The sequence below is a fragment of the Aegilops tauschii genome, chromosome 2 (genome assembly GCF_002575655.3).
Source record: "Aegilops tauschii subsp. strangulata cultivar AL8/78 chromosome 2, Aet v6.0, whole genome shotgun sequence".
In the NCBI taxonomy this organism is placed as follows: Eukaryota; Viridiplantae; Streptophyta; class Magnoliopsida; order Poales; family Poaceae; genus Aegilops; species Aegilops tauschii.
In genome coordinates, this window is record NC_053036.3 from 652,128,149 (window position 1) to 652,200,237 (window position 72,089).

Genomic DNA, 72,089 nt, shown 5'->3' on the forward strand with positions numbered 1-72,089 from the left:
AGGACCTGCAACGTTTGCACGAAAAAGACGGCATGCCTCCGAAGCAGTATGAAGGTCCTGCCAGCTACGCTCTTACGAAAGAAGAGAAAGAAATCTTCTTTGAATGCCTGCTCAGTATGAAGGTCCCGAATGGCTTCGCGTCAAATATAAAAGAAATAATAAATATGCCAGAGAAAAAGTTCCAGAACCTAAAGTCTCATGACTGCCACGTGATTATGACGCAACTGCTTCCGGTTGCATTGAGGGGGCTTCTACCGGAAAACGTCCGATTAGCCATTGTGAAGCTATGTGCATTCCTCAATGCAATCTCTCAGAAGGTGATCGATCCAGAAATCATACCAAGGCTAAGGAGTGATGTGGCGCAATGTCTTGTCAGTTTCGAGCTGGTGTTCCCACCATCCTTCTTCAATATCATGACGCACGTCCTAGTTCATCTAGTCGACGAGATTGTCATTCTGGGGCCCGTATTTCTACACAATTTGTTCCCCTTTGAGAGGTTCATGGGAGTCCTAAAGAAATATGTCCGTAACCGCGCTAGGCCAGAAGGAAGCATCTCCATGGGCCATCAAACAGAGGATGTCATTGGGTTTGTGTTGACTTCATTCCTGGCCTTAAGAAGATAGGTCTCCCTAAATCGCGGTATGAGGGGAGACTGACTGGAAAAGGCACGCTTGGAGGGGACTCAAAATATGCAGGGACGGATATTCTTGGTCTCAAGCACACTACCCAGTTCTACAGAACTCTACCTTGCTGACCCCGTTTGTCGATGAACACAAGAACAGTCTGAGCTCCAAGCACCCGGAGCAGTGTGACGACTGGATTACATGTGAGCACATCAGGACTTTCAGCAGTTGGTTGGAAACACGTCTCAGAGGTGACACCACTGTTTGTGATGAGTTGTACTCGTTGTCCAGGGGACCATCTTCGACTGTATTGACTTACAAAGGATACGAGATAAATGGGAATACATTTTACACGATCGCCCAAGATCAAAAGAGCACCAACCAAAACAGCGGTGTCCACTTTGATGCAGCAACCGTGAGGGGAAAGGACACATATTATGGTTACATAATGGACATATGGGAACTTGACTATGGACATGATTTTAAGGTCCCTTTGTTTAAGTGCAAATGGGTCAATCTGTCAGGAGGCGGGGTACAGGTAGACCCACAGTACGGAATGACAACAGTGGATCTGAACAATCTTGGGTACACTGACGAACTGTTCGTCCTAGCCAATGATGTGGCACAGGTTATCTATGTGAAGGACATGTCTACCAGACCGAGAAAAAGAAAAGATAAGGAAGCGAATACATCATACGATGAGCCAAAGCGCCACATAGTTCTTTCAGGAAAAAGGGACATTGTGGGAGTGGAGGGCAAGACAGACATGTCTGAAGATTATGAAAAGTTTCATGAAATTCCTCCCTTCAAAGTCAAGGCTGACCCAAGCATCCTGATAAACGATGAAGATTATCCATGGTTACGGCGCAATAAGCAAATGACACAAGCGATGAAATAGTGAAGACTTTCTCCCGCAACTATTATGATGATACCATGCCAACTTTGTAACAGACGAGTATGATACCATTGTCCGTTTTGTACATGAAGTGCATCTAGTTTTTGCCGTAACCCTCTCAACTTTCTTGCACATGCTATGTGGATGAAATGATGATACCATGCCAACTTTCAACCTTTTCAGAGTTCATTTGAAATGCTTTTCAATTTTAGGGTCTTATAGCTCAAAATAATTAGTAAATGCATGAAAAATAACAAATGAATTCAGAAAGGGCTAAAAATTGATGATGTGGCTTTGAATGGTGCATTTTGAACACACAAAAAGTCAGGAGTTCAAATAAGTTTAAAAAAATGAAATCCCTTTGTAACAGACGAGTTTCCGTATGAAATCCTGATACTTCAAAAGAGATTGTCCGTTTTGTACACGAAGTGCATCTAGTTTTTGCCGTAACCCTCTCAACTATCTTGCACATGCTATGTGGATGAAATGATGATACCATGCCAACTTTCAACCTTTTCAGAGTTCATTTGAAATGCTTTTCAATTTTAGGGTCTTATAGCTCAAAATAATTAGTAAATGCATGAAAAATAACAAATGAAGTCAGAAAGGGTTGAAAATTGATGATGTGGCTTTGAATGGTGCATTTTGAACACACAAAAAGTCAGGAGTTCAAATAATTTTTCAAAAATGAAATCCCTTTGTAACAGACGAGTTTCCGTATGAAATCCTGATACTTCGAAAGAGATTGTCCGTTTTGTACACGAAGTGCATCCAGTTTTTGCCGTAACCCTCTCAACTTTCTTGCACATGCTATGTGGATGAAATGATGATACCATGCCAACTTTCAACCTTTTCAGAGTTCATTTGAAATGCTTTTCAATTTTAGGGTCTTATAGCTCAAAATAATCAGTAAATGCATGAAAAATGGTGCATGAAAAATAACAAATAAAATAAATAAGTAATTAGAAACAAAATAATATAAAATTTAATAAAATATATAAGTAGAAACAAAATAAAATAAACTTTAATAACATAAATAAAATTTATGAAACTAAAATTATCAAAGTATTTTCTGTTCAAAACATTATAAGCAACCTCTAGTATTATTGAAACTAAAATTATATAAAATTGATGCAAATAAAATTATCGAAGTATTTTCTGTTCAAAATCATTGAAAGCAAAAATAATTTTCATAAAGAACTTTTTCTGTTAGAAACTTTAATAGCAAAAAGAATTATCATAAAGTAAAATAAATAAGTAATTAGAAACAAAATAAAATAAAATAAATAAGTTTTTTCTTGTAAGTAGAAACAAAACAAAATAAATAAAGCAAAAAAGAAAACAAAAAATGGCAAAAAATAAAAATTATGCCACCTACTGGGCCACCACGGCCTGAATACGACTAGAAACCCACCCATGGGCCAGGATTCAGGCCCGCAGAAGGCCCAGTAGGCCCACAGGCATGTACAGAGAGATTAGGCCCGTAAGCCTGCTTTAGAGAGGAGCTCGACAGCTCAGGCGCACCGCACCTTATAAACAGGTGCGGCTCTCTCTGCTAGCGAGGTGGGACTAAACTCCCACCACCACGCCGCTGTGCAAGGCCATTGGTCCCGGTTGGTGGCACGAACCAGGACTGTTGAGGATATAGACCTTAGAGTCACCCGCGAGGAGGGGCCGGGTTACTCGTACGGTCGTTGCCAGAAGCCGGAGCCAAGTTTCAAGACGATGGGCCAGAGATGGGCTGAGACCCGGATATGGCTTAAGGCCCGTAGTTACAATCATTATTATAGTAGAACTTGTAGCGTAAGGCAAGTATAGTTTAGAGTCCGAGCCGGACACTTTTATGAGCCGGCCGGGACTCTAAGGGCTGCTGGGCGTCAGCCTCCCTATATAAAGGGATGACCCGGCAGCGGTTTAAGGGCGACAACAATCTCATCAAGAGCTGGGATAGCTGTTTAGCTCCTGGCGATCGTAACCCTAACCAATATCACCTCAAACTGGACGTAGGCTTTTACCTTCACCGTAAGGGGCCGAACCAGTATAAACCCTCGTGTTCCTTGTCCCGCATAACCCCTTCAAGCTTCCTAGTTGCGATGGCTCCACGACTAAGTCCTAGCTCAAGGACATCTGCCGTGACGATTCCACGACAGTTGGCGCCCACCATGGGGCCGGCGCACGGTGGATTTGAGTTCTTGAAGGGCAGCTTCGAAGGGCTCAAGGGATACGCTGTGGGCCGGATGACCAAGAGTCGTCGCGGCAAGCTCTACATCGATGATGCGGACTGGGGCCCCGACGCCGGCTCAATTGAGTACGGGTACCGGGTCCCCTTTGGCGGAATTCATGTCTTCATTGGCAAGATTGGTGAGCCGGGCCCCGAGCCGGATCTCTGCGCCGATCTCATCGAAACAGCTCAGCGCGCACGACCCGCCCGGGCCCGGCCTGCCTTAAGGCGCGCTTTTGTGGGATGCATCCATGGAGGGCCCTCTGATCCATCTGGGTCTGGTGATGAGGCGGCCGCCGGCTCTGACGGCGAGTCGGCCACTGATGAGTCAAACTCGTTGTACCAACTTCAAGATGGCAGGCTCATGGGTTGTTCCGATGGCGACAGTATTCTGGACCTTTTTGAGCCGCCAAGTCAGGTTGGAGTTTTTATGGCTGGTACGCAGCCTGTTCAGAACCCCGCTGCTGGATCGGGAAACCCGGTGCCTTCTCCGGCTCAGGTGCTGATGGATCTCACGGACAAAATGACGGCCCTGTTAACCGCCACGGTTGACCCAGCGGATCAAGCTCAGCATGATGCGGAGGTGGCACAGTTAAAATTGGATCTGATAAAAGCTAAAGAGGATCTTGCAGCGGAAGGGATCAGGCTAGCTGCGGAGCGGGCGACTCTCGACGCCCGGACTCAGCTAATTCAGGCGCAGTCCTTCCAACTCACGATGGATCAGAACGTGGCCAATGAGGTCATGAGAAGGAGGCATCAGAAGGCCCAGTCTCGACTCCCACCGGTTTACGATCCACGCAATCTCTTCAACACGCCGGGTGCAGGGTCTAGTAACCCGCCAGGGGTCATTGCGCCCGGGTCTGGACCCCTTATTCAGCCACGAGTGATGGGGCCTCCCCAGGTGCCCCCTGCCCCGCCTCAGTATGTGCCAATACCCCCGGGACATTATTATAACCCGTTGGAGAACATGGTAGCTGCGGCAGCACGGCTGGCGGCTCTCCCTGTTGACGGCGATTCTCCGGCGGCCATCGAAACCCGCCGGGTCAGGGAACTCCTGCAGACGGCACTGGCACAGCAAGAGGCGTACTCCTATAGCCGGGACAGGATCCATTCGACCCCTCGTCCAGGCCAGAGCCCGAGTTACAGCCGGCACATGGTCTCAGCAACCGGCTCAAGTAATGTCCGACGCCATGACCCGCCCCCTGGCCATGGCCTGGCTCATAATGGAGCCTTTTACGCAGCAGACCAAGCGCGGCAAGAGGCGGAGCAGGTGCCTCAATTGACGGCTTACCAGACCCCCCCGGCTTATCCGACGACTTCCGTTGATGTGGGTATCCCTACCAGGACCGGGGGTGTCCCTTGTTTGGTGCCAGCTATCCGTAATGAACGTCTACCTAAGGACTTCAAGGGCCCTCGGAAGGTGCCTAACTATACAACTGACTTACAGCCGGCAGCCTGGATTGAGAGTTATGAGATGGCTATGGAATTGCTGGAGGTCAGTGAGGCGGCCATGGCCAAGTATTTCACCATGATGTTAGATGGAACTGCCCGCATGTGGTTGAAAGGGCTACCACCGAATTCCATTGGGTCTTGGGCTGAGCTGAAAGCCCGGTTCATCCAAAACTTCAAAGATACCTGTAGGCAGTCTATGTCAATTGTGGATCTGACTAACTGTAAGCAGCAGGAGGGTGAATCCACGACCCATTGGGTTCGCCGGGTCAAGGAGATCATACATTCATCGGATAAGATGGATGCCGGCTCTGCGGTCTTAATGTTGGAACAGAACTGCCGCTTTGTGCCCCTTAAGATGAAACTCGGGCGGCTTAAGCGCGACTGCACCGATATGGGTACATTAATAGCGGCTCTTGTCAAGCACGCCGATTCCGATGGTACCAAGGATCCCCCTTCAGACGATGAAAGGACAGGGAAGGGAAAGAAGAATGGCAATGGCAAGGGCCCTCAGTTTAACCCGGGGAACCAAGGAGGAGGCAAGCGCAAGGCCGATGGCAGCCTAGAGTTCGTAGCCAACGCCAACTCCCAAGGTAACAACTAGCGACGCAAGGGGAGGCCCCCTCCCCGAGGCGGCGGGTCAGGACCTTCTCTGGAACAGCTGTTGAATGAGCCTTGTCCGAGGCACGGCTCTAGAGAGAAGCCAGCGACTCATCTGTGGAAGGATTGTGCAATCATGAAGGCCTTTAAAAACTACAATGGCCCGGGCGGCGGCTCAGGTGCCGGCGGCTCAGGCGGCTTTCATGGCCCGGGGGGCGGCTCAAATTCTGGCCCTCAGGGCGGTTAAGGGGGCTTTAATCAACAGTCTGGCCAGGGTCATCAACAGCAACAGGGGGGTTATCAGACCAATCCAAAGCAGCTTAGCGGTGGACAGTATCATGTATTTACCACTAGTCTATGCAAACGAGATCAGAAGCTTCACAAGAGGGCTGTAAATGCTATTGAGCCGGCAGTTCCACGCTACTTGCGGTGGTCTGAGCAGCCTATAGTGTGGAGTAGGGAGGATCACCCTCCCCGGGTGGATAACCCGGGCCACTTGGCCTTAGTGGTAGCTCCTCAGGTGGGAGGTTATAAGTTCACAAAGGTACTCATGGATGGAGGCAGCAGCATCAACATCCTCTATTATGAGACTTTTTGCCGTATGGGGTTGGTTGATAAGAACCTCAGCCAGTCAAACACTATCTTCCATGGTGTGGTACCTGGTAAGTCGGCTTATCCAGTCGGCAAGATCGAATTGGAAGTGGCTTTTGGTGATGAGAACAACTACAGGGTGGAGAAGTTGACCTTTGAGGTGGTCAAGATAAGAAGTCCATACCATGCTATATTTGGACGGCCGGCTTACGCCAAATTCATGGCACGGCCGTGTTACGTGTACTTGCAGCTCAAAATGCCGGGTCACAACGGGACTATTACGGTTCACGGCAGCCGGAAAGTGGCTCTAGAGTGCGAGGAAGGCGACGCGGCTTATGCAGAGTCTGTTTGTGCTACAGAGGAGTTGAAGTTTTACAAAGACAATGTTGACCCAACAGATATGACCTCTCTGAAAAAGCCAACCACAGAGAATGAACCGGCAATGAAATTTAAATCAGCTGACGAGACTAAACTTGTTGATTTTGTTCCAGGTCACTCGTCTCAGCAGTTTAGCATCAGCGCAAATCTGGATCTGAAATAGGAAAGCGCGCTCATCGAGTTCATCCGTGAGAATAGGGACATCTTTGCATGGAAACCTTCTGACATGCCAGGTGTACCTAGAGAACTCGCTGAGCATACTCTCAATGTTGATCCAAAAGTTAAGCCGGTCAGACAGTTCCTTCGACGGTTTAATGAGGAGAGGCGGAAAGCCATCGGTGAAGAAGTGGCCCGGCTCTTGGCGGCCGGGTTTATTGTTGAAGTTTTTCACCCAGAATGGTTGGCTAACCCGGTGCTCGTACTCAAGAAGAACGGCACCTGGCGGATGTGTGTGGACTACACGGACTTGAACAAGGCGTGTCCGGCTGATCCTTTTGCCCTCCCCCGTATTGATCAAATCATTGATGCTACGGCGGGTTGTGCACGCTTAAGTTTCTTGGATGCTTATTCCGGGTATCATCAGATTAAGATGGCAGTTAAGGACCAGGAGAAGATGGCGTTCATCACTCCCTTTGGAGCCTTCTGCTATGTGTCTATGCCCTTTGGACTCAAGTGTGCACAGGCGACTTACCAGCGTTGTGTACAGAACTGTCTTCATAAACAGATCGGGCGCAATGTTCACGCTTACGTGGATGATATTGTGGTTAAATCCATCAAGGAGGAAACCCTGATAGATGACTTAAGAGAAACCTTTGACAATCTCCGGGTCTATAAGATGATGCTTAACCCGGCCAAGTGTGTTTTTGGTGTTCCTGCAGGCAAACTATTGGGCTTCTTGGTTTCTGACAGAGGCATTGAGGCTAACCCAGAGAAGATCAAGGCCATCACCTCCCTAGCTAAGCCGGCGTGTATAAACGACGTTCAGCGCTTGGCGGGTCGCATCGCTGCTTTAAGCCGGTTTATAAGCCGTTTGGGTGAGAAGGCTATGCCCTTATACCAGTTGATGAAGAAAACTGATAACTTTGTCTGGAATGATGCAGCTAATACCGCTTTTGAGGATTTGAAAAAGCAACTGGCAGAGCCCCCAGTCCTTGCTGCTCCGGTTGATAAGGAGCCCTTGCTACTGTATGTGGCGGCAAACGCACGAGCCGTCAGCGTGGCTATTGTGGTGGAGCGCAAGGAGGCGGGTAAGGAGCATCCGGTTCAGCGGCCGGTTTATTATGTCAGCGAAGTGCTCATTGAGTCCAAGCAGCGGTACCCGCATTGGCAGAAGCTCGTATATGGTGTGTTCATGGCGAGCCGGAAGCTTAAGCATTATTTTCAGGGTCATCCCATCACTGTGGTCAGTTCTGCCCCTCTTGGTGATATTATTCAAAACAGAGAGGCCACAGGGAGAATTGCTAAGTGGGCTATAGAACTTGGACCTCATGGCCTCAAATATGTGCCACGCACTGCTGTTAAATCTCAGGCTTTGGTGGATTTCATCAATGATTGGACAGAGTCACAAGTGCTTGAGCAAAAGCCGGATAACACTTATTGGACTATTCACTTTGATGGGTCCAGACAGCTGGAGGGCTCGGGGGCTGGCGTTGTATTGGCTTCCCCTAAGGGTGACAAGTTCCATTATGTGCTACAGTTGATGTTTCCCTGCACTAACAATGCGGTTGAATACGAGGCTTTGCTCCACGGTCTTCGGGTGGCTAAGGGGATGAGCTTAAGCCGGGTAAGGTGCTTTGGTGACTCAGACTTGGTGGCTCAACAAGTATCAGGCACGTGGGATTCTAAGGATCCTCTCATGGCGGCTTATCGCCGCGAGGTTGATGCCATTGCTGGGCACTTTCAGGGATACCAAGTGGAGCACATTGATCGCAGGAAGAACGAGGCAGCTGATGCTTTAAGCCGGCTAGGCTCTCAGCGAAAGCCGGTGCCGCCTAACACTTTCCTGGATGTCCTGTATAACCCTTCGGTTAAGTTGCCTACAGAGGAGGACTTGGCTATCCCTGACCCGGAGGCACGACTGGTGGTGGCTCTTCATGTCATACCAGACTGAACAATGCCATATCTGGCTTATATAACCCGGGGAGAGTTGCCTGAGGATGAAACTTTGGCCAGGAAAATAACCCGGCGGGCTAAGTCAATGATCGTCATCGATGGCGAGTTACATCATCGTAGTGTTTCAGGGGCATTTCAACGTTGTATCTCCCCTGAGGAAGGCCAAGAGATCTTGCGGGAGATCCATGAAGGGGATTGTGGCCATCATGCCGGCTCAAAATCCCTTGTAGCCAAGGCTTTCCGTCATGGTTTTTATTGGCTGACGGCTCATGCTGATGCAGAGGACTTGGTCAGTAAATGTGATGGTTGCCAAAGGTTCTCACGACGGGCTCATGTGCCGGCTCGGGAGTTGAGGATGATCCCAATCACTTGGCCCTTTGCGGTCTGGGGGCTTGATATGGTTGGGCCTTTTAAACGGTCCAAGGATAAGAAGACCCACCTCTTGGTGGCAGTTGACAAATTCACAAAGTGGGTGGAAGCTGAGCCAGTTAGCAAGTGCGATGCAGCCACGGCGGTTCAATTTATGAAAAAGGTGATTTTCTGCTTTGGTTTTCCGCACAGCATTATAACTGACAATGGCACCAATCTCTCCAAAGGCGCCATGGAAGAATTTTGTCAACGAGAGCATATCCGGCTTGATGTTTCTTCAGTGGCTCATCCTCAATCCAATGGTCAAGCTGAGAGAGCTAACCAGGAAATTCTGAAGGGCATCAAGCCCCGGCTTTTGGTCCCTTTGCAACGGACGCCGGGTTGTTGGGTGGAGGAGTTGCCCTCCGTTTTATGGAGCATCAATACTACTCCTAACAGATCTACAGGCTTTACGCCTTTCTTCATGGTTTATGGAGCAGAAGCAGTCCTCCCCAGCGACATTCGTCACGACTCACCTCGCGTGGCGGCTTATGTTGAGATGGATAATGAACAGGCGCGCCAAGATGCTCTTGACTTGTTGGATGAACAGCGTGATGTGGCAGCAGCCCGGTCAGCGATTTACCAACAAGACTTGCGCCGTTATGACAGCCGCCGGGTCAAATCCCGGGTCTTCCAGGAAGGCGACCTAGTGCTCCGGCTCATCCAGGATCAAACAGATGCACACAAGTTATCCCCACCTTGGGAAGGGCCCTTTGTGGTCAGCAAGAACTTGCACAACGGGTCATATTACCTTATTGATATTCGGGAGCACAAAGATTCACGTAAGTCTGAGGAAGAGACTCGTCGGCCGTGGAACATAGCTCAGCTTCGGCCTTACTACACTTGAGCTACCGGCTCTCGTGGTGTACATATTTATCTCAGCCATGTATATATTATGATAAGCAATAAAGCAGGACCTCTGTCCTTTTTTCTCCTCCAGGTATGCGTGTGTTGTTTTTATGGCAAGATTACATGCTGACTCAAAGGAGGATCCGGCTTATGATCGTATTCGAATCTAGCCGTAAGCGGTAAAGTCACTTGGGGGCTTCCTGTTCAAACATGGGTCGTATTCGAACCAAAGAGAACATAGCTGTCGATACCCATTTGATTGGCAAAGTGCCGAGCTCATTGGGAGGTTGCCTTTGGTCATATTTGAGCCATAGTTTAACCCCTCTGAGAACCGACGTGGATCGTATTCGAATCAGCATCGTTAAACAATTTTAAGAATCACTTGGGGGCTTCCTGTTCAAACATGGGTCGTATTCGAACCAAAGAGAACATAGCTGTCGGTACCCTCTTGATTGGCATCGCCACACCCACTGGGGGCTATATGATCGTATCCGAATCTTGGCTTAACCCCCTTGTGCCGGGTTTCTGGTCGTATTCGAACCGGAAGCCCCTAAGTTCTTCTGCTTTTTCACAAGTTTACTCTGAGGTATGTATGGCCGGGTCTCACTTGCCGGCTTAACTTTGGCTTACAGTGTTAGTTGCACGTCATGGGTGTCATCAAGGCATGTAAATCAGAGTTAAGGTGTCAACCTTACTACCCGGGTTATTTAAACCGAAAGGATGCTTACAGGCTGTTAAGTGTGTTTTTTCGGCTATGTTCGGTGTATAAATACTTAAAGGCACCTTTTGAGGTTGAGAAAAACAAGGGGATGATTATGACCCGGAGAAACATCAAAGAAACAATTTCAAAGGATTTTTTGCATTCAAAACGTGCACGATGGCACGACAGAGATGAACTGTTGCACCTACTCTATTACAATAACTCTTCAAGACTAAAGAGTGGAACATTGTTTGATAACCCGCCGGCCAACTTATGATGCTCGCTGAGTTGAAGTCCCCGGCTCATTCCTATCTTCTCCTCCGGCTGATCCCAAGACCTCGAAGGTTGATGACTTCCAGTCGATGCCGCTGAGAGCTTCGAATTGGGCCTCTTCATCAATTAACCCGACCGGGTCGATCTCCGGGGCGAAGGTGTGCTGACGAGCCGGCGGGATCAGATTGAGAGCTTCATAGCGAGGGGTTGGAATCCTCTGATTCTCCGCATCATAACCCGGCTGGTACTTGGTTAAGTTGGTGTCGTTCCCGATGAGGGTGGCCACCGGGCGTACAGCCTTCACACACGCCGCGAAGTCCTTCTGGTCGAAGGCTGAGCCGTCTTCCTTCAGGCTTGGGTAACCCAGGGTGATATCTGCCGGGTCTAGCTCCGGCAGGAATGCTTTGGCCCGGCTCAGCGCGGTGATTGCTCCGGCTCTCGCGGAGGCCCGTCGTAGCTCCTGGATCCGTTGCGGCAGCACAGCGAGCCGGCACAGGACTTCGACCAGATGAGTTGGCACCTCGTTGGATAGGGCCACCACAGCTAAGGCACGCTATGACCCGGTGTAGAGCTGTTCCACCAGGGTGTACACGGCCTTTAACTTGGTGATCACGCTCTGGTTAAGGTTGGCGCTCCTGGGACCTGTTTAACAGAGTCAGATAAGCCGGTGACAAGGATGAATCATGACATATACTAACTTGATGAAAGCCGGTGAGGCGACTTACCGAAGATAGCAGCCACCATTTGGGAAACCTGGCGCTTTAGGACGGAGAGCTCAGCGGTCTTCTCAGCGAGAGCCTTCTCCGCCTGTTCCGCCCGGGTCACCAGTGCGGCCTTCTCTTCGACCCAGGCTTTTCTCTCAGCATCAAATTCGGTCTTCAATTTTTCTTGAGTGGCGATGCTGGATACAAACTTGGCGTTTGCCTTCCGGGTCTCCATCTCCTGCATCTTCAGCCGGCTCTTGAGATCCGCAAGGTCCGCCTCTAGTTTCTTGCCAACAGCCTGCATATATTTCCGGGTTATTAACAGTCATTATATAAGTCCCAAGCGTTTTCCAAGCAAAGACACTTGGCACTTGGGGGCTAATGCATATTGAACGTCTCTATCTACATATTGCCGGCTCAGTTGAGTAAGCCGGAAGCTAAGTCTACAACATATTCAAGTATAAGTCGTCGACTTGGGGGCTAGCATGGCAAAGGTAACTATACAGTAAAGTAAGAAGACAGCAGAAGGATACCTCAGATTTTTGTTGGATCTGGTTGACCATGGCAACCTCGGCGTCCCGGCTCTTGTGTACTTGGCTGATGTAGCCAGAGACGAGCTCTCCAATGCTCAAGTCGGTGTAGCCGGAGAGGTCCAGGTTCACCCGGTGGGGCTGCAGCAACTCCCCCTTCGCGGAGCATTTGGCCAACGCGGTCGGTCTCCCCGGCTCAACGAATTCCGTCTGGGTAATTACCACGTCCGGGTCGTCTGCTGGTGGAGCTGAGCCGGAGGCCTCCGGGTTAACCGAAGCTTCGGTCGTTGCCTTGGTAGTCGGGGCAGGGGCCTCAGGCGCCGTGTCCATTGGAGTGGTGGCTTCGGGGGCGGAGGCAACTGGCGGCTCTTGAGCCGTCGCCTCCGGGTCAGGTAAGTCTGGCACTCCGGCTGACCTGCTCTTCTTCGCTCTTTTGGTGAGCTTTGCCTGGACGCTGAAAAGACAGAAGTGTTAGGCACACAAAGAGTAAGTACAGACAAAGATAATGTAAGAAGATTGTTGTTACCCGGGCGCAGTCTTGAAGGCCGGCAGATTTGACTGCATGGAGTCACCCGAAGAGGGGGAGGTCTCCTGATAATTGGAGTCAGAAGAGTTGAGTGGCTGACGGATAACACCCGCCAACGGATGAAAAGGGTATAAGTGAGAAAAAACCTCAGTGCGACGCTTCCTTGTTGCGTCGGGTAACCCGGCGGAGAGGTCGGTGTCCTTGCGGGCCCGGGTGTGACGCCGGCTTTCGTGTACCTGCTGCTTCAAAAGAAATTGAGGGTCTTGATGAGCTAAAGGATGTGAAAAGCTTACTTTCCGGGTTACCCTTCGGACTTTCAGCTGTGGCAAGGGCTCCGAGCCGGAGGAAAGTGATGTTACCTCTTCAACCACCGGGTTACTGGCGCCGGTGTCATCCTGTCAATAAGCAAGTGTTGATAAGGCGGACAGCAGCAAACAACAAATACAGCAAGAATTTAAAGGTTTAAGGGTTACCTCTGACTCGGAGCTGTCGCTTAATTGCATTAGCTCCGAAGCAGTGGGTCTGCTTCCCTTTTTGCGAGGAGCGGCTTTCTTGGCGGCTTTCTTCGCCTTCCTGGCCTTCTTGGCCGCCTCATGGTCATATTTGACCCGCCAGAACTTATCATCAGCCTGAAAGATACAATGATTGATTCTTAAAACGGTTCAGATAAAGGGTATATACAGATGAAGATAAAAGTAAAAGTCAGCGGCTTACCGCTGGGGCTGGATTGGTCTTGCAGAAGGGGGCTAACCCGGTTCTTCCGCAATCTGCCAGGCTCTCGTTTAGAAGAGCCTTGGTCTCTTCCTCTGCAACGTCTTCTGGAAGATCATTGCGACTGTGCCTCTGCGGGTCATCCTTTCGCCCGGTGTACTCACACATTAAGCCGGGGCGGCGGCTCAATGGGATCACCCGCCATGAGATCCAGACCCGGACCAGGTCAATTCCATTCAGACCGTTGCCTAGCAGGGCCTTGATTTTATTGATAGTTGGAAGCAGAGGCTGGCGTTCCGCTGCAGTCAGTTTGTCCGATAGCGGATGAGTCGGCTCTAGACGTGTTGGGCGAAAGCCGGGCAGCGGGTTCTCGTCAGCCGGGGACGTATCTTGGCAGTAGAACCAAGTCATATTCCAGTCCTTGGGGTGGCTTGGCGGCTCTGCGTAAGGGAAAAGACAGTCCCTACGCCGCTGGATGGAGATGCCACCTAACTCTAGACTTGGCCCGTTGGCGCACTCATTTTGGCGGTTTAAGTAAAACAGCTCTCTGAAGAGCAGCAGACTCGGCTCTTCTCCAAGATACACTTCACAAAAGACTTGGAAGTTGCAGATGTTGGATACGGAGTTGGGTCCTATATCCTGAGGCCGTAGGTCAAAGAAGTTGAGCACGTCCCTGAAAAACTTTGAGCCGGGCGGTGCGAAGCCCCGGCTCATATGGTCTGCGAAGATCACTACCTCCCCGTCCCTTGGCTGTGGTCTCTCTTGCGATGGGTCAGGGGCACGGTAGGACATGATTTCCTTCTTAGGCAAATATCCGGACTTAACGAAATTGGCCAGGGTCTCGTCGGTGACGTTGGACCTCATCCAGTTGCAAGTGATGGGAGCCTTGGGAGGCATGGTGAAGGTTGGTAGTCTATGATAAAGAGAAAAGTATCCGGGTTAATTATAAGCCGGAGATCTATCGTTCAAACTAAGATGGCGGCTTATGAAGGGGACTAATGATATATATTCAGATACAGTGGGTTATTTAAGCCGCAGGGGGATTCAGAGTAAGTTGGTTAGCTACGGCTTTACCACAGTTAAGCCGGAGGATTCTACCGAGCATGGTTCTCTTTAAACCGGAAAGTTCTACGGCGGGTGTTTTCTTTAAGCCGGAAATGTAAGCCGCCAAGATTCAATGGTTGCAGTTTTTACTACCGTAAATTTTTTGGATCAAAATGGTCGGAGCACAGAAAATTTTCTAGACCTAAAATGCGGACGCAGGGGAGTTCTTGAGCTCGAAGGAGATCTTATGCAGTGGAAAGAAGTGTGTTTTGCAGGTGAAATGAGTAATAAACAACTACTGCAGCAAGTCTATACATGTCTAAGATCAAACAAGGGTGACAACTACGAGAACTACTGAAGCCTGCGGACAATGGCGAAGAACACGGATGAACTGTTTGAACTCTACCGCAGATCTGTTCTAACAAGGCAGAAGAGACTCACCGGAGTTGGAGAAGAGCGGAAGTCGCCGCCGTTTATCTGGTCCGATTCAGGGTGATGCAGCGGCCGGGTTGATGAAGATCAGGGGCGCGACGGCGGCGACAGTGGCAGAGCTCGGGCAAAGGAGCGACGGCGCGAGGAGGAAGAAGAGAGCGTGAGAAGAGCCCGTTGGGCCGGCCTATTTATAAGGCGAGGTCATAAGTGGGCGCGAGATTCAAGGAGACCACGGCGTGGTTATCTCCCCCCCCCCCCACGACGCCTCGATTTTCGGAATGACAGTAAAGCAAAGATACGTTGCGGATCTGGCGGAGTAAAAAACGGACTTAATGGAGGATGACGTCATGGCGGATTATCCGGAGTCCAGAGGATGACGTCACTCCGGGTTATGGCCTTCACATAAATGGTAAGCCGGAGATTTTTTCTGTCAGAAGAGTTGAAGATTGACATGAGCCGGCTCAAATCAATCTGGGGCCTAATGTTGAGGATATAGACCTTAGAGTCACCCGCGAGGAGGGGCCGGGTTACTCGTACGGTCGTTGCCAGAAGCCCGGAGCCAAGTTTCAAGACGATGGGCCAGAGATGGGCTGAGACCCGGATATGGCTTAAGGCCCGTAGTTACAATCATTATTATAGTAGAACTTGTAGCGTAAGGCAAGTATAGTTTAGAGTCCGAGCCGGACACTTTTATGAGCCGGCCGAGACTCTAAGGGCTGCTGGGCGTCAGCCTCCCTATATAAAGGGACGACCCGACAGCGGTTTAAGGGCGACAACAATCTCATCAAGAGCCGGGATAGCTGTTTAGCTCCTGGCGATCGTAACCCTAATCAATATCACCTCAAACTGGACGTAGGCTTTTACCTTCACCGTAAGGGGCCGAACCAGTATAAACCCTCGTGTTCCTTGTCCCGCATAACCCCTTCAAGCTTCCTAGTTGCGATGGCTCCACGACTAAGTCCTAGCTCAAGGACATCTGCCGTGACGATTCCACGACAAGGACCAATGGCACCCTTTGGTCCCGGCTCGTGGCACCAATCGGGACCAATGCCCCCCCTTTAGTCCCGGTTGGTGCCACCAACCGGGACCAAAGGCCGCCGCTTCCCGCCCTTTGGGCTGCTGAAAAGAGGCCTTTGGTCCCGGTTGGTGGCACCAACCGGGACTAAAGGGGGGCATTGGTCCCGGTTGGTGCCACGAACCGGGACCAATGCTCTGAGTATATAAGAAAACACTTAGCGTTTTTAGATTCATCTCTGCAGTTGCCCCGCCCCGACGACACCGCCAGGCTGCCCGAGCTCGCCCCGTCGACGCCGTCGCCGCCCTCTGCTGCCTCGTCGACACGCAACCACCCCTTCCCCGAGCACGCCGCCGGCGGCCCGCCCCGACCACGCCGCGCGCCCCTGCCCCGACCACGTCGTCGTCGCCCTAGCTGCCCCGTGATGGGGAACGTAGTAATTTCAAAAAATTTCCTACGCACACGCAAGATCATGGTGATGCACAACAACGAGAGGGGAGAGTGTTGTCCACGTACCCTCGTAGACCGAAAGCGGAAGCGTTAACACAACGCGGTTGATGTAGTCGTACGTCTTCACGATCCGACCGATCAAGTACCGAACGCACGGCACCTCCGATTTCAGCACACGTTCAGCTCGATGACGTCCCTCGAACTCCGATCCAGCCGAGTGTTGAGGGAGAGTTTCGTCAGCACGACGGCGTGGTGACAATGATGATGTTCTACCGACGCAGGGCTTCGCCTAAGCACCGCTACGATATTATCGAGGTGTAATATGGTGGAGGGGGGCACCGCACACGGCTAAGAGATCAATGATCAATTGTGTGTATAGAGGTGCCCCCCTGCCCTCGTATATAAAGGAGCAAGGGGGGGGGGGGGTTCGACCGGCCAAGGCGAGAGGCGCGCCAGGAGGAGTCCTACTCCAACCGGGAGTAGGACTCCCCCCCTTTTCCATGTTGGACTAGGAGAGAGAGGGGGAAGAGGTGGAGGGGAGGAAGGAAAGGGGGGGGGCGCCCCCCTCTCCTTGTCCTATTTGGATTGCGGGGAGGGGCGTGCGGCCCTGCCCTGGCCTCCTCTCCTCTCTTCCACCTAGGCCCACTAAGGCCCATTAAGTTACCGGGGGGTTCCGGTAACCTCCCGGTACTCCGGAAAAATCCCGATTTCACCCGGAACACTTCCGATATCCAAACATAGGCTTCCAATATATCAATCTTTATGTCTCGACCATTTCGAGACTCCTCGTTTTGTCCGTGATTACATCCGGGACTCCGAACAACCTTCGCTACATCAAAACATATAAACTCATAATATAACTGTCATCGTAACGTTAAGCGTGTGGACCCTACGGGTTCGAGAACTATGTAGACATGACCGAGACACCTCTCCGGTCAATAACCAATAGCGGAACCTGGATGCTCATATTGGCTCCCACATATTCTACGAAGATCTTTATCGTTCAGACCGCATAACAACATACGTTGTTCCCTTTGTCATCCGTATGTTACTTGCCCAAGATTCGATCGTCAGTATCTCGATACCTAGTTCAATCTCGTTACCGGCAAGTCTCTTTACTCGTTCCGTAATACATCATCCCACAACTAACTCATTAGTTACAATGCTTGCAAGGCTTATAGTGATGTGTATTACTGAGTGGGCCCACAGATACCTCTCCGACAATCGGAGTGACAAATCGTAATCTCGAAATACGCCAACCCAACAAGTACCTTTGGAGACACCTGTAGAGCACCTTTATAATCACCCAGTTACGTTGTGACATTTGGTAGCACACAAAGTGTTCCTCCGGTAAACGGGAGTGGCATAATCTCATAGTCATAGGAACATGTATAAGTCATGAAGAAAGCAATAGCAACATACTAAACGATCGAGTGCTAAGCTAACGGAATGGGTCAAGTCAATCACATCATTCTCCTAATGATGTGATCCCTTTAATCAAATGACAACTCATGTCTATGGCTAGGAAACATAACCATCTTTGATCAACGAGCTAGTCAAGTAGAGGCATACTAGTGACACTCTGTTTGTCTATGTATTCACACAAGTATTATGTTTCCGGTTAATACAATTCTAGCATGAATAATAAACATTTATCATGATATAAGGAAATAAATAATAACTTTATTATTGCCTCTAGGGCATATTTCCTTCAGTCTCCCACTTGCACTAGAGTCAATAATCTAGATTACAAAGTAATGATTCTTACACCCATGGAGTCTTGGTGCTGATCATGTTTTGCTCGTGGAAGAGGCTTAGTCAACGGGTCTGCAACATTCAGATCCGTATGTATCTTGCAAATTTCTATGTCTCCCACCTGGACTAAATCCCGGATGGAATTGAAGCGTCTTTTGATGTGCTTGGTTCTTTTGTGAAATCTGGATTCCTTTGCTAAGGCAATTGCACCAGTATTGTCACAAAAGATTTTCATTGGACCCGATGCACTAGGTATGACACCTAGATCGGATATGAACTCCTTCATCCAGACTCCTTCATTTGCTGCTTCCGAAGCAGCTATGTACTCCGCTTCACACGTAGATCCCGCCACGACACTTTGCTTAGAACTGCACCAACTGACAGCTCCACCGTTCAATGTAAACACGTATCCGGTTTGCGATTTAGAATCGTCCGGATCAGTGTCAAAGTTTGCATCAACGTAACCATTTACGATGAGCTCTTTGTCACCTCCATAAACGAGAAACATATCCTTAGTCCTTTTCAGGTATTTCAGGATGTTCTTGACCGCTGTCTAGTGATCCACTCCTGGATTACTTTGGTACCTCCCTGCTAAACTTATAGCAAGGCACACATCAGGTCTGGTACACAGCATGGCATACATGATAGAGCCTATGGCTGAAGCATAGGGAACATCTTTCATCTTCTCTCTATCTTCTGCAGTGGTCGGGCATTGAGTCTTACTCAATCTCACACCTTGTAATACAGGCAAGAACCCTTTCTTTGCTTGATCCATTTTGAACTTCTTCAAAACTTTGTCAAGGTATGTGCTTTATGAAAGTCCAATTAAGCATCTTGATCTATCTTTATAGATCTTGATGCCCAATATATATGCAGCTTCACCGAGGTCTTTCATTGAAAAACTCTTATTCAAGTATCCCTTTATGCTATCCAGAAATTCTATATCATTTCCAATTAGCAATATGTCATCCACATATAATATCAGAAATGCTACTGAGCTCCCACTCACTTTCTTGTAAATACAGGCTTCTCCAAAAGTCTGTACCAAATGCTTTGATCACACTATCAAAGCGTTTATTCCAACTCCGAGAGGCTTGCACCAGTCCATAAATGGATCGCTGGAGCTTGCACACTTTGTTAGCTCCCTTTGGATCGACAAAACCTTCCGGTTGCATCATATACAACTCTTCTTCCAGAAATCCATTCAGGAATGCAGTTTTGACATCCATTTGCCAAATTTCATAATCATAAAATGCGGCAATTGCTAACATGATCCGGACAGACTTGAGCATCGCTACGGGTGAGAAGGTCTCATCGTAGTCAATCCCTTGAACTTGTCGAAAACCTTTCGCAACAAGTCGAGCTTTATAGACAGTAACATTACCATCAGCGTCAGTCTTCTTCTTGAAGATCCATTTATTTTCAATGGCTTGCCGATCATCGGGCAAGTCAACCAAAGTCCATACTTTGTTCTCATACATGGATCCCATCTCGGATTTCATGGCCTCAAGCCATTTTGCGGAATCTGGGCTCACCATCGCTTCTTCATAGTTCGTAGGTTCGTCATGGTCTAGTAACATAACCTCCAGAATAGGATTACCATACCACTCTGGTGCGGATCTTAATCTGGTTGACCTACGAGGTTCAGTAATAACGAAGTTTCATGATCATTATCATTAACTTCCTCACTAATTGGTGTAGGTGTCGCAGAAACTGGTTTCTGTGATGATCTACTTTCCAATAAGGGAGCACGTACAGTTACCTCATCAAGTTCAACTTTCCTCCCTCTCACTTCTTTCGAGAGAAACTCCTTCTCTAGAAAGGATCCATTATTAGCAACGAATGTCTTGCCTTCGGATCTGTGATAGAAGGTGTACCCAACAGTCTACTTTGGGTATCCTATGAAGACACATTTCTCCGATTTAGGTTCGAGCTTATCAGGTTGAAGTTTCTTCACATAAGCATCGCAACCCCAAACTTTAAGAAACGACAACTTTGGTTTCTTGCCAAACCATAGTTCATAAGGCGTCGTCTCAACGGATTTCGATGGTGCCCTATTTAGAGTGAATGCAGCCGTCTCTAAAGCATAACCCCAAAACGATAGCGGTAAATCAGTAAGAGACATCATAGATCGCACCATATCTAGTAAAGTACGATTACGACGTTCGGACACACCATTACGTTGTGGTGTTCCGGGTGGCATGAGTTGCGAAACTATTCCGCATTGTTTCAAATGTAGGCCAAACTCGTAACTCAAATATTCACCTCCACGATCTGATCGTAGAAACTTTATTTTCTTGTTACGATGATTTTCAACTTCGCTCTGAAATTCTTTGAACTTTTCAAATGTTTCAGACTTTATGTTTCATTAAGTAGATATACCCATATCTGCTCAAATCATCTGTGAAGGTGAGAAAATAACGATATCCGTCACGAGCCTCAATACTCATCGGACCACATACATCTGTATGTATGATTTCCAACAAATTAGTTGCTCTCTCCATAGTTCCGGAGAACGGTGTTTTAGTCATCTTGCCCATGAGACACGGTTCGCAAGTACCAAGTGATTCATAATCAAGTGATTCCAAAAGTCCATCATTATGGAGTTTCTTCATGCGCTTTACACTGATATGACCTAAACGGCAGTGCCACAAATAAGTTGCACTATCATTATCAACTCTGCATCTTTTGGCTTCGACATTATGAATATGTGTGTCACTACTACCGAGATTCATTAAAAATAGACCACTCTTCAAGGGTGCATGACCATAAAAGATATTACTAATATAAATAGAACAACCATTATTCTCTGATTTAAATGAATAACCGTCTCGCATCAAACAAGATCCAGATATAATGTTCATGCTCAACGCTGGCACCAAATAACAATTATTTAGGTCTAATACTAATCCCGAAGGTAGATGTAGAGGTAGCGTGCCGACGGCGATCACATCGACTTTGGAACCGTTTCCCACGCGCATCGTCACCTCGTCCTTGGCCAGTGTTCGCTTAATCCGTAGTCCCTGTTTCGAGTTGCAAATATTAGCAACAGAACCAGTATCAAATACCCAGGTGCTACTGCGAGCTCTGGTAAGGTACACATCAATAACATGTATATCACATATACCTTTGTTCACCTTGCCATCCTTCTTATCCGCCAAATACTTGGGGCAGTTCCGCTTCCAGTGACCAGTCTCCTTGCAGTAGAAGCACTCAGTCTCAGGCTTAGGTCCAGATTTGGGTTTCTTCTCCTGAACAGCAACTTGCTTGCTGTTCTTCTTGAAGTTCCCCTTCTTCTTCCCTTTGCCCTTTTTCTGGAAACTAGTGGTCTTATTGACCATCAACACTTGATGCTCCTTTTTGATTGCTACCTCCGCTGCCTTTAGCATTGCGAAGAGCTCGGGAATTGTCTTATTCATCCCTTGCAAGTTATATTTCATCACGAAGCTCTTGTAGCTTGGTGGCAGTGATTGAAGAATTCTGTCAATGACGCTATCATCCGGAAGATTAACTCCCAGTTGAATCAAGTGATGGTTATACCCAGACATTTTGAGTATATGCTCACTGACAGAACTATTCTCTTCCATCTTGCAGCTGTAGAACTTATTGGAGACTTCATATCTCTCAATCCGGGCATTTGCTTGAAATATTAACTTCAACTCCTGGAACATCTCATATGCTCCATGACGTTCAAAACGTCGTTGAAGACCCGGTTCTAAGCCATAAAGCATGGCACACTGAACTATCGAGTAGTCATCAGCTTTGCTCTGCCAGACGTTCATAACCTCTGGTGTTGCTCTTGCAGCAGGCCTGGCACCCAGCGGTGCTTCCAGGACGTAATTCTTCTGTGCAGCAATGAGGATAACCCTCAAGTTACGGACCCAGTCCGTATAATTGCTACCATCATCTTTCAACTTTGCTTTCTCAAGGAACGCATTAAAATTCAACGGAACAACAGCATGGGCCATCTATCTACAATTAACATAGACAAGCAAGATACTATCAGGTACTAAGTTCATGATAAATTTAAGTTCTATTAATCATATTACTTAAGAACTCCCACTTAGATAGACATCCCTCTAATCATCTAAGTGATTACGTGATCCAAATCAACTAAACCATAACCGATCATCACGTGAAATGGAGTAGTTTTCAATGGTGAACATCACTATGTTGATCATATCTACTATATGATTCACGCTCGACCTTTCGGTCTCAGTGTTCCGAGGCCATATCTGCATATGCTAGGCTCGTCAAGTTTAACCTGAGTATTCTGCGTGTGCAAAACTGGCTTGCACCCGTTGTAGATGGACGTAGAGCTTATCACACCCGATCATCACGTGGTGTCTGGGCACGACGAACTTTGGCAACGGTGCATACTCAGGGAGAACACTTTTATCTTGAAATTTAGTGAGAGATCATCTTATAATGCTACCGTCAATCAAAGCAAGATAAGATGCATAAAAGATAAACATCACATGCAATCAATATAAGTGATATGATATGGCCATCATCATCTTGTGCTTGTGATCTCCATCTCCGAAGCACCGTCATGATCACCATCGTCACCGGCGCGACACCTTGATCTCCATCGTAGCATCATTGTCGTCTCGCCAACTATTGCTTCTACTACTATCGCTACCGCTTAGTGATAAAGTAAAACAATTACATGGCGATTGCATTGCATACAATAAAGCGACAACCATATGGCTCCTGCCAGTTGCCGATAACTCGGTTACAAAACATGATCATCTCATACAATAAAATTCAGCATCATGTCTTGACCATATCACATCACAACATGCCCTGCAAAAACAAGTTAGACGTCCTCTACTTTGTTGTTGCAAGTTTTACGTGGCTGCTACGGGCTTAGCAAGAACCGTTTTTACCTACGCATCAAAACCACAACGATAGTTTGTCAAGTTGGTGCTGTTTTAACCTTCGCAAGGACCGGGCGTAGCCACACTCGGTTCAACTAAAGTGAGAGAGACAGACACCCGCCAGTCACCTTTAAGCAACGAGTGCTCGCAACGGTGAAACCAGTCTTGCGTAAGCGTACGCGTAATGTCGGTCCGGGCCGCTTCATCTCACAATACCGCTGAACCAAAATATGACATGCCGGTAAGCAGTATGACTTATATCGCCCACAACTCACTTGTGTTCTACTCGTGCATATAACATCAACGCATAAAACCAGGCTCGGATGCCACTGATGGGGAACGTAGTAATTTCAAAAAATTTCCTACGCACACGCAAGATCATGGTGATGCACAACAACGAGAGGGGAGAGTGTTGTCCACGTACCCTCGTAGACCGAAAGCGGAAGCGTTAACACAACGCGGTTGATGTAGTCGTACGTCTTCACGATCCGACCGATCAAGTACCGAACGCACGGCACCTCCGAGTTCTGCACACGTTCAGCTTGATGACGTCCCTCGAACTCCGATCCAGCCGAGTGTTGAGGGAGAGTTTCGTCAGCACGACGGCGTGGTGACAATGATGATGTTCTACCGACGCAGGGCTTCGCCTAAGCACCGCTACAATATTATCGAGGTGTAATATGGTGGAGGGGGGCACCGCACACGGCTAAGAGATCAATGATCAATTGTGTGTATAGAGGTGCCCCCCTGCCCTTGTATATAAAGGAGCAAGGGGGGGTTCGGCCGGCCAAGGGGAGAGGCGCGCCAGGAGGAGTCCTACTCCTACCGGGAGTAGGACTCCCCCCTTTTCCATGTTGGACTAGGAGAGAGAGGGGGAAGAGGTGGAGGGGAGGAAGGAAAGGGGGGCCGCCACCCCCCTCTCCTTGTCCTATTCGGACTTGGGGGGGGGGGAGGGGCGTGCGGCCCTGCCCTGGCCTCCTCTCCTCTCTTCCACCTAGGCCCACTAAGGCCCATTAAGTTACCGGGGGGTTCCGGTAACCTCCCAGTACTCCGGAAAAATCCCGATTTCACCCGGAACACTTCCGATATCCAAACATAGGCTTCCAATATATCAATCTTTATGTCTCGACCATTTCGAGACTCCTCGTTATGTCCGTGATTACACCCGGGACTCCGAACAACCTTCGGTACATCAAAACATATAAACTCGTAATATAACTATCATCGTAACGTTAAGCGTGCGGACCCTACGGGTTCGAGAACTATGTAGACATGACCGAGACACCTCTCCGGTCAATAACCAATAGCGGAACCTTGATGCTCATATTGGCTCCCACATATTCTACGAAGATCTTTATCGGTCAGACCGCATAACAACATACGTTGTTCCCTTTGTCATCGGTATGTTACTTGCCCGAGATTCGATCGTCGGTATCTCGATACCTAGTTCAATCTCGTTACCGGCAAGTCTCTTTACTCGTTCCGTAATACATCATCCCGCAACTAACTCGTTAGTTACAATGCTTGCAAGGCTTATAGTGATGTGTATTACTGAGTGGGCCCAGAGATACCTCTCCGACAATCGGAGTGACAAATCCTAATCTCGAAATACGCCAACCCAACAAGTACCTTTGGAGACACCTGTAGAGCACCTTTATAATCACCCAGTTACGTTGTGACGTTTGGTAGCACACAAAGTGTTCCTCCAGTAAACGGGAGTTGCATAATCTCATAGTCATAGGAACATGTATAAGTCATGAAGAAAGCAATAGCAACATACTAAACGATCGAGTGCTAAGCTAACGGAATGGGTCAAGTCAATCACATCATTCTCCTAATGATGTGATCCCGTTAATCAAATGACAACTCATGTCTATGGCTAGGAAACATAACCATCTTTGATCAACGAGCTAGTCAAGTAGAGGCATACTAGTGACACTCTGTTTGTCTATGTATTCACACAAGTATTATGTTTCTGGTTAATACAATTCTAGCATGAATAATAAACATTTATCATGATATAAGGAAATAAATAATAACTTTATTATTGCCTCTAGGGCATATTTCCTTCACCCCGACCATGCCGCCGTCGCCTCTGCCTCGCCCTGCCCCGACCACGCCGCCGTCGCCTCTGCCCCTGCCCCGACCACGCCGCCGTCGCCTCTGCCCCGACGCGCCGCCGTCGCCTTGGTCAGGGCCGGCACTGCCCCCTTCCTCCCGATTTTTTTCTGCACATATATATGATTTTTTCCTCATTATATGTATATGTATGAGTGTATGTATGTGTGTATATCTGTTTATATGTCCTTTTTTTAGATCTTTTTTTGCATTTTTATAAAAATGTGTATATGTATGTATATATGTTCTCTGTGTATATATATGTTCATGTATATATGCAAAAGATAGATTTTTAGAAAAGTTAGGATTTTTTTCTGTTCATAGATTTTTTTGGTGATATTAATTATTGTAGAATATGCAAATGTTTGTATATTCATATGAACAATGCATTAGGCAAAACCTTTACTTTTTTCGAAATTTTCTATTTGAATATTTTTTTATGAATGAGAGGAAAAAGGAAAATAAGAAGAGGAAGAAAGGAGAGGAAGAGGAGAGGAAGAAGAGGAGAAATAAATAAGAAGAGGGAAAAAGAAGAAAAAGAAGAGGAGAAGAAGAAAGGAATAGAAGAGAAGAAGAAAAAATAGAAAAAATTCTATTTTTTCTTCTTCTCTCCTCTATTCCTTTCTTCTTCTCCTCTTTTTTTCCTTCTTTTTTTTCTTCGATCTTCTCCTCTATTCCTTTCTTCTTCTCCTCTTTTTATTTCTTCTTCGTTTTCTTATATTTTATCGGGTCTGTCGTCGTCGATATACCCCTCTCCCGATAACTTCAACACGAGGGGGGTCGATATACCCCCTCCCCGATAAAATTATTTTCCCATGTACGTATGTCGTCGTTGTCGGTATAACCCCCTCCCGATAACTTCAACATGTGTGGGGGGGGGGGGTCGATATACCCCCTCCCCGATAACATTATTCTCCCATGTATGTATATCGTCGTTGTCGATCTATATAACTCCCTCCCAGATAACTTCGACATGATGGACGGTCGATATTTATACCCCCTCTCGATCGTGATAACTTATACCACGGGAGAACCCCCGGCCCTCTCGCTCGACCAAAACTCTCGAGGACACCCAAACCCTAGAAAAAAACGATGTCGGTCTCCTACCCCCTCCCGCCACGCCCCTACCCTTGAAGCGTTGCCGAGGCCACCCCAAACCCGGAATAAGCTAGGTCTACGTTTGCACTAATATATCCACCTGCTGTCATGTTTGTGTAATAATTGCCATGTTGTAATATTTGTAGAAACAATGGAGCACAGACGAGACGAGCAAGCAGAAGAGGTGTTGGGGGACATAATCTTAGCCGGAGGTGATATCTTGTCGTATCTTAACGACAATGATGGTCTGGAAGAACAGGGTGAAGAATCAGGCTACGCTGATCGAAGAGTGGAGGAGGAAAGACATGATTATGATGGCTCCGGTGACCCAATACTGGTGCAAGAAGGAGCCCGTGGTGACGGCTCCGGTGACCGAACAGAGTCCGGCCAGGTAAATATATTAGTTAAGCCTGTGCTGACTAGCTAATTGATGCATTCATTGTTTTGGTATGTACAAATATTAATTAACACTCGTCTTTCTTCTTTTTTCTAGCCCTCCGGATCGAGCACAACTTCGGTAAAGAGACGAGGCCCGAAGAGAAAGTTGCGCTCGGATGAAAGGTTTGAGATCACAGCAATCGCGCGCGACGGCCAACCGATTGAACCCATCCGAACAAAGGATGCATTTGCTGCTCAGTGCGGGGTTCTAGTTAGGGACAAGATCCCGATCAGCATCCACCAATGGTATAAGCCTAAGAAGGAAGACCCTGAGGTGTCTTATGTCAATGATATGCAGAAAGATGATCTTTGGACTGAGCTGAAGGCAAATTTCACCCTACCACCAGAGGAGGATCCGGAGAAGCCAGTTAAAGAGCAATTAATCAAGTCTCATGCTCTTAAGAAGATGGCAGACCTATTCAGGAGGTGGAAGAATGAGCTGAAAATGTTTGTCGACAAAGAAGAGACACCAGAATTCATCGGCCGGTATGAGAAGATCAGAGATCACTGGCCCGCATTTGTGGCCCACAAGACATCGGAAAAGAGTAAGAAGATGTCAGCGACAAACAAGAAGAATGCTGCGAAGAAGAAGCTTCACCATCGCACGGGGTCAGATGGCTACCTCAAAGCCCGGCCTAAGTGGGCCAAGGCTGAGAATGATCTGCTTGAGAAAGGGATCGAACCACAGACAATGAACTGGACAGACCGTTGCCGGACTTGGTTCTTCGGGGCTGGCGGAACCTTGGACCCTGTATCAGGGAGGTGCGTTTGGACGAACGAGCTTTTGAGAATACTAGTCAAAAAGATTCAGCAATATATCGATGCAGCGCAGGAAGGGACATTCGTTCCAGCCAGAGAGAACGACCAGCTCACAATGGCCCTTGGGAATCCTGAGCACCCTGGACGGACACGAGGCACGCCAGGCTCCGTTCCGTGGAAGGCTGGTTTTCCGGACGCATGCGGTTACAAAAGCCAGGAGAGGAGGAAAAAAATGGAGCAGACCCAAATTCAAAAGCTGCACGAAAGGGTTCAAGCGCAAGAGGAACGAGACGGCAATCGACATGCCGAAACTACCCCCGAAGCTACCCCGCCATCTCAGCGGAGAAGCAGCATGGCTTCCACCGAGCTGCTTCAGCCGGAGCATGTCTTGACGGCTCCTGCTAGCTACCCCGTGGATGCTATCACGGAGTCTCAACAAATCCACCTTCTGGCGGAATGGCAGAACTTCAAAGTCAAGGCGGCTGTTGGCTCTGTTTTACCTCCTGAACCCGGCGCAACCTACCACTGCCGACCGATTCCAGAAGGATATGCTAGGGTGATGGTGGATGAAATAATGGAGGGATTTGAGGAACTCCAGCTTGACCACCCTACCGGTGAAGGGGAGACTCGGCTGGGTTTAGCTCTGAAGACTCCGTGCCTATGGCGGAAGGAGCTCATTAACCTTCCGAACTGGACGCCTCCGGCGAGTAAGGGCACTCCGCCGCCGCCTCCTCCTCCGGCGAGTGATCAGGGCACTCAGCCTCCTTCTCCGGCGCGTGGCGGCACTCCGCCTCCTCCTCCGCCTCCTCCTCCGGCGAGTGATCAGGGCACTCAGCCTCCTTCTCCGGCGCGTGGCGGCACTCTGCCTCCTTCTCCGCCTGCGCCGGCGTGCCAGAGCAGCCAGCCTCCTCCTTCTCCGCCTCGTCAGCAAGGGCGGAAGAGACCCGCCGCCGCTCCGGCTGCTCCGGCGCGTCGTAGTCCTTCTCCTCCGCCTCGTAAGCAAGGAAAGAAGGCAGCCGCAGCCGCTCCGTCTGCTCTGCCGGTGTCTAGCAGTACAGCTGCCAGAGGCGGGAGGCAATACAGATTCGGTCCTTCTCTGAAGACTCCAGAGAAGTTACCATACGAGATGACCGAGGAGGAGAACGCGAAGATCGTGCGAGCCGAAGTGAAGAACTTCTTTGAAGGGGTGAAAGCAAAGAAACATCCACCTCCGGAGGAGAAGGTAGATCCGGTGAAAGTGAAGCGCACTCTGGATGCCCTGAGAAAACCACCAAAGTCTCCGCCGAAAGGCAACTATGAGCGCATTATTGCAAAGACATTTGTCAAAGCGGAGCGGTCGGGAAGTACTGTCAGTGATCAAAGGTTAAAAGAACGACGAGCTGGGAAAAAAATTGCCCCACTCGGCGAACAAGCGAACCAATCGTGCCCCCCGCTCAAGGTGTCTAAAGACATCGTCGCTAATGATCCGAGGATGGTGGCCGGTTATAGCAATCTTGGAGATTACCTGCCCGACGATGTACATTATGAAATCATGGAGGTGGACGAACACAAATACCATTACGGGAAGCCTCTCGTCAAAGATGAAAGATCTCTAACAACGATGATGCGAAGATTACATGATTGGTACATGAAAACCTGCAGAGAGTCTGATGGGATGAATACTTTGACGCTGAGAGTTAAACCGGAGCATGACCTCGTTGGAATTGAACTGCTGAATGTTCCATTTGAGGAGTTCTTCCAGTTTTTCAATAAAAAGGCCCTCGATAAATCAACGATCACTTGCTACTGTCTGTAAGTAGTACTACTTCTGTCATTAAGTCTCTCTATATAGGTCAGCTCTTTCATTGCATGTATTTATAATTATCCTCACTATATTATGCAGATTGAAGATCGCTGAATTGAAGAAAAGACAAATCGGTGATATTGGGTTCATTAACACAAATCTCATAGATGCATATACGGTTGAAAAACATGCCAAAGAAGCCGAGGCCAACTTGCTACGATCGTTGGTATTAAATCAAAACAAAGATATAATACTCTTTCCTTACAACTTCAAGTGAGTGTTACTGTCTTGTGCATATTCGGTTTCCCTTATTAGTCCAGGTTATGGTAATGTAATTGATGACTTATGCATGCATGCACAGCTTCCACTATATTCTCCTAGAGATTAAGCTTGAGCAGGGAGTAGTAACCGTCTTAGACTCGAGACGAAAAGATCCCCAGGACTATGCGGACATGACTCAAATGCTCGAGAAGTGAGTTAAATCGATCATTATCCACCATATCAGCAACTTTGTTCATTTCCTGGTATCAAGTAATTGTTTTCTTTGTCTGGCAGGGTTTGGAGAAAATTCACCACAAAAGCTCCGGGACTGCCGAAGAAGCTGCAATTTAGACACCCGAAAGTAAGTACTATAGTAGCATGTTCCACACATCTCCTAGTGATTAGGGCGCTAGTTTCATCAATACCATTTAGCATGCTTGCTTATCAATTAGATTGACCTCAATTTCTTGTAAAGTGGTTGTGGCAGGAACAAGGGAATGATTTCTGTGGATACTACGTTTGCGAGTCTATCCGCCACATGACCTGTGAGTGGGGCTACTCTAACGAACAATATGAAGTGCGTAAGCAATAATATTCACAATTTTATTTTATTACCATCATTTGTGTCGAGTTTCATTTATTCATATATATATGTATTGACCCCCTTCTTCAAATTAGATGTTTCGGATGCGGGATGAACTCCTAGCAGAAGATCGTATGCGAGCAATTCAAGAGGAATTGGCGGCATTCTTCCTTGACCACGTGATCGCTGAAAACGGAGAATACTATGTGGACCCTGTGTTCTTACAATTTAATTAGGAGATTATATTGTAAGAGATAATTATTGTATATATGTAGTCGGTAGTGTCAGATAGATATACGAGAACTTGTTCTTCCACCAATCTCTCGGAGAAGGAGAGGTGGTCGATATCACTTCTCTCTGTATGCATATGTTCATGATGATCTTCTGTTTCCTTCATTTGCTTACTAGCTAGCGTGTCTAGTCCTCTCCATACGTATATAGTACGTAGCGTCGACCAAGCACGGAGATAAGAGAGGACACTTCTCTCTATTAATTAGCTAGCTAACACAATATATGAAACACCTAAATTAACCCCCCAAAACCCCCCAACCCCCCCCCCCCTTTCAAAAAAACAAAAACCCCAGCCCCTGAAATGCTGACGCGTGCATGCCTATTGGTCCCGGTTGGTGACACCAACCGGGACAAAAGGCCCTGCCTATTGGTCCCGGTTGGTGGCACCAACCGGGACCAATAGGCCCCCCTGCCTGGGCTGGCAGCAGCGGCCACGTGGAGGACCTTCTGTCCCGGTTTGTGTAAGAACCGGGACTAAAGGGTTAGGGCTTTAGTAACGACCCTTTAGTCCCGGTTCAAAAACCGGGACAAAAGGCCCTTACCAACCGGGGTAAAAGCCCCTTTCTCTACTAGTGGTACAAGTAGTGCAATAAGTAAAAATATTACTATTTGACATGTCCTATCCAAGGGCAAGCTGCGTGTGGGTATGTAAAACAGGTATAGCGATCGTTATCAGAGACCACCTGAGGATTCCCTTCTACGTCAAAGCTTCTTGCTTCCTTGGTGTTTCCTTCCCGTGACGAGTCCGATAATCAGGCGATCGGAGAGGGCCTTCAGAGAATACAGGCCTGAAAGGAAGAAAATGTTAAAGATATACGGGTCCTGAAGCGGTTGAGCTGCATTGTGGACCGTGCCATAGTTGTGCCTTCGCCTATGCCCATGGTATCTTGAGTGCGTAATTATGTACGCGCGGCGCAAATTTCGCCGCTTGACTGGGACTAGGACGGAGGCTGAATTGCTAGGCGAGCTCTGAACGTGCCTGGCGATCCTGTTGCAGGGTACTCCGGACTCGCTTGAAGGTGTCCGGGGGCTTTTTCGCCGAATTGGCGGTTTGCCTCAGAAGGCTGCTTTGCGCTTCTGCTGCAAGGGCCGCAGTGTGCTCCTCCGTGCGGAGCGAGCGTTCTGTGTTTCCATTAACTGTTATAACCCCACGAGGTCCTGGCATTTTGATCTTGAGGTATGCATAATGTGGTACCACATTGAATCTGGCAAATGCGGTTCGTCCGAGAAATGCGTGATAGCCACTGCGGAAGGGGACGATATCGAAGATTAACTCCTCGCTTCGGAAGTTGTCCGGAGATCCGAAGACCACTTCCAGTGTGATTGAGCCCGTGCAACAGGCCTCTACACCTGGTATGACACCTTTAAAGGTGGTTTTTGTGGGTTTGATCCTCGAGGGGCCTATACCCATTTTGCGCACTGTATCCTGATAGAGCAGGTTCAGGGTGTTGCCACCATCCATAAGGACTCGAGTGAGGTGAAATCTGTCAATGATGGGGTCAAGGACCAATGCGGCAGAACCACCATGACGGATACTGGTGGGGTGGTCCCTGCGATCGAAAGTGATCGGACAAGAAGACCATGGGTTGAACTTTGGGGCGACTGGCTCCACCGCATAGATGTCCCTTAGTGCACGCTTCCGTTCCCGCTTGGGAATATGGGTTGCGTATATCATGTTCACCGTTTTCACTTGGGGAGGAAATTATTCTGTCCTCCTGTGTTCGGTGGCCGGGGCTCCTCCTCGTCGTCGCTATGCAGCCCCTTTTCCTTGTTTTCGGCATTCAACTTGCCGGCCTGCTTGAACACCCAGCATTCTCTGTTGGTGTGGTTGGCTGGTTTATCGGGGGTGCCGTGAATTTGACACGAGCGATCGAGTATGCGGTCCAAATTGGACGGGCCCGGATTGCTTCTTTTGAACGGCTTTTTTCGCTGACCGGATTTAGAGCCACTGAATCCGGCATTGACTGCCGTGTCTTCAGCGTTGTCGCCGTTGTTGCGGCGCTTGTGTCTGTTGTGACGTGGCGTGCCGTTGCTATCTTTGGCATCTGAATTGCCAGGATTTCTTGATGTGTTGTTGCTGCGAGCCAGCCAGCTGTCCTCGCCCGCACAAAAGGAGGTCATGAGTGTTGTGAGGGCTGCCATGGACTTCGGCTTCTCTTGGCCGAGGTGTCGGGCGAGCCACTCGTCACGTATGTTATGCTTAAATGCCGCTAAGGCCTCGGCATCCGGACAGTCGACAATTTGGTTCTTTTTAGTTAGGAACCGAGTCCAGAATTTCCTGGCTGATTCCCCTGGCCGTTGGGTTATGTGACTCAAGTCATCGGCATCCGGTGGTCGCACATAAGTGCCCTGAAAGTTGTCAAGGAATGCGTCTTCCAAATTCTCCCAACTGCCAATGGAGTTTGCCGGCAGGCTATTCAGCCAATGCCGAGCCGGCCCTTTGAGTTTTAGTGGGACGTACTTGATGGCATGTAGATCATCACCGCGGGCCATGTGGATGTGGAGGAGGAAATCTTCAATACATACCGCAGGGTCTGTTGTACCATCATATGATTCAATGTTCACGGGTTTAAAACCTTCTGGGAATTCGTGATCCATTACTTCGTCAGTGAAGCATAGGGGGTGTGCGGCGCCTCTGTGCCGGGCTATGTCACGACGCAGTTCATACGAGTCTTGTCTGCTGTATCGGCCCGGCCGGATTTGCTTTTAGTACATCCGGCGTGACGGTCGTCGTCACGCGTTGGGGCGCGCCCCCGTGATCCGTAGATCGATCTTGTATGTCCTGCTTTGTTTTCCAATACGTCTCGCAGGTCCTGCGTGTTTCCCCGGGCCTTGGTGTTTTTGTTTGACTGGCGGCAGGGTGCGGGCTGGACTTCGGGTTGATATGCCGCTTTGTCTCGGCCATGAGGTGGCCGGTCAGCCGCATCATACGCTGGAAGTGTAGGCTTTAATGCTTCCTCCTCGAGTTGGGGTAGCAACCTACGCTTTGGGTAACTTTTGGTTGGGCGCTTGAGTTCGTATTCCTCGGCCGCCAGGACCTCGGTCCATCTATCCGCTAGCAGATCTTGGTCAGCTTGAAGTTGTTGTTGCTGTTTCTTCAGGCTTTTTGCTGTGGCTATAAGCCGGCGCTTGAAGCGCTCCTACTCGACGGGATCCTCAGGTACGATAAATTCTTCGTTGCCGAGGCTCACCTCGTCTTTGGAGAGGGGCATGTAATTGTCATCCTCTGATTCTCCGTCTGCTGCCTGTTCCTTAGGGCTAGCTTGCCCATCCTCCCGCTCGAAGCATGGCTGGAGGGGATTGTCTTCGTCCTCGGCACTATCTGCAGCGTTTTTGTCTCTTGTGCCGGTATCGCTGCTTTTGCTATGGCGGGGCTTAGAGCAGCGCCGATGACGCCGGTGCTTAGATTGCTTCTCGAGGGGATTATCCTCCGTTGCCTTAGTGCCATCGCTTTCTTTGGGGGTGTCCACCATGTATATAACATATGATGAGGTGGCAGTCCAGCGCCCTATGGGTGGTTGTTCCTGTTCTTCTCCTGCATCGTCGTCCATACCGTCGATGTCTTCGGAGCCGAAATCGAGCATGTCGGTTAAATCGTCGACAGTGGCTATTAAGTGGGTGGTGGGTGGGGAACAAATTTCTTCGTCGTCCGCTTCCCACTCAAGCCGGACATAGTTCGGCCAAGGGCCTCCTGACAAGGAGAGAGACCTTAATGAATTTAGCACGTCGCCCAGGGGCGAGTGCTGAAAGATATCCGCGGAGGAAAACTCCATAATCGGTGCCCAATCAGATTCGATAGGCACGGACGCAGGCGGTTCGGAGCCCGTGGCCGGGGACGAATCCAAGGGTCCGGCAACACATGTCTCATAGGAGGTGAAGTCTGTATTCGGCTCTATCGCCGCTGAGTGTGCGGCCTCCGTGACGGGGTCCATCCTCCCGTCCTCGAACGGCGCGATCTGCTCCGGATTGAGGGACGGAGTAGCCATAGGTGTGATCTCCCGAACACCGTCCGACAGCAGAGCTAAGTCATGCTCGTCGTGACTGTGCGGCGCACCTGACATGGGCTCGAATCCGTCGAAGATCAAGTCTCCGCGGATGTCAGCAGTATAGTTTAAGTTTCCAAACCTGACCTGACGGCCAGGGGCGTAGCTCTCGACCTGCTCCAGATGGCCAAGCGAGTTGGCCCGCAGTACGAAGCCGCCGAATACGAAGATCTGTCCAGGGAGAAAAACCTCACCCTGGATCACATCGTTGCCGATGATCGAAGGAGCCATCAAGCCTTTATCGTGACGGCACAGTGGAACTCTCAATTAAAGCACCATTGTCGGTGTCAAAATCGGCGGATCTCGGGTAGGGGGTCCCGAACTGTGCGTCTAAGGCGGATGGTAACAAGAGGTGGGGGACACAATGTTTACCCAGGTTCGGTCCCTCTCGATGGAGGTAATACCCTACTTCCTGCTTGATTGATCTTGATGATATGAGTATTACAAGAGTTGATCTACCACGAGATCGTAGAGGCTAAACCCTAGAAGCTAGCCTATGATTATGATTGTTGTTGTCCTACGGACTAAACCCTCCAGTTTATATAGACACTGGAGGGGGCTAGGGTTACACAGAGTTGGTTACAAGGGAGGAGATCTGCATATCTGAATTGCCAAGCTTGCCTTCCACGCAAAGGAGAGTCCCACCCGGACACGGGACGAAGTCTTCAATCTTGTACCTTCATAGTCCAACAGTCCAGCCAAGGTACATAGTCCGGCTGTCCGAGGACCCCCTAATCCAGGACTCCCTCAATACCCACAGGGTTTTTATATGCAGTTTTATAGGCCCATAATGCATCATCAAGTTTCTTGGACCAATTCTATCTAGACCTATTAACAGTCTTTTACAAAATTAATTTGAGCTCTCTATTACTCAGTTCTACTTGACCACTAGACTGTGGGTGATATGGAGATGCAATTCTATGATTAACATCATACTTAGCAAGCATTTTACGAAAGGCACCATGAATAAAATGTGAACCACCATCAGTCATTAAATATCTAGGGACTCCAAACCTCGAAAAAATGACTTGTTTAAGCATCTTAATAGAGGTGTTATGATCAGCACTACTAGTTGGAATAGCTTCTACCCACTTAGTAACGCAATCAACAGCAACTAAAATATGTGTATACCCATTAGAGGAAGGAAACGGTCCCATATAATCAAAGCCCCAGACATCAAATGGTTCAATAACAAGTGAATAGTTCATAGGCATTTCTTGACGTCTACTAATATTACCAATTCTTTGACATTCATCACAAGACAAGACAAACTTACGGGCATCTTTGAAGAGAGTAGGCCAATAACAACCGGATTGCAATACCTTATGTGCAGTTCTATCTCCAGCATGGTGTCCTCCATAAGCCTCGGAGTGACACTTGCGTAGGATCTGTTCCTGTTCATGCTCAGGTATACACGTCTAATAACACCATCTACTCCTTCTTTATAAAGGTGTGGGTCATCCCAGAAGTAATGTCTTAAATCATAGAACTTTTTCTTTTGCTGGTAAGTGAAACTAGGTGGTATAAATTTAGCAACGATGTAATTAGCATAATAAGCATACCATGGAGCAGTATGAGAGGCATTTATGACAGCTAATTATTCATCAGGAAAGCTATCATCAAGAACATTCTCTAACCTAGACAAGTTGTCTGCAACGGGGTTCTCATCTCCCTTTCTATCAATAATATGCAAATCAAATTCTTGCAGCAAGAGAACCCATCTAATAAGTCTAGGTTTAGCATCTTTCTTTTCCATAAGATATTTAATAGCAGCATGATCAGTGTGAACAGTTACTTTAGAATCAACAATATAAGGCCGGAACTTACCACAAGCAAATACAACTGCTAAAAATTCTTTTTCAGTAGTAGCATAATTTCTCTAGGCACTGTCTAGAGTTTTACTGGCATATTGAATAACATTTAATTTCTTATCAACTCTTTGTCCTAGAACAGCACCTACATCATAATCACTAGCATCACACATAATTTCAAAGGGTAAATTCCAATCAGGTGGCTGAACTATAGGTGCAGAAATCAAGGCTTTCTTAATTATTTCAAATGCTTCTACACAATCATCATCAAAGATAAAAGGGACATATTTTTGTAAGAGATTAGTCAGAGGCCTAATTTTTTTTGAGAAGTCTTTAATGAACCTCCTATAAAAACCGACATGACCAAGGAAACTTCTTATACCTTTAATGTCCTTGGGACACGACATCTTTTCAATAGCATCAACTTTAGCTTTAGCAACTTCAATACCTCTTTCAAAAATTTTATGCCCCAAGACAATACCTTCATTAACCATAAAGTGGCACTTCTCCCAATTCAAGACGAGATTTGTTTCTTCACATCTCTGCAAAAATCGATCAAGGTTGCTTAAGCAATCATCAAAAGAAGTTCCGTACACGGAGAAATCATCCATGAAAACCTCAACAATCTTTTCACAAAAGTCAGAGAATATAACAGTCATACATCTTTGAAAGGTAGCAGGTGCATTGCATAAGCCAAAAGGCATACGTCTATAAGCAAAGGTACCGAAAGAACAAGTAAAAGTAGTCTTTTCTTGATCCTCTTTTGACACAGGTATTTGAGACAAACCAGAATAACCATCTAGAAAGCAAAAATGTGTATATTTGGATAATCTTTCTAGCATTTGATCAATAATAGGTAAAAGGTAATGATCCTTTTTAGTAGCCTTATTCAGTTTGCGGAAATCAATTACCATTCTATAACCTGTAACAATTGTTTGCGGGATAAATTCATCTTTATCATTAGGAACAACAGTAATGCCTCCCTTCTTAGGGATACAATGGACAGGACTTACCCACTGACTATCAGCAACGAGGTAAATTATACCTGCCTCCAGCTTTAGTATTTCTATTCTTACCACTTCTTTCATCTTAGGATTTAACCGTCGTTGGTGATCAACAACCGGTTTAGCGTCTTTCTCCAATTTTATTTTGTGTCGGCATAAAGTGGGACTAATGCCCTTAAGATCATCAAGAGTATATCCAATAGCAGCACGGTGCTTCTTCAGAGTTTTCAATAATTTCTCTTCTTCTTGCTCTGAAAGGTTAGCACTAATAATAACAGGATATATCTTCTTTTCATCAAGATAAGCATACTTAAGAGTATCAGGTAATGGTTTAAGCTCAAACACGGGATCACCCTTGGGTGGAGGAGGATCCCCTAGGATTTCAACAGGCAAGTTGTGTTTCAAAACAGGTCCCTGTTTAAAGAATACTTCATCTATTTCCCTTCTTTCATTCATAAACATATCATTTTCATGGTCGAGCAAATATTGTTCTAAAGGATCATTAGGAGGCACGGCAATAGAAGCGAGACCAATAATTTCATATTTACTAGGCAATTCTTTATCATGGGGTTGTCTACGAAATTTAGCAAAATTAAACTCATGAGACATATCCCCTAAACCAATAGTAACAACACACTTTTTGTAGTCTATCCTAGCATTAACAGTATTCAAGAAGGGTCTACAAATATAATGGGACAAAAGTCATCTTGTGGGGAACCAAGAACAAGAAAATCAGCAGGATATTTAACTTTCCCACACAAGACTTCAACATCTCTAACAATCCCAACTGGTGAAATAGTGTCTCTATTGGCAAGCTTAATTGTAACATCAATTTCCTCTATCTCAGCAGGTGCAATATCATGCATAATTTCTTTGTATAAGGAATGAGGTATTGCATTTGCACTAGCACCCATATCACACAAGCCATGATAACAATGATCTCCTATTTTAACAGAAATAACAGGCATGCCAACAACAGGTCTATGTTTACCCTTAGAATCGGGTCTAGCAATTCTAGTAGCTTCATCACAGAAGTAAATAACATGCCCATCAATATTATCGACCAAGAGATCTTTAACCATAGCAATACTAGGTTCAACTCTAATTTGCTCAGAGGGTGTAGGTTTTCTAGTATTACTCTTACGAACCATAGTTGAAGCTTTAGCATGATCCTTTATTCTAACAGGGAAAGGTGGTTTCTGAATATAAGCGGTAGGAACAACAGTATCAACATTATAAGTGATAGTCTTTTCTTCAACTTTAATAGGTGCAACTACTTTTACTTTAATGGGAGGATTATATTTAAACCACTTCTCCTTAGGGAGATCAACATGAGTAGCAAAGGATTCACAGAAAAAAGCTACTATCTCAGAGTCAAGTCCATATTTAGTGCTAAATTCACGGAAAACGTCGGTGTCCATAAAAGATTTAACACAATCAAACTTAGGTGTTATACCTGACTCCTTACCATCGTCGAGGTCCCAATCTTCAGACTTATGTTTAATTCTTTCCAATAAATCCCAGTTGAATTCAATTGTCTTCATCAAAAGATCCAGTACAAGAAGTATCGAGCATGGAGCGATTATTGAGAGAAAGCCGAGCATAATTTTTTTGAATAATAATTTCTCTTGAGAGCTCATGATTGGGGCATGAATATAACATTGATTTAAGCCTCCCCCAAGCTTGAGTGATGCTTTATCCTTCGCGAGGCCAAAAGTTATATATATAATTGCGATCACGATGAACAAGATGCATAGGATAAAACTTCTAATGAAATTCCAATTTCAATCGGTTGTAGTTCCATGATCCCATATCATCACATAGCATAAACCATGTTAATGCCTTTCCCTTCGAAGATAAAGGAAGACCTTCTTCTTGATAACATCCTCGGGCATACCTGCAAGCTTAAATAATCCACAAACTTCATCCACATAGATTAGGTGCAAATTGGGATGTAATGTTCCATCTCCTGTAAAAGGATTAGCTAGCAGTTTCTCTATCATACCCGAAGGAATGTCAAAGTAAACATTATCAGTAGGTTCAGTAGGTTGAGGAGCAAATCTTTGCTCTATTGGTCGGGGTGAAGATACCCCGAACAAGCCCCTCAAAGGATTACTTTCCATAGTAACAAGTGACAGTAAATTTCAGCACACTATATAAATTTTTCCTTACCAAATTCCACTTACCAAAGGCGCTTCACTCCCTGGCAATGGTGCCAGAAAAGAGTCTTGATGACCCGCAAGTGTAGGGGATCTATCGTAGTCCTTTCGATAAGTAAGAGTGTCGAACCCAACGAGGAGCAGAAGGATATGACAAGCGGTTTTCAGTAAGATATTCTCTGTAAGCACTAAAATTATCGGTAACGGATAGTTTTGTGATAAGGTAATTTGTGACGGGCAACAAGTAATGAAAGTAAATAAGGTGCATCAAGATGGCCCAATCCTTTTTGTAGCAAAGGACAAGCCTGGACAAACTCTTATATGAAGGAAAACACTCCCGAGGACACATGGGAATTATCGTCAAGCTAGTTTTCACCACGCTCATATGATTCGCGTTCGTTACTTTGATAATTTGATATGTGGGTGGACCGGTGCTTGGGTAGTGCCCTTCCTTGGACAAGTATCCCACTTATGATTAACCCCTATTGCAAGCATCCACAACTACAAAAGAAGTATTAAGGTAAACCTAACCATAGCATAAAACATGTGGATCCAAATCAGCCCCTTACGAAGCAACGCATAAACTAGGGTTTAAGCTTGTGACACTCTAGCAACCCATCATCTACTTATTACTTCACAATGCCTTCCTCTAGGCCCAAATAATGGTGAAGTGTCATGTAGTCGATGTTCACATAACACCACTAGAGGAGAGACAACATACATCTCATCAAAATATCGAACGAATACCAAATTCACATGACTACTTATAGCAAGACTTCTCCCATGTCCTCAGGAACAAACATAACTACTCACAAATCATATTCATGTTCATAATCAGAGGAGTATTCATATGCATAAAGGATCTGAACATATGATATTCCACCAAATAAACCAACTAGCATCAACTACAAGGAGTAATCAACACTACTAGCAACCCACAGATACCAATATGAGGTTTTGAGACAAAGATTGGATACAAGAGATGAACTAGGGTTTGAGAGGAGATGGTGCGGGTGAAGATGTTGATGGAGATTGACCCCCTCCCAATGAGAGGATCGATGGTGATGATTTCCCCCTCCTGGAGGTATGTTTCCCCGACAGAACAACTCCGCCGGAGCCCTAGATTGGTTCCGCCAAGGTTCCGCCTCGTGGCGGTGGTGTTTCGTCTCGAAAGCTTCCTTCTGATTTTTCCAGGGTGAAAGACATCATATAGGAAAAGATGGGCACCGGAGGCCTGCCAGGGGGCCCACGAGGCAGGGGGCGCGCCCAGGGGGTATGGCGCGCCCCCCACCCTCGTGGCCAGGGTGTGGGCACCCTCTGGTTGATTCTTTCGCCAGTATTTTTTATTAATTCCAAAACGTGCCTCCGTGAAGTTTCAGGACTTTTGGAGCTGTGCAAAATATGTTTCTAATATTTTCTCCTTTTCCAGCCCAGAATTCTAGCTGCCCGCATTCTCCCTCTTCGTGTAAACCTTGTAAAATAAGAGAGAACAGGCATAAGTATTGTGACATAATGTGTAATAACAGCCCATAATGCAATAAATATCAATATAAAAGCATGATGCAAAATGAACGTATCAATTACCGCGTTCCCCAACACCACTATCTTGATAGCCCCACCATATTTGTGAATACCTTCATATCTATTGAGACTAGCTATCCGAGTATTGCCGGGCTTCGCGAAAACTTGTGCACCTTAGTGATACAATATCATAAGAAAAAGAGAGTTGAGCACGAAAAGAGATACTTGTGCATGAGGATACATGGAATAGGAAGCATTCTTGTTGCATATATATAGGTTGGTGCCAAGTGGTGAATCGTGCCTGAGTGTGCAATCAAGCTAGTGCTCTCCTAGTGTTTGTGCAACACGAGCTTAGTCTTCGTTAGGCAATTTTGTATTGCTCATCCCTATAGTTGCACAAGCACCATTATCCCACCGTGTCTGTATCTTTATTGTCCTCCTCTATATTTGTGATCACTTGCTTTGAATTTTGAGTCCTTTGGATTTATCTCAACATTTACAATATCTTGGATTTCAATTTGCATGAATTTGTGCCACCTATCCTAACCAAGCCACTCGATAAGCTTTACTTTGTAGGTGTGAGGGAATAAGTCTGGTACCAATTCCACTATTATTTCATTTCACATTGAGTGATACGGGATACATCCTCAACTTTGGGAAAAGGTAGCCTCATATTGTTTATCTCATTTCCTGCTCACCTTTGCTCGAGTCTTGTGATGGATAGGAAAAGCACATCATCTCCGGTCTACAACCACGACCACAAGTTCGATGCCATGAAGACATTCATTGAGGCCAAGATGGACAAGCACTTGGAGGAGCTCAAGGTCCTCATCAATAACCGCAAGCGGTCTTCCTCATCTTCGAGAAGACGCTCAAGTGCAAAGACTACCGAGCTACCATCTTCAGCAAGGTCTCATCGGCATCCACACCATCACCAACCAGAACGTGAAGGTCAAGAGCTCAACACGAACCACCGCTCTACGACTTCACCATCTACCTTGGCATCTTTGCCAAGTGACTTCAAGGCATCTTCGCCTTCGGACGTACGGCATCTTCGCCTACTCCACGAGCTAAAGTCCACTACTTCCACGAGCTACTTCGACTTTGCCAACACCGATGAGATTCCATTCTTTGGGACTAATGACCCCGAAGAGTACCTCAAGTGGGAGCGCAAGATGGACGACTACCTCAAACTACACCAAGTCCCCTCCGATGATCAAGTGAAGTGCGCCACAAGTACCTTCCATGACTACGCATTGATTTGGTGGCTTCACACACCTTAGACGAGCTTCAACATGAGTTGGTCCAAGACGAAGAAAACAATGCGGCGAGAATTTGTGCCTTCCACCTACGAGGAACATCTTCAACGCCAATTGGAGAACACCATACAAGGATCCAAGTCCCTCGCAGAGTACTTCAAGATCATAAAGAAGGCCTTGCGATGAGACGGTGTGGACGACCCCATTTGGATGAAGTTCTACTTCATGATGGGGTTGAACAACAACATTGCCAAGCCTATCTTCACCGACAACTATGAGTCCCTCGATGACATGTACGTTGGTGCTCTCAGGGCAGAGCAATAACTCATGAAGGCCAAGTCTACTCGACTGTAACACCCCGCATGTAACTTGCCATATTTGTAACTCCGACTCTTGCCATTTTCGGCTATGTGATATGTTTTTCCCTCCGTTGTCGGGTTTTGTTTTTCGTTTTGTATTTTGTCATGTCATGCATTTTTATATCATGTCATCATGTGCATTGCATTCGCATACGTGTTCGTCTCATGCATCCGAGCATTTTCCCCGTTGTCCGTTTTTCAATCCGGCGCTCCTATCTCCTCCGGTGCACCCCTCTAGTTTTCTTTCGTGTGCGTGTGTCAAACTTTCTCGGAATGGACCGAGGCTTGTCAAGTGGTCTTAATATATCACCCGGAGTCTACCGGTCAAGTTTCGTTCCATTCGGAGGTCGTTTGGTACTCCATCGGTTAACCGGGCCTCCGCAATGTCCATTTGAGTATCCAGCAAAACCCCCCTCCAAAACCAGCCCAAAGCCCACCACTCTCTCTTCCATGCTCTAGGTCGTTCGATCACGATCGTGTGGTCGAAAAGCGCACCTCATTTGGAGTCTCCTAGCTCCCTCTACCTATTTATAAGTGGGCATCCCGAAAAACGAAATCACAGACGAACCCTAGCCCTCGTCCCACTCCGCCGCCGGACACGTCCGGGCGGAGCCGGACACGTCCAACCGCCGCCGCCGGCCCGCGAAGCCCGCAGCGGGCCCGCCCGAGCCCGCGCCGCCGCCCGCCCGCGCCGCCGCCGCGCGCCGTCGCCGCCGGCCGGCTCGCCTTCTCCGCCGCCGGCGCCGCCTCCTCCGGCCCCGCCGCCGGCGCCCCTCCTCCGGTGCTCCTCCGCCCGCCGCCGGCCACGCCTCCCCCGGGCCGCCGCGCCTCCTCTCCTTCCTTCACCGTCGCCGGCGAGCGACCCGGCCCCGATCTGGATCTCGCCCCGTGAGCCCGTTGACTTTCCTCGAACCCCCCCTTTTTTCTCTAAGTCTGGATTTTCATCAGCATGTGCTCCTGTTCGAGATGCGATAACTTTGTGCATGTAGCTCCGATTCGCGCGTATAATATGTCAAATTGTTCGTCTCGTGATGCTATTCATTTTGTTCCATTGCACCATTTTCATTAGAGGTCATCTTGATGCCCAAATCATCGTTGGAAGAGGGCTAGTTGCTGTTAATCTCGGGTTCTTATCAGAACTTGGAGATTTGTCATTTTTGTATCATTTATTCTGTGCATCTTTTGAGCATGAGCTCTACATGTGTTTTGAAGTATGCCATGACATCTTTCCAGTAGTGTAGTCCATGTATTTTTTGTGATCTATGTGGTGACTAGCACAAGCATGCAAAGTAGGCCCCATAATATTTCTGATTTCAGGGACTTAGTGATTTCTCTGTCTTTGTCTGCTGTAATTTTGTTGCCATGTAAACTTGATGCTAGAGAGAGATCCATGCATATTTTGGAGATGTTCAGTAAGGATGTTTTTTAGATATAGTTGTAATTGATCCATTCCTGCAATTGTTTGCAATTTTAGAGTACCATAGCATGACTCAATCTTGCTCTACTTTTGCTACAAATATTTCTGGCAGATTCTTAACATGATTTGCAATCTTTCCAAGCTTATTGTAGTTGATCCATACATGCTATGCAATTGTTCTTGCCATGGATAGCTTCATAAACACGCCATCTTACTGTAGGTACGCTTGGTTTGTCATGCATTGCTCTGTAGTGAGTGCGTCAAGCTCACAAAGAGGCCTACATATTAACATTTCTGCCATGCTCTGTTTTCTGCTAAGTCTGAAACTTGATAACGAAACTTGCTATGTTTACATGCTTGCCATCATATCTTCTGGTCCTTTTTGGCTTATGGTCAGTAAGGGACTTTTGTCATGTGCATTTAGTAGAACACTACCATGCCTTGTTATGCTATGTTAAGTTTCTGTAGCATATTGATTTCGTGCTCTGAACATTGCTACCTGATGCTGATTTCCGCCATGTCCAGTTTTTCACCAACTCTGTGAACCTGTAATCTTTTGCACTTTTGCCATGCTTGTTTGAGCTTGATATGTTGTGAACTAGCCGTAGCTCAGTGTTCATCTTTTGTCAAGCATCTCCTGTAGATTACTGCCATGTGCTTTGTTGCTATGTTGGGGTGCTGTAGCATTGCTACTTGTTGCATTTTAAGTGCTATCTTGCTGTCTATCGCAGATTAGTGTCATTCTTGTTTTGCTTGCCATTTGCAAACCGTGCATCCGATTCCGGTGATCTTTATATAGATTTCGACCAAAATCACCTCATCTTTCCAGTGGCATGCTTGGTTTGCCAAGTTACTGCCATGTTCATCTTTTTCCTTCCGGAGCACGCATACGCATCGCATATCACATCTTGCATATCATACATGTTTTGCATCATGTTGCTTGTGCATTTCTCGTGATTGATTGTGGTTCCGTTTGCTTGTGTTCTTGTCTTGGGTAGAGCCGGGAGACGAGTTCGTGAACGAGGAACCTGTCGAGTACGCTTACGAGGATCAAGCTTTCGACAACTCTGAGAATCTTGCAGGCAAGATGACCACCCCTCGGAATCACTTCTATCTTTGCTATTCTAGTTGTTCGCTCTATTGCCTTGCTCGCTACCTATCACTTGCTATATCATGTCTCCCATTTTAGCCATGTCAGCCCTAACCATCCTTTCCTAGCAAACCGTTGTGTGGCTATGTTACCGCTTTTGCTCAGCCCCTCTTATAGCGTTGCTAGTTGCAGGTGAGGTTGAAGTTTGTTCCATGTCGGAACATGGATATGTTGGGATATCACAATATCTCTTATTTAAGTAATGCATCTATATATTTTGGTAAAGGGTGGAAGGCTCGGCCTTATGCCTGGTGTTTTGTTCCACTCTTGCCGCCCTAGTTACTGTTATACCGGGATTATGTTCCTTGAGTTTGCGTTCCTTACACGGTCGGGTGAATTATGGGACCCCCTTGACAGTTCGCCTTGAATAAAACTCCTCCAGCATGGCCCAACCTTGGTTTTACCAGTTGCTACCTAAGCCTTTTCCCCCGGGTTTTCGCGAGCCCGAGGGTCATCTTATTTTAACCCCCCCGGGCCAGTGCTCCTTCGAGTGTTGGTCCAAACTGAGCAGACTGCGGGGCCACCTCCTGGAAACTCGAGGTCTGGTTTTACTCGTAGGATGTCTCATCCGGTGTGCCCTGAGAACGAGATATGTGCAGCTCCTATCGGGATTTGTCGGCACATTCGGGTGGCTTTGCTGGTCTTGTTTTACCATTGTCGAGATGTCTTGTAAACCGGGATTCCGAGACTGATCGGGTCTTTCCGGGAGAAGGTTTATCCTTCGTTGACCGTGAGAGCTTATGATGGGCTAAGTTGGGACACCCCTGCAGGGTAATATCTTTCGAAAGCCGTGCCCGCGGTTATGAGGCAGATGGGAATTTGTTAATGTCCGGTTGTAGATAACTTGTCACTTGACCCAATTAAAATACACCAAGTGCGTGTGTAGCCGTGATGGTCTCTTCTCGGCGGAGTCCGGGAAGTGAACACGGTCTGTGTTATGTATGACGTAAGTAGGTGTTCAGGACCTCTTCTTGGTCATTGCTAGATGACGTCCGTTCCATTGCTTCTCTTCTCGCTCTCATTTGCGTAAGTTAGCCACCATACATGCTTTTGTCGCTGCAGCTCCACCTCTTTGCACCTCTTTGTCCTACAAGCTTAAATAGTCTTGATCTCGCGGGTGTGAGATTGCTGAGTCCCCGTGACTCACAGATACTTCCAAAACCAGTTGCAGGTGCCGACGATGCCAGTGCAGACGATGGCGTCGATCTCAAGTGGGAGTTCGACGAGGAACGTGGTCGTTACTATGTGTCTTTTCCTGATGATCAGTAGTGGAGCCCATTTGGGACGATCGGGGATCTAGCATTTGGGGTTGTCTTATTTTCATCTGGTTCTTGACCGTAGTCGGTCTATCTGATTGTATTTTGGATGATGTATGAATAATATTTATGTATTGTGTGAAGTGGCGATTGTAAGCCAACTCTTTATCCCATTCTTGTTCATTACATGGGATTGTGTGAAGATGACCCTTCTTGCGACAAAACCACTATGCGGTTATGCCTCTAAGTCGTGCCTCGACACGTGGGAGATATAGCCGCATCGTGGGCGTTACAAGTTGGTATCAGAGCCATCCCCGACTTAGGAGCCCTCTGCTTGATCGAATCGCTGGCGTTGTTGAGTCTAGAATAAAAATGTTTTGAGTCTTAGGATTATATATATCGGAGAGTAGGATTCTTTTTACTCCTCAGTCTCTTCGTCGCTCTGGTGAGGTCTCCTGACGTAGAAGTTTTGACTGTTCTCTCCTCAAATTTCACAAAAAAAAATTTAGGATCACGCGGGTATCTTGGAATTGTTCCGATCGATTTGTGACGAGAACATTGTTCTTGGTGCCTCCTGTCATTTAGGGGTTGTGGCAGTGTCCCGGGGAGTTGAGCTCCGAGGTGTTGTCGTCACAATTTTATCGTTGCAGTTCTGGAATACCTGAGTTTCGCCGACATCGAAATCTCTTTTATGCAGTTGTTGGTGAGATCACCTCGACGCCACCCAGTACTGGGGCGGGAGTTCGGGAGTATTGCCATAACTTGGATAACGGATGTTTTTCGAAGGTTGAGGTAAACGATTTCCGAAGGTTTCTTGGTTATGTGTTGACGGATGGATACAGCTGGATCTAGGGATTGCTAGTTTGGGTGATATATATTTTGTGTCCCCTGTATCCCCTACACCAGATTGCATAACCAGAATGTTTCGGGAGTTTATAAGTGGGAATTCAAGTAGCCTTAGGATTTCTTTCCGACAGATGCATGATATGAGATTGGGGTTCGACGTCTAGTGGTCCGCCTGTATACGGTTGATTTTACAGTGGTCTCATTGTGTCTTAAAGAGTTCATGGCTTTGCCGACTCGGGGACGCTTCGTATGTCATGTGCACAGCCTTGTACATGATGGTGCTGTACGATTGAGCCCGTGTGGGCCCCACCACGAAAACTTCGGACGAAATATCTATCATATGTTTGTTCCGGCTTATTCTGCAAGCCAATACTTGGTTTTATTTTGTATTGTGGTATTCGAGTTGCTTCGAATTCATATGCTCATTTCATATCTTTTTCAAGTGGCTTCTCAACTTATGGAAGTGTGATGTTTTACTACGGAATTCATTCGTTCATCTTCGTTCGAATGTCTGTTGTGAAGACTTTATGTTGCAATTTCTGTCCGTTGATTCTACTTATCTTTTGTCTATCAAGATGCTAACGGATGTCACCCTCTTCAGGATGGCTCCGCCAACGCGTCAGAATCCGGATCACAATGAAGGGAGTCAAGCGAACCCTCCGCCACCTCCTCCACCTTCGGAGGCATGGCAAGCAATCATGGCAGCCACCAACGCCAATGCTCAAATGATTCTGCAACTCTTGCAAGAACGTACTCAAGGGCAAGGCAATCAAGGTCAAGGCAACAATCAGTTTCACTTTGCCACTCTCAACCAGTTTCTCGCAAATCAGCCCAAGTCTTTCAGCTACTGTGCCGAGGCCACGGATGCCGATGATTGGCTCGTGGACATCAACAAGCATTTTGAATGTAGCAATGTCAGACCTGAGGACTTTGTCAAGTTCGCTTCTTTCCAGCTCAAGGACCAAGCTGCTGATTGGTTTCAACAATACAAAGATTCCAGAGGAGGTCGTGCGATCACTTGGACTGACTTCTGTCGGGACTTCAAAGCGCACCACATTCCACAAAGTGTTGTTGAGAGCAAGCGTGAGGAGTTCCGCAATCTCAAGCAAGGAAACATGTCTGTGTATCAATACAACATTCAGTTTCAGAAACTTGCTCGCTTCGCTAAACAAGACGTTCCTGATGAGAAGAGTATGATCTATCACTTCAGAGGTGGCCTTAAAGAGGATCTGCAGTTAGCTCTCGTTCTTGTTGAGCCTACTCAGTTTGATCAATTCTACAATATGGCACTGAAGCAAGAGGCTGCTCAGCTTAAGTGTGAGGCTTCTAAGAAAAGAGTCAGGGACGCAGTTCAGTCTTCTTCTTCCTCACTTGTGACAGCTAAGCAACAGAAGTTCTGGTTGCCTCCTCCTCCTCCGTTTCGTCAGCCTTACCAGTAGAAGAACAAAGGTGGCCATGGTTCTTCAAACTCTTCCAACTCGGGTTATCAGAACAAGTCTCAGAATCAAGCTCCCAAGTCCAATGCTCCTTATCACCGTCCACTCTCATAGGTGACTTGCAACAAATGTCAGCAGAAAGGTCACTATGCTAACAAGTGCTTCAACCAGAGGCGTCTTCCTCCTCCTCCTCCTGTCAGATCTTCCAGCAATGCAGTGGTCAAGCATAATCCAAAGTCTGCCAAGGTGAACATGATGAATGCAGCTCAAGCGGAGGAATCTACTGATGTGATAATGGGTAATCTCTCAGTTAATGATATTCCTGCAAAAGTTCTTTTTGATACTGGTGCATCGCATTCTTTCTTGTCATACCCATTTGCATCGAAGCACAATGTTGACACAGAGATTTTATCCAAAGTTATGCAAGTTGTTTCTCCGGGAAAGCTTTTGTCGTCTAGTTTGGTTGCTCCCGATGTTTCCATCAAGATGGGTGACTATAAATTTCAGTCTTCTCCAATTGTTCTTGGTGACTCGGATATTGATCTTATTCTCGGGATGGACTGGCTTTCTAAGCACAAGGCTCAACTTGATTGTGCTGCCAGAGAAATTCAATTGACACACTCGTCTGAGGATGTGATTATTTTTGCCGCTCGTGATGAAACCATTCGGTTTTTCTCTCTCAATGAGAAGGGCGAATTGGATGCCATCTCTCAAATTCCAGTCGTTTGCGAGTATCAAGATGTTTTTCCAGAAGAGCTTCCGGGTATGCCTCCGCACCGGCCAGTTGAGTTCGTTATCGAACTAGAGCCTGGTACTGTACCCGTTTGCAAGCGTCCATACAAGCTTGGACCAAACGAGCTGAAGGAATTGAAGAAGCAGCTCGATGAACAAGAACGTCTGGGTTTGATCAGACCGAGTTCTTCTCCATGGGGTTGTGGTGTTCTTTTTGTCAAGAAGAAGGATGGCACGGACCGACTTTGTGTCGACTATCGTCCATTGAACAAGAAGACAATCAAGAACAAGTACCCACTTCCCAACATCAATGAGTTATTTGAACAACTCAAGGGCGCTAAAGTATTCTCGAAGCTTGACCTTTGTATGGGTTATCATCAGATTCGCATTCGTGAAGAAGATATTCCCAAGACAGCATTCAGAACGAGCTTTGGTTCTTATGAATATACTGTCGTGTCTTTCGGCCTTGTCAATGCTCCTCCGGTGTTCTCTCGGATGATGAATTTCATCTTCAACCCCTATACCAATGAATTCGTTCTGGTGTATCTCGATGATATCTTGGTCTTCTCCAAGAATAAGCAGGTTCATGCCAAACATTTGCGATTGGTGCTCGACAAGCTCAGAGAGTATCAATTCTATGCAAAGTTCTCCAAATGTGAGTTTTGGCTCGATGAAGTTCTTTTCCTTGGTCACATCATCTCCGCCAAAGGCATCGCTGTTAACCCCGAGAAGGTGTCCGCAGTTCTGGATTGGGAACCTCCTCAAAATGTCAAGTAGCTCCGCAGTTTTCTGGGTCTTGCAAGCTATTGCCGAAGATTCGTTGAGAATTTTTCCAAGATTGCAAAGCCTCTTTCCAACCTCCTGCAGAAGCATGTGAAATATGTCTGGTCTCCTGAGTGTGACGTTGCTTTCAACACTCTCAAACAGAAACTAGTCACAGCTCCTGTCTTGACTCCTCCTGATGAATCCAAGCCGTATGAAGTCTTCTATGATGCTTCTCTCCAAGGTCTCGGTGCTGTGTTAATGCAAGAGAAGAAAGTTGTGGCTTATACCTCTCGGCAGTTGAAGCCCAACGAGAAGAACTACCCCACTCACGATCTTGAGTTGGCGGCAGTTGTCCATGCATTGATTACGTGGAGACATCTCTTATTGGGAAGACAAGTGGACATTTTCACTGATCACAAGAGTCTCAAGTATATCTTCACTCAGCCCAACCTCAACCTCAGGCAGACTCGATGGGTCGAAATGATTCAAGAGTACAATCCGAGTATCGAATATACTCCAGGCAAAGCAAATGTCATTGTAGATGCTTTAAGCAGGAAAGCTTATTGCAACAGCTTAATTCTCAAGCCTTTCCAGCCGGATCTTTGTGAAGCTTTCCGTAAGCTGAACCTCCAAGTTGTTCCTCAAGGCGTTCTTGCCAACCTCATAGTATCTCCTACTTTGGAAGATCAAATTCGTGAGGCACAACTCCTTGATGCCATGGTGAAGAAGGTGAAACGTGGTATCGACAAGGGTCTTTCCAAATACAAGTGCTATCGCATTGATGACAGAGACACTTTGTTCTTCGAGGACCGGATTGTGGTTCCTAAAGGTGATCTACGGAAAGTCATTATGAATGAGGCGCACAATTCCCTCCTTTCCATTCATCCTGGAAGTACGAAGATGTATCATGACCTCAAGCAGTCGTATTGGTGGACTCGAATGAAGCGAGAAATTTCTCAATTCGTGAATGAATGTGATGTCTGCCGAAGAGTGAAAGCAGAACACCAACGACCAGCTGGTCTCCTCCAACCTCTCGCTATCCCTGAATGGAAGTTTGATCATATCGAAATGGACTTCGTGACTGGATTTCCCAAGTCCAAGCGCGGAAATGACGCTATCTTCGTTGTCATTGACAAGCTCTCTAAAGTGGCTCATTTCCTTCCTATCAAAGAATCCATCTCAGCAGCTCAGCTGGCAGAGCTCTACACCTCCAGAATTGTCTCCTTGCACGGCATTCCACAATTGATTTCTTCTGATCGTGGAAGCATCTTCACCTCTAAGTTCTGGGACTCCTTCCAGAAGGCCATGGGCACAAACATTCGCTTCAGCACAACTTTCCATCCTCAAACTAGTGGCCAAGTCGAGCGAGTCAATCAAATTCTTGAAGATATGCTCAGGGCTTGTGTCATTTCTTTTGGCATGAAATGGGAAGATTGTCTTCCATATGCTGAATTCTCCTACAACAACAGCTTCCAAGCGAGTTCGGGCAAAGCCCCATTCGAGATTCTATATGGCAGAAAGTGCCGTACTCCTCTCAATTGGTCAGAGACTGGTGAACGCCAACTTCTTGGCAATGACTTAATCACTGAAGCTGAAGAAATGTGTAAAGTCATCCGTGATAATCTCAAAGCCGCGCAATCGCGCCAGAAGAGCTACTATGATAGTAAGCATCGTGATTTGGCTTTCGAGATCGGAGACCATGTCTACCTCCGCGTCTCTCCAATGAAAGGCACTCGTCGCTTCGGTATCAAAGGGAAGCTTGCCCCTAGATACGTGGGTCCTTTCAAGATCATTGGCAAAAGAGGCGACCTAGCCTATCAACTTGAGCTTCCTTCCAACTTCGCGAACGTGCACGATGTGTTCCACGTGTCACAGCTCCGCAAGTGCTTCAAGACGCCTGAGCGCACTATCGACTTCGAAGAGATTGACCTCCAAGAAGATTTGTCTTATCATGAGCACCCAGTTGCTATTCTTGAAGAAACGGAGCGCAAGACTCGCAACAAGTCTATCAAATTCCTGAAAGTGAAGTGGTCGCACCATTCCGACCGGGAAGCCACCTGGGAACGCGAGGACCATCTCCGTTCCGAATATCCGGAGTTCTTTCAGTCCTAGATCTCGGGACGAGATCCTCTCGTAGTGGTGGAGTGTTGTAACACCCCGCATGTAACTTGCCATATTTGTAACTCCGACTCTTGCCATTTTCGGCTATGTGATATGTTTTTCCCTCCGTTGTCGGGTTTTGTTTTTCGTTTTGTATTTTGTCATGTCATGCATTTTTATATCATGTCATCATGTGCATTGCATTCGCATACGTGTTCGTCTCATGCATCCGAGCATTTTCCCCGTTGTCCGTTTTCCAATCCGGCACTCCTATCTCCTCCGGTGCACCCCTCTAGTTTTCTTTCGTGTGCGTGTGTCAAACTTTCTCGGAATGGACCGAGGCTTGTCAAGTGGTCTTAATATATCACTCGGAGTCTACCGGTCAAGTTTCGTTCCATTCGGAGGTCGTTTGGTACTCCATCGGTTAACCGGGCCTCCGCAATGTCCATTTGAGTATCCAGCAAAACCTCCCTCCAAAACCAGCCCAAAGCCCACCAAACTCTCTTCCATGCTCTAGGTCGTTCGATCACGATCGTGTGGGCGAAAACCGCACCTCATTTGGAGTCTCCTAGCTCCCTCTACCTATTTATAAGTGGGCATCCCGAAAAACGAAATCACAGACGAACCCTAGCCCTCGTCCCACTCCGCCGCCGGACACGTCCGGGCGGAGCCGGACACGTCCAACCGCCGCCGCCGGCCCGCGAAGCCTGCAGCGGGCCCGCCCGAGCCCGCGCCGCCGCCGCGCGCCGTCGCCGCCGGCCGGCTCGCCTTCTCCGCCGCCGGCGCCGCCTCCTCCGGCCCCGCCGCCGGCGCCCCTCCTCCGGCGCCCCTCCGCCCGCCGCCGGCCACGCCTCCCCCGGGCCGCCGCGCCTCCTCTCCTTCCTTCACCGTCGCCGGCGAGCGACCCGGCCCCGATCTGGATCTCGCCCCGTGAGCCCGTTGACTTTCCTCGAACCCCCCCTTTTTTCTCCAAGTCTGGATTTTCATCAGCATGTGCTCCTGTTCGAGATGCGATAACTTTGTGCATGTAGCTCCGATTCGCGCGTATAATATGTCAAATTGTTCGTCTCGTGATGCTCTTCATTTTGTTACATTGCACCATTTTCATTAGAGGTCATCTTGATGCCCAAATCATCGTTGGAAGAGGGCTAGTTGCTGTTAATCTCGGGTTCTTATCAGAACTTGGAGATTTGTCATTTTTGTATCATTTATTCTGTGCATCTTTTGAGCATGAGCTCTACATGTGTTTTGAAGTATGCCATGACATCTTTCCAGTAGTGTAGTCCATGTATTTTTTGTGATCTATGTGGTGACTAGCACAAGCATGCAAAGTAGGCCCCATAATATTTCTGATTTCAGGGACTTAGTGATTTCTCTGTCTTTGTCTGCTGTAATTTTGTTGCCATGTAAACTTGATGCTAGAGAGAGATCCATGCATATTTTGGAGATGTTCAGTAAGGATGTTTTTTAGATATAGTTGTAATTGATCCATTCCTGCAATTGTTTGCAATTTTAGAGTACCATAGCATGACTCAATCTTGCTCTACTTTTGCTATAAAATATTTCTGGCAGATTCTTAACATGATTTGCAATCTTTCCAAGCTTATTGTAGTTGATCCATACATGCTATGCAATTGTTCTTGCCATGGATAGCTTCATAAACACGCCATCTTACTGTAGGTACGCTTGGTTTGTCATGCATTGCTCTGTAGTGAGTGCGTCAAGCTCACAAAGAGGCCTACATATTAACATTTCTGCCATGCTCTGTTTTCTGCTAAGTCTGAAACTTGATAACGAAACTTGCTATGTTTACATGCTTGCCATCATATCTTCTGGTCCTTTTTGGCTTATGGTCAGTAAGGGACTTTTGTCATGTGCATTTAGTAGAACACTACCATGCCTTGTTATGCTATGTTAAGTTTCTGTAGCATATTGATTTCGTGCTCTGAACATTGCTACCTGATGCTGATTTCCGCCATGTCCAGTTTTTCACCAACTCTGTGAACCTGTAATCTTTTGCACTTTTGCCATGCTTGTTTGAGCTTGATATGTTGTGAACTAGCCGTAGCTCAGTGTTCATCTTTTGTCAAGCATCTCCTGTAGATTACTGCCATGTGCTTTGTTGCTATGTTGGGGTGCTGTAGCATTGCTACTTGTTGCATTTTAAGTGCTATCTTGCTGTCTATCGCAGATTAGTGTCATTCTTGTTTTGCTTGCCATTTGCAAACCGTGCATCCGATTCCGGTGATCTTTATATAGATTTCGACCAAAATCACCTCATCTTTCCAGTGGCATGCTTGGTTTGCCAAGTTACTGCCATGTTCATCTTTTTCCTTCCGGAGCACGCATACGCATCGCATATCACATCTTGCATATCATACATGTTTTGCATCATGTTGCTTGTGCATTTCTCGTGATTGATTGTGGTTCCGTTTGCTTGTGTTCTTGTCTTGGGTAGAGCCGGGAGACGAGTTCGTGAACGAGGAACCTGTCGAGTACGCTTACGAGGATCAAGCTTTCGACAACTCTGAGAATCTTGCAGGCAAGATGACCACCCCTCGGAATCACTTCTATCTTTGCTATTCTAGTTGTTCGCTCTATTGCCTTGCTCGCTACCTATCACTTGCTATATCATGTCTCCCATTTTAGCCATGTCAGCCCTAACCATCCTTTCCTAGCAAACCGTTGTGTGGCTATGTTACCGCTTTTGCTCAGCCCCTCTTATAGCGTTGCTAGTTGCAGGTGAGGTTGAAGTTTGTTCCATGTCGGAACATGGATATGTTGGGATATCACAATATCTCTTATTTAAGTAATGCATCTATATATTTTGGTAAAGGGTGGAAGGCTCGGCCTTATGCCTGGTGTTTTGTTCCACTCTTGCCGCCCTAGTTACTGTTATACCGGGATTATGTTCCTTGAGTTTGCGTTCCTTACACGGTCGGGTGAATTATGGGACCCCCTTGACAGTTCGCCTTGAATAAAACTCCTCCAGCATGGCCCAACCTTGGTTTTACCAGTTGCTACCTAAGCCTTTTCCCCCGGGTTTTCGCGAGCCCGAGGGTCATCTTATTTTAACCCCCCCGGGCCAGTGCTCCTTCGAGTGTTGGTCCAAACTGAGCAGACTGCGGGGCCACCTCCTGGAAACTCGAGGTCTGGTTTTACTCGTAGGATGTCTCATCCGGTGTGCCCTGAGAACGAGATATGTGCAGCTCCTATCGGGATTTGTCGGCACATTCGGGTGGCTTTGCTGGTCTTGTTTTACCATTGTCGAGATGTCTTGTAAACCGGGATTCCGAGACTGATCGGGTCTTTCCGGGAGAAGGTTTATCCTTCGTTGACCGTGAGAGCTTATGATGGGCTAAGTTGGGACACCCCTGCAGGGTAATATCTTTCGAAAGCCGTGCCCGCGGTTATGAGGCAGATGGGAATTTGTTAATGTCCGGTTGTAGATAACTTGTCACTTGACCCAATTAAAATACACCAAGTGCGTGTGTAGCCGTGATGGTCTCTTCTCGGCGGAGTCCGGGAAGTGAACACGGTCTGTGTTATGTATGACGTAAGTAGGTGTTCAGGACCTCTTCTTGGTCATTGCTAGATGACGTCCGTTCCATTGCTTCTCTTCTCGCTCTCATTTGCGTAAGTTAGCCACCATACATGCTTTTGTCGCTGCAGCTCCACCTCTTTGCACCTCTTTGTCCTACAAGCTTAAATAGTCTTGATCTCGCGGGTGTGAGATTGCTGAGTCCCCGTGACTCACAGATACTTCCAAAACCAGTTGCAGGTGCCGACGATGCCAGTGCAGACGATGGCGTCGATCTCAAGTGGGAGTTCGACGAGGAACGTGGTCGTTACTATGTGTCTTTTCCTGATGATCAGTAGTGGAGCCCATTTGGGACGATCGGGGATCTAGCATTTGGGGTTGTCTTATTTTCATCTGGTTCTTGACCGTAGTCGGTCTATCTGATTGTATTTTGGATGATGTATGAATAATATTTATGTATTGTGTGAAGTGGCGATTGTAAGCCAACTCTTTATCCCATTCTTGTTCATTACATGGGATTGTGTGAAGATGACCCTTCTTGCGACAAAACCACTATGCGGTTATGCATCTAAGTCGTGCCTCGACACGTGGGAGATATAGCCGCATCGTGGGCGTTACAAGTTGGTATCAGAGCCATCCCCGACTTAGGAGCCCTCTGCTTGATCGAATCGCTGGCGTTGTTGAGTCTAGAATAAAAATGTTTTGAGTCTTAGGATTATATATATCGGAGAGTAGGATTCTTTTTACTCCTCAGTCTCTTCGTCGCTCTGGTGAGGTCTCCTGACGTAGAAGTTTTGACTGTTCTCTCCTCAAATTTCACAAAAAAAAATTTAGGATCACGCGGGTATCTTGGAATCGTTCCGATCGATTTGTGACGAGAACATTGTTCTTGGTGCCTCCTGTCATTTAGGGGTTGTGGCAGTGTCCCGGGGAGTTGAGCTCCGAGGTGTTGTCGTCACAATTTTATCGTTGCAGTTCTGGAATACCTGAGTTTCGCCGACATCGAAATCTCTTTTATGCAGTTGTTGGTGAGATCACCTCGACGCCACCCAGTACTGGGGCGGGAGTTCGGGAGTATTGCCATAATTTGTATAACGGATGTTTTTCGAAGGTTGAGGTAAACGATTTCCGAAGGTTTCTTGGTTATGTGTTGACGGATGGATGATGCTTCCATCTTTGGAGGCGAGCGACACGGTGACGAGTAAGGATGATGCTTCCATCTTTGGAGGCGAGAGTGATGACGTGCCATCTTCGGCCTTCATTCATGGCAAGAGTAATGATGTGCCATCTTCAACCTTCATCCACGACGACGACTACGAGAGATGGTTGAGCATGGGATTTTCCCTTCGACCACGACGGCATATGGTGATGAGTTGAGTGACTTGTGCCACCATTTTGAGAGTGAGAGTGATTCACGACTAGCCCCATATATGATGAGTTGCCCCAATTCCCATGTGAGGAGAGCCACCACCACCACTTGAGTGATTTGAGTGACTCCAGCATATGTGACATTGAGTGCACCTATTTTGAGCAAGTGAGTGAGCCACCACCACATAGAGAGAGTGAGGTAGTTGATAGGGCATGTGAGGCCATTTTGATTTCTGACAACTTAACCTCTACCTCTATTGTGTCTTCCTATTTGGTGCTAGGTCCCATATATGATGACGCGCCAATCCTCAACGACTCTGTTCTTCCTTTGGGCAAGACGATGGCCATGGTGGAATATGATGCACCCCCCACATGGTTCCATCAAGATGATGATATTGACCACCATTTGGTCTTTCCCACCTCACCTACACCACTTGTGTGGAATGACAAAGGTAAAAAAGGTGAAGGTGATGCTCTAGTCCCACTAGTGGACATTCTTGAGATTGATTGCTTGCATGATGTTGATCAACCTATTACCATGCTTCATGCTACTACGACTTCCCCATGCAATGATTTACCCATTTATGATGAGTTTGATGATTGCCATGTGGATTCTATTAGTTGTGATGCCATGTTACATAGGATTTCTTGTGATAATTCTCTCGGTCACATCATGTTCTACAATCCACTTGACTTGTCATATGCTATGGATGAGATCAATCATATGTCATATTTGCAATCTCATCGTAGTGACTATGCGTATGCCATTAAAATAAACCCAATTTGCACTTATAGCATAGATGACAAGCCCATGGTTATTGGCATTTTTTTCTTGTGATGATATTGATATGCTCCCTTTGCATCATTTCAATCATATGCCATGCCATGACCACCTAGCTTCGGATATGCATTGTTTTGGATGTTGTCCATTTTCTCCATATGATGTTTCTGATATTGCTCATGAGGAGACCCACATAGTTTCCTCATACATGTTAGGAGATTTTGATCAATCCCATCCATTGCATAATCCCAATGATTATGTGCACAGTATGCTCCCCATGAATGAAAATGATATTGATGTGCCATATAATTCTATACTCAATTTGTGTCCCCATCGTGTTATACACAATAACTATTCTTTCATGATGGATGACATGTTCTTATACCATGCATCAAATTTCTTTGAGCGATGCTTATCTTGTGCTAACTCACACGTGCACATACACATCATGATGGACGATGTGTACATTTACCATGCACACACTTTCTTTGGTTTGTGTCTCTTTTGTGTAGGTACCCATGAATACTTGTCAACCTCACAATCCCATGAGTTGACGAAATGAGCTCTAGAGAGCAATGATGATTTGGGATCCCATGGATTGGTTTTCACACCATTTCCATTGCGCAATGACTTCGCACATTTCTTCTACATGGCCCTCACATGGTTATGGGTTGCTGTCCATCATTACATATTCTATGCCCATCTTGCCATGTTCACTTTGCATGATATGCTCATTCATATGCCCTTGCCATGCATTTGTGACCCATGCTTTGCATTACACATGATGATTGATTCTCGTATGTGTATTTGAAAGCTTGGTGGAGATATTGCTTGTTATTGCCATGTTCCATTTATGACCCATTCCTATGATGATACTATGATCTTGCTTTGTGTTCATGCTTGCGATATGTCATGTGCATTGCCTATACCTACTATCTGCTCACATGACATGATTTCCATGATTTCCCCTAGTGTGTTGCATCTTCGCTCCACTAGTTTGCATGATATGATTGATATGCTTGCTTATGTTGCATCACCAATGATTCATACTTGCTCGTTTCATGCAGTTGATGACAACCATCTTGATACGTCTCCGTCGTATCTATAATTTTTTATTGTTCCATGCCAATATTATACAACTTTCATATACTTTTTGGCAACTTTTTATACTATTTTTGGGACTAACATATTGATCCAGTGCCCAGTGTCAGTTCCTGTTCGTTGCATGTTTTATGTTTCGCAGAAACCCCGTATCAAACGGAATCCAAACAGAATAAAAACGGACAGAGAATATTTTTGGAATATTTGGAGAATATGGGAGAAGAATCAACGCGAGACGGTGCCCGAGGGGGGCAGGAGGCAGGGGGGCGCGCCCCACCCCGGGGCGGGCCCCTGACCCTCGTGGGGCCCCTGTAAGGCGGTTGATGCCCTTCTTCGGCCGCAAGAAAGCTAATTTTTAGAAAAAAATCACGGCGAAGATTTTAGTCCAATCGGATTTACGGATCTCCATATATATACGAAACGGTGAAAGGGCAGCCGAACAGAGCGCAGAAACAGAGAGAGACAGAGAGACATATCCAATCTCGGAGGGGCTCTCGCCCCTCCCATGCCATGGAGACCAAGGACTAGAGGGGAAACCCTTCTCCCATCTAGGGAGGAGGTCAAGGAAGAAGAAGAAGGAGGGGGGGCTCTCTCTCCCTCGCTTCCGGTGGCGCCGGAGTGCCACCGGGGGCCATCATCATCACCGCAATCTTCACCAACAACTTCACAGCCATCATCACCAACTCTTCCCCCTCTATGCAGCGGTGTAACCCCTCTTTTACCCGCTGTACTCTCTACTTAAACATGGTGCTCAACGCTATATATTATTTCCCAATGATGTATGGCTATCCTATGATGTTTGAGTAGATCCGTTTTGTCCTATGGGTTATTTGATGATCGTGATTGGTTTGAGTTGCATGTTTTATTATTGGTGCTGTCCTATGGTGCTCTCCGTGTCGCACAAGCGTGAGGGATCCCCGCTGTAGGGTGTTGCAAACATTCATGATTCGCTTATAGTGGGTTGCGTGAGTGACTGAAACACAAACCCGAGTAAGGGGGTTGTTGCATATGGGATAAAGAGGACTTGATGCTTTAATGCTATGGTTGGGTTTTACCTTAATGATCTTTAGTAGTTGCGGATGCTTGCTAGAGTTCCAATCATAAGTGCATATGATCCAAGTAGAGAATGTATGTTAGCTTATGCCTCTCCCTCAAATAAAATTGCAATAATGATTACCGGTCTAGTTATCGATTGCCTAGGGACAAATAACTTTCTTGTGACAAAAAGCTCTCTACTAAAACTAACTTAGTTGTGTCTTCATCTAAACAGCCCCTACTTTTTTATTTACGTGCTCTTTATATTCTTGCAAACCTATCCAAAAACACCTACAAAGTACTTCAAGTTTCATACTTGTTTTAGGTAAAGCGAACGTTAAGCGTGCGTAGAGTTGTATCGGTGGTCGATAGAACTTGAGGGGATATTTGTTGTACCTTTAGCTCCTCGTTGGGTTTGACACACTTACTTATCGAAAGAGGCTACAATTGATCCCCTATACTTGTGGGTTATCAAGACCTTTTTCTGGCGCCGTTGCCGGGGAGCCATAGCGTGGGGTGAATATTCTCGTGTGTGCTTGATTGCTTTATCACTAAGTAGTTTTTATTTGCTATTCTTAGTTGTTTTCTATCTTTAGTTATGGGTAGGAAACGCAAAATACCAAAAAAAATTAGTTATACCTACTGAACCAATGGTTGAAGAACCACTCAAAATCTATCACACTCCTGAAGCTTATTACTTGGATCATCTTCGATCCCTATGTGCTCGTGCTGAAACCCCAACTAGCTTAGTTGAGGGCAAATCTTTAGATGAGCATGCTTGTTATGTGCGACACCATATATCTGAAAAAGGGAAACGTTTACTGGATCAAATTCATCGTTTGCAATGCTATGCTTGGAATTTATGTGAAATATATGATGTTACTTGTTGTTCTGAAAACCCTAAGAAACACCTTCCCTACCAATGTGAGTTTATTGATAATGGAATCGTATCTTCGTATGCTAACGGTGTTTATAATTACTATGATGTTCAACAAATTGAAGAATTTGTTGCTTTTAAGGGTGCTTACGAAATTGCTTCTTTGATTGAAACGTATGATGCTACTCTTTACAAATCTGAAAGTTTTTCCATACTTAAATATTGCTATGATAATTATGCTTCTAATGCCTATCTTGAACCATATATTGAGGACTACTCCGCTGTCCAAGAAGAGATTAATGTTTTGCAGGAGTCTATGGAAGAAGAAATTGATGAAACTGTGAGCTCATTGGAAGAAAAAGATGATGAGGAGAGCGAAGAACAAAAGGAGGAAGAGCGGATTAGCTACCTGTGCCCACCTTGTAATGAGAGTAACTCTTCAACTCATACATTGTTTAATTTCCCTTCGTGCTTACCGAAGGATGATTGCTATGATGATTGTTATGATCCCGTTGATTCTCTTGAAATATCCCTTTTTGATGATGCTTGCTATGCTTGTGGCCAAGATGCCAATATGAATTATGCTTATGGAGATTAACTTGCTATAGTTCCTTATGTTAAACATGAAATTGTTGCTATTGCACCCACGCACGATAGTCCTATTATCTTTTTGAATTCTCCCAACTACACTATATCGGAGAAGTTTACGCTTATTAAGGATTATATTGATGGGTTGCCTTATACCGTTGCACATGATGATTTTGATGAATATAATATGCATGTGCTTGCTGCTCCTACTTGCAATTATTATGAGAGAGGAACTATATCTCCACCTCTCTATGTTTCCAACACGATAAAATTGCAAGAAACTGTTTATACTATGCATTGGCCTTTACTTTGTGTGCATGAATTGTTCTTTTATGACATGCCGATTCATAGGAAGAGAGTTAGACTTTGTTGTTGCATGATATATGTTGCCTTGTGATCACTACTAAATGCCAAATCATTGCTAATTAAAATTGGCTTTGATATACCTTGGGATCCGGGTGGATTCACTACTTGAGCACTATATGCCTAGACAACCCGGAAGTTTTAGAGAGACATTTATTTCTGTTGAGTGCTTTTATATAGTTTAAAAACAAAAAAATAAAGAGGGGAACCCAAAACTTTTTCAAAAAGAAAAGCGAAAGTGAGAAAGACAAGCATTGTTGAAGTGGGAGCTAGCCTTGAACTTTGTTCATGCTCACGGAAACTTTGTGAATCTTGATTACAGAAACTTTTAAACAAAAATAATTATCCCCTTGTACAATTCCATTATATAATAAAAATAATGTGCCAAGGTTTGCCTTTAGGATGTTTACAATGCTTGTTGGTTTGTACGGTGCAGGACAGAAACTTTGGCTGTAGTGCTCGATTTTACATTTTTTACTGGAACGTCAAATGGTTCTGATTCTTTTTGCAATGTCTTTATATACAAATTTTTTATTTTTACTAATTCTGGTAGAATTTTTGGTTTACTAGAGGTATGGTGAATGTTCAGATTATTACAGACTGTTCTGTTTTAGAAAGATTCTGTTTTTGATGCATAGTTTGCTTGTTTTGATGAAACTATCAATTTATATCAGTGGATTAAGCCATGGAAAAGTTATATTACAGTAGCTAAAATGCAAAACCAAAATATGAATTGGTTTGCAACAGTACTTAGAGTAGTGATTTGCTTTATTATACTAACGGATCTTACCGAGTTTTATGTTGAAGTTTTGTGTGGATGAAGTGTTCGAGGATCGAGGAGGTCTTGATGTGAGAAGAAGGAAGAGCGGCAAGAGCTCAAGCTTGGGGATGCCCAAGGAACCCCAAGTAAATATTCAAGGATACTCAAGCGTCTAAGCTTGGGGATGCCCCGGAAGGCATCCCCTCTTTCTTCAACAAGTATCGGTATGTTTTCGGATTCGTTTCGTTCATGCGATATGTGCAAATCTTGGAGCGTCTTTTGCATTTAGTTTTCACTTTTATTTTATGCACCATGCTGGTATGAGATAGTCCTTCGTTGATTTACAGAATGCTCATTGCACTTCACTTATATCTTTTGAGTATGGCCTAATAGAATGCTTCATGTGCTTCACTTATATCATTTGAAGTTTGGATTGCCTGTTTCTCTTTACATAGAAAACCGCCATTTGTAGAATGCTCTTTTGCTTCACTTATATTTGTTACAGCGTGGGCATATCTTTTGTAGAAAGAATTAAACTCTCTTGCTTCACTTATATCTATTTAGAGACATGACAGGAACTGGTCATTCATATGGTTAGTCATAAAATCCTACATAAAACTTGTAGATCACTGAATATGATATGTTTGATTCCTTGCAATAGTTTTGCGATATAAAGATGGTGATATTAGAGTCATGCTAGTGGGTAGTTGTGGATTGTAGAAATAGTTGTGTTGAAGTTTGTGATTCCCGTAGCATGCACGTATGGTGAACCGTTATGTGATGAAGTCGGAGCATGATTTATTGATTGATTGTCTTCCTTATGAGTGGCGGTCGGGGACGAGCGATGGTCTTTTCCTACCAATCTATCCCCCTAGGAGCATGCGCGTAGTACTTTGTTTCGATAACTAATAGATTTTTGCAATAAGTATGTGAGTTCTTTATGACTAATGTTGAGACCATGGATTATACGCACTCTCACCCTTCCACCATTGCTAGCCTCTCTAGTACCGCGCAACTTTTGCCGGTACCATAAACCCACCATATACCTTCCTCAAAACAGCCACCATACCTACCTATCATGGCATTTCCATAGCCATTCCGAGATATATTGCCATGCAACTTCCATCATCATCATATACATGACTCGAGCATTCATTATCATATTGCTTTGCATGATCGTAAGATAGCTAGCATGATATTTTCATGGCTTGTCCATTTTTTGATGTCATTGCTACGCCAGATCATTGCACATCCCGGTACACCGCCGGAGGCATTCATATAGAGTCATATCTTTGTTCTAGTATCGAGTTGTAATATTGAGTTGTAAGTAAATAAAAAGTGTGATGATCATCATTATGAGAGCATTGCCCGAGTGAGGAAAGGATGATGGAGACCATGATTCCCCCACAAGTCGGGATGAGACTCCGGACTTTAAAATAAATAAAAGAGGCCAAAGAAGCCCAAATAAAAAAGAGGCCAAAGAAGCCCACCAAGAAAAGAGAAAAAAAATGAGAGAAAAAGAGAGAAGGGGCAATGTTACTATCCTTTTACCACACTTGTGCTTCAGAGTAGCACCATGTTCTTCATATAGAGAGTCTCTTGAGTTATCACTTTCATATACTAGTGGGAATTTTCATTATAGAACTTGGCTTGTATATTCCGATGATGGCCTTCCTCAAACGCCCGAGGTCTTCATGAGCAAGCAAGTTGGATGCACACCCACTTAGTTTTCAGTCTGAGCTTTGATACACTTATAGCTCTTAGTGCATCCGTTGCATGGCAATCCCTACTCACTCACATTGATATCTATTGATGGGCATCTCCATAGCCCGTTGATACGCCTAGTTGATGTGAGACTATCTTCTCCTTTTTGTCTTCTCCACAACCACCATTCTATTCCACCTATAGTGCTATGTCCATGGCTCACGCTCATGTATTGCGTGAAAGTTGAAAAGGTTTGAGAACGTCAAAAGTATGAAACAATTGCTTGGTTTGTCATCGGGGTTGTGCATGATTTGAATATTTTGTGTGGTGAAGATGGAGCATAGCCAGACTATATGATTTTGTAGGGATAACTTTCTTTGGCCATGTTATTTTGAAAAGACATGATTGCTTTATTAGTAGGCTTGAAGTATTATTGTTTTTATGTCAAATGATAGACTATTGCTTTGAATCACTCGTGTCTTAATATTCATGCCATGATTAGATACATGCTCAAGATTATGCTAGGTAGCATTCCACAACAAAATTTATCTTTTTTGTCATTTACCTACTCGAGGACGAGCAGGAATTAAGCTTGGGGATGCTGATACGTCTCCGTCGTATCTAAAATTTTTTATTGTTCCATGCCAATATTATACAACTTTCATATACTTTTTGGGAACTTTTTATACTATTTTTGGGACTAACATATTGATCCAGTGCCCAGTGCCAGTTCCTGTTCGTTGCATATTTTATGTTTCGCAGAAACCCCATATCAAACGGAATCCAAACGGAATAAAAACGAACGGAGAATATATTTGGAATATTTGGAGAATATGGGAGAAGAATCAACGCAAGACGATGCCCGAGGGGGCACGAGGCAGGGGGCGCCCCCCTAACCCTCATGGGCCCCCTGTAAGGCGGTTGATGCCCTTCTTCGGCCGCAAGAAAGCGATTTTTAGAAAAAAATCACGACGAAGATTTCAGTCCAATCGGAGTTACGGATCTCCATATATATACGAAACAGTGAAAGGGCAGCCGAACAGAACGCGGAAACAGAGAGAGACAGACAGACAGATCCAATCTCGGAAGGGCTCTCGCCCCTCCCATGCCATGGAGATCAGGGACCATAGGGGAAACCCTTCTCCCATCTCTGGAGGAGGTCAAGGAAGAAGAAGAAGGAGGGGGGCTCTCTCTCCCTCGCTTCCGGTGGAACCGGAGTGCCACCGGGAAGCCATCATCATCACCGCAATTGTCACACCCTGATTTTCATGCCACAACACTGAAGTCAATAAATCATGCTAAAATGTGGTTTGACAAAAACTTTTGAGTGTTTTTGTCTTTGCTTTGATTGAATGTTTGACTGTTGTTTGCTAGTGCTCTAAAAATCAAATAAATCCTCCAACTCTTATACTCCTTCTCCTTGCTCCAAACTCTTGAACCAATGATCATGCCATGTGTATAGGACATAAAAATATTTTCTTACAAAAATAATTTGGCCAAATAGTATTTTTCAAAAATTAGTTTTCCAAAAACCCCTGAATTGAGATTTGCACTGCAAGTACTTAATTAAAGGCAGTAAAAATCTTTCCAAAACTATATTTGACTCCTATTAGATATAGTACACCCATAAACCACAAAAATATAAATTTAAAAGTTATTTTCCTATTTTCTTTAAAGGCATTTATTAAATCCAGAAATGGTATTTAATAGGTTAAAATTATTTTAAAGCTTCAGCACATAAGAGTTTCAGGGAAACTCAGTGGACATATATTTTCTATATATAAGAGTTTCAGCACATGGTCATGTTCAAAATATTGGACAAACCTCCCAAAACCATTTCTGACCATTTCAAGGATTTGAAATATTTCTACAGGAAATATTTTCATAAAAATCCAAGAAAATTCCATCATGACACAAATGCTCTATTTGGTGATCTTGCCAAGTCTCATGTTATGGAGAACAGTATAACCCCCTGAAACCATCTCAAAACCATTTCTGTCCTTTTTCAAGTTTGAACAGCTTTACATTATCAAACTTGTCCAAATGCTCCCATACTTGGTCCAAATGCTAAAATGGTCTAATTATTCATCTATGCCATGTGCCACAAGATGGAGAACAAGTTAACTTGATCAAAGTGCCCCAAAACCCTTCCTGTCCAGAACCCAATTCGAACAACTCTACATTGGCAACTTTCTCCTTTTGATCTCAACTTTTGTGGACATGTTCGGAACCTCAAATGATGACACTACACAAGGTGGTGCATCAAGGAGAATAGATTTTCATGACTAAATCTTGAAAAGTCCATTTCTGCTAATTTCTAGGGTTTACAAAAGTTGCATTGGCAACTTTTCCCAAATGAGCTCAAAATTGGTTGAAGGACCTAATTATATGTGCCATTTCACGCTGTGGAGTCTCATGTTAAATGTAGATCATTTGCTTAACCAATCAAGCATCAAACACCTTCTGCCACTTTACCAAAATTCCATTTTTGACCTCTTCCACTAATCTCCATGAGCTGAACTTTATCCCACGGCCTCACCGGCTCCAGCTCTACCTCATGCATCTTTCCCTGCCCGAGGAGCCATGATTAAGGGGGGTAGAACCCCATTTTTGTTCTCTGGGCAGCAGCATTCTCCCTCTCTCTCAGCCTCTCTCTCCCTCCTTGACATTCCAGAGCATCCAAAGCTCTCCTTAGCTTTTGCCCATACCCCCTGCAGACGACAGACACAAGTGGGCGCGCGGGTGCGCGCAAAAAGAAGCGGATGCCGGCCATTTTGCATGCTCTGGAGCGCGTGGCAGAGCACTCAAGCGTTGACACCGCGTCCCCCCACCACCTCGAGCCTCACCCTCGCGCCAGTCGAGGTGCCTCGACGTCCCCAACACGCCACCATGCTGGCCCCCTCCTTCCCCTCTCTGTCCTGCCCATGCCGCGTGTGCCCAGAGCCGCCCGAGCCCTCCAATGCGCGTGCGAGCTGATGGCTCCACCCGGAGCTCTCCCCGCTCCTTATCTCCATTCCCCTGGCCGTAGACCATCTCTACAAACGCCCCGGACACGCACAGGCGAGCCCCCGTGACCCCTAACAACGGCAACGACCACGCCGGCGCACCCGTCCACGGTGTACCTCGCCCCCTTCTATTTAAAGCCACCCCGAGCCCCCTCTCTACTCCTTTGGCTTTCTCTCCCTCCCGTGCACCCCCTGGACCGACCCACTTCCCTCCTCGTGCCCTCCAACCACCTCCATGGTCGGAGCCTTGCCGTCGGCCTCCGCCAAAATTCGCATCCACCACTCCTCCTCCTCCCCTCTGGACTGCACCGGAGCATTCCACCATCACCGCAAGCCATCCCTCTCTTCACCCTCTCCTCCCCGTGGTCTTGCCGTCAAGTTCCATCGTCACCGTCAGCCTCGTCTACCGCGGCCGACGCCCTGCTCAACCCGGTGCCCCTGGGCGACCGTGCCACCCACGGTTGGACGCGGCCGGGTCCCCTGAGCACGGCCATGGTCAGCTCACCGGAAACGGTGGCCTGTGGCACCGGCAAGCCGCCGTCGACACCGCCCCTGCCCCTACTCTGTTCGAGCGGGAGGTTGAGGATGAACCCGACAGATGGGTCCCGCGTGTCGGCGACCCTGAGGGCTGGGCCCGCAGGTTAAGTGGACACGGTTTCTTTGGTAGCCGTTTCTCTGAGGCCAAGGCGTATTCCAGGCGGACGCCTTCGACGTCATCGCTGTCGCCCCGTGCGGTCGTGCGGCTGGGCCAGGCCCAGTGCGTTGCCCCGCTATGTCTCGCTCAGCGCATGCGGTCGCCGCCCAGATCCAGCCCGTTTAGGTAAAATCCATTTTCCTTTTTCTTTTCTGTACAAATTGTAAAATCCATAGAATATTCAAATCAAATCCAAATTTGATGATTCAAATTTCTATTAGTTTATAAATTCATTATCTATCACATGGTGCTGTTTGCACATTTTTCCAGGAACATTTCCTTCACAAATGTTTATGAAATCCTACTTTTCCATTTATATCATAAACTTTAGAAAATCACAAAGGGCTCAGATTTGATCCAAATAAAGTGATTCAAATTCCTAGATGCATCTAAGTTCGTACTTGGTTTACGAACATTTTTCTTAATACTTTCTGTGCCACACCAAATGCTGAGCCATTTCTTCATATTTGTCAACTTTGCAAACCCATAGGATATTCATTTGAACTCCAAATCCAGTGAAACCAACTCCTAGATGCTTCTAAAATCATGTTTTGTTAAATGGGTGCCTTTGCTCATTTTTCAAAAATATATTTCTGTACACTCCTTGCAAATCCATAAACCCCTTGATTCCAGCATATTGAAATGTTCAGAAATACCCATTGATCCAATCCCAATGAAACCACTCTGGTTATTTTTCATATAACTAGAGATATCCTAGAAAAGTCAAATTAATATTTTTAGAGCACTTTTATTTTCTGCCTTGTTGTGTTGCTTATTATGGTTGCTTTCGACGATAGTTGACGAAGTAGACGAAATGCTTGGAGTTGGACCAGAGATATTTGAAGACTTGAAGACTCTGATGAACCAGGCAAGCAGCCCTTTGACCATGTCTATGAAACCCTTTTTATGCATGTCATATAGCACCATATTGTTGTTGCAACGGAATCATGATGAGGTGGTAACCACCTTGATGGGTTGCCTCCGTTACTTCCTCGTTGATACTTGCATTGTGCATGACCCTACCACCTTATGAGGGTTATGCCGGTGGGAGTAGATAGGATGCTAAAGTAGACGCTACGCAAGTGGGTCAGGGATATGCATGGAAAGAAACAAGTGTGGTTTGACATACTTGCAAACAGCCCCAGTGGGTGCCACTGATGCCCCTGGGAGATGATGATGAACTAGGTCACTACTTGGTGGAGAAGTAGTGTACCGAGGCTTGATAAAAGTGTTGTTTACAGAGACGGATTAGATTTAAGATTTCTCGACTGTCCCAACCTTACATGCGCAACCACTCTACCCTTATATGGGAAAGGGCATTATTGATTACCTAGGCCGATACTAGCTTGGAGCCCGCATTACTAGTGACGGGGGAGAGTTGGTGCTCTCTCTCAGGACGGGGTCGTGCCAGGTAAGGCGGCCATGACTGTCTTCACAGGGCACCGGACACACCGTTGGTACCCCGTGCTTGTGGTACGTGATGAATATGGGAGCGAGGCTCCACAATTTTAAGATGTGAAATGTTGGGCACGGGGGTTACTACCAATCGAGTGGACTCTATGTTAGTGTCATCTAGGGAAAGATAGTGATCGGGTGCTTACCCCGGGTACTTGAGGTACCGCGGGTCGTGGATGACACGGAAGTTTCCCGGATCTTGTGGGTAAAGTGTGCAACCTCTGCAGAGTGTAAAACTATTCGAATAGCCGTGTCCACGGTCAAGGAGAGTTGGGTGGTACTGCTTAGACTACGTCCATATGTTTCTGGAAAACAACACGGTTTCGTAAATCTGTTGACGTGATTCGTGAGGAAGTCACGATGAGCTTGAGCATGAGTTGTTCACAACTCTCTCTCGATGTTGATGTCTGTAACCTCCTGATACTTGTTGCAGACGCATTCATATCCTTGATAAATATTGATCATACTTGCATGAGAAAAACTAGATTTCCGCAAAAATGCCAATTTAGCAGTAGTGCCTTGCATAATTATTCTGTTATCACCCTTGGGTTGCTTGCGAGTACATTCAAAGTACTCATTGGCTTGCCACTGGTTATTTTATTGGCCAGGCATGAAAGAACAGGATATGATGAAGAATACTTCGGTGACGAACATGCGAGCTAGGACGCCTCGCAGTCAGAATGCCTGTAGGGTTAAGGCAGATGGCATGGGTCCAAGTTATCGATGAAGATTTCCGCTGCGAAGTTATACTCAAGACTTGACCATAATGGTCCTACTTGTGTAATACGGTATGTATGGATGTAAGACTCTTGTTATTCAGCTTCTGTGTGTTCAGTGAGCATTGATCTCTGGGATCACTGTACACATGCATTCAGTGATCACGACTTATGAGTCGGGGTCCCCACAGAGCTGGTATCAGAGCCATCCTGACTGTAGGAAGCCTTAGTTAGCATGGTCGTTAGTTAGGGTAAAACTATTTCCAAAACTATTACTAGGTTTCAAAACTATCTATACTTCTCTTCCCTTCTCAGTTTTTCGAAAACTAAGGTATATTTTCCTTATTGATCTCTTCCCCTTCAAAACTTTTGGTCGCTACCACCCTTATGCCCCTGACCACAGAATTCCTTGTAATCCTAGAAGGAGTACACCTTGCCAAACACTCACCCACCTCTTCTGAACACAAGATTGGCGACACCCGAGCAAACAATGCCAACAGAAGATACGTCTTCGAGGAATGAGGACATGCGGACCCAGAGGATGGTGATACCTTTGAATTTGCCCCAGGATGATGCAACCTTGGCCTACGATGATCAGGGCATATGATATGCAAGATAATGATATACATCGCTAATAGAGCAACCCTGTCCTTATCATTGTTGTATCGGCAACCACCGGTGGATGAGAACCTCGCCATTAGGTCCGCCTCACTATAGTGAGCAGGAAAACGGTTCTCTTCGTCCCCCACTCTCGGTGTCGATGTTGTCATCAACGTAACCGACAGGATGGACCTCTACTATGCCTTGTTTATGTCATTGCATAAAGGATTGCTTACGTGGAACCCTTGACGCCTTAGAAGGCAAATGGATTATCATGGTTAAGAAGACAACCGAAGACCGAGTCAATGCCAACTTCGAGGAGCCACCTTCACCCCATCACTTCAACAGGCGAGAAGTCATTGAAGACTCTTCAGGCTCAACCCGGATCGTTTCATCGAACAACTACAAGAGATGTAGCGACACCTGAGGAAAACCCAGAAGACTGCACGAGGCACGGAGCAAAGCACGACTACTGAATCCGAGGACCCCTAGGGTAGGATGAGTCGTGTACCCCCCTATGCGCAGTCGAGTCCATATGATGGTTCGAATAGAACCATGATTGTGTGTTTCTTGTTTTTATTTGTTTGTGTTTTGATATTAGTCACTCTTTTTGCCCTAGGCAACAAGTACGCGACAATATCACCTTCCTTATCTTGATGCTTGTGCTTGGCTCTTTTGGCACTTGTTTGTTTGCACCTGCACTATAGAACCCCCTTTAGGCATCCCACCTCCTCTATGCTACTTTTCCCTCTCACCTCTCTCCTCAACTGAAGACCGGCAAGACAAGATACACTAAGGATTCTGCCTCGGCAACCGACTAGCAATGAAGACTTCTGCTACAACCTCCATGACCAAGTGCAACCCCGTAGAATTATGTTTAACCCTCCAGGCTAGAAACCCATTCATAGACCCTTCGAGACTTCACGAGATACCCCATATCGAATCCTTAACCATGTGCTTAACTCACAAAATTGCAAGAGAACCAGTTAAGCGTCAGTAACCTTGCTCATCACTGGGTTCATTATGGAACTAGTGGACATAGTGAACGAGCACATTATCATCCTAAGATAGTACCAGAACTGGCGATGCCATAGGGTAGACCAAATTGAGGATATATGAACAGAGGACAAATGACTTGATGAGTTTACATCAGTAACCGTGAGGGA